Source organism: Musca domestica, unplaced genomic scaffold, assembly GCF_030504385.1.
Source record: "Musca domestica strain aabys unplaced genomic scaffold, Musca_domestica.polishedcontigs.V.1.1 31, whole genome shotgun sequence".
Taxonomy (NCBI): Eukaryota; Metazoa; Arthropoda; class Insecta; order Diptera; family Muscidae; genus Musca; species Musca domestica.
In genome coordinates this window covers 5,531,093-5,601,366 of record NW_026712309.1, presented here as the reverse complement: position 1 = coordinate 5,601,366, position 70,274 = coordinate 5,531,093, and the positions used below count along the sequence as shown (strand labels likewise).

Sequence of the window (70,274 nt, the reverse complement as noted above, 5' to 3'; positions counted from 1 at the left end):
AGCTTGCTCCAAAACATATGTTTACATTGATGAGTACGGGGAGATTTGTTTTGTTTTATAGGCATATGGCGCACAGTGTTTTAAGTATGATGTGGTCATACGAATAAAAATATATTTATAATGGCTGTAAACAGACTCTCATTAAAACATCTTATCGCCAATTTCAAAAATAATTATAATAAAGATTCGCAGCATAATACATACATCAAAAAACATAATACATACATCAAAAAACAAGGCGTAACAACAACTAATAGCTGACAGTTTGTTGTATAACATGAAAAAATTAAGAAGACAAACACCATGGTGCACAATGCTAATTGAAAAAAAGTTTTCGATGAGTTGTAAAAAACTTGTTTTTGAGCAGTGTACAAGTAATGTGTCACATCGAAAGTTCACTTCGTCAAATCGGGCGCCAAATTTACATTTGGGACTCTAGTAAACTGTCATCAAAGAAATTCTTTTCTGTAAAAATTTCATTGGTGGTCGTATCCATTAGAAACTGCAAATACCAAATTCGAAACGATTCCGGTGAAAATTACACAAATAATCAAAATACGGAATACACAACTTGGAACAATATGGACAGTTTTTCACAAGGATGTAAATCACTCAATAACACGTTAAATATGGTGGTATCGTTATATGGGGGCTATATCAAAACGTGTAGCTACAGGGTGAGATGAAAAAACTGCAACCAACTTCAGACTCTTGTCATTTCTAAGCCACTCGTCCGAGAGCTGTTACAATTACTCATTATATTATTTACAAGCGCACAAAAGCATTTTGGTGGGAATTTTTCAGAAAAAAAGTTATTCGTGATGGAATTTAAGCGTGATAGTGTGTTTGTATTTGGCTGGAAAACCACAAGTGGCTATCGTTAGAGCACTTCAGCATTTAAATGTGACGACGTCAAGGAAGTGGATGGAAGAGAACAGCAACATCAATAGAAATGGTTCGAAAAAGTAAAGAAGCGACTTGATCGAAACCCGCGTCGCAGTGACCGAAAAATGGCTCGTGAGCTGAACATATCGCAATATTCCATTCGGCAAATATTGAAAAATGGGCTCGGGGTAAAGTCATTGAAATTCCAAAAAGTGCAAGAACTTACACCGCAACAGAAAGAAAATAGACTCAAAAGTGCTAAAGAGTTGCTGCCGAATTTGGTTTTCTCCGATGAGAAAACATTCGTTGTCCAGCAGTTTGTAAACAAACAAAATAATCGTGTTTACTTGCCAAGAAGTCAGCTGAAAATGTGCACCTTCGGTTGCCCACCAGAGCTCAAGCGCCGGCCATGGTGATGGTATGGGCCGCCATGGGCGACCGTGGCATCGCGAAAATACTCTGGAGGGCGTTTGACTTGTTGCAGTTTTTTATCTCACCCTGTATAGTTTCCTATGTCAAGGACCAATATTTCGAGGTGTTACATAATTTTTGACCCAATCAAACTTATATACAACACATAATACTATGTGTAGGGTATAAAAAGGCCATTTTACACATTGTAAAACATATATTTTAAATGTATCCGATAAATCGGATTTTTTATATGCCGTTATGCCATGGCTAAATCGACATTCTAAGACAAGTGATGTTGTTAAAGTGAATATCATAAATTGCTCAATTATGTATGTCTATTTGACAAGGGTTTTCGAAGATTTTTAATTTTATAAGTGACATCATAATGGCAATTATATTAAAATACCTCTATATTCCATTATCTAATCCAATAAAGGCATTGGAACGATAGCTAATATTAATCTTCCCACACTCTTGTACCTAGTTGGTCCATGATTTGACACCCCGGAAGCCCCAATTTTTTATTTGGAGCTATTTTCTGGTGTCGCATGCCTCAACAAATATTTATTTCATGTCTGTATGTTTCCAATGAGATCCCGACCTGATCTATACTATTGGGCAAAACAATAAAATAAATAAATAAATTATGTCTACTTAGTCTTTAATGCTCTGAACTAAATTTCCCGGCTTCGGGATGTACGCAATTCTGACCTAAGAACAGGTATGAACAGTATCATCGATTCCGAGTTTGGCGAAGAATCCTCTTGATACTATGTTTGCCTCCTTTAAGTTTTCTCTGGCTTCAACCTAATAGTAATTAAAGACCATTCTGTGGTTGAACTTCTTTCCTTTCCAACTCTAACCATTACCAATTCTGAATACCAGATGGTCCTGTATGGAGTCCTCCCTGTTATATAAAGAACTTAATCATTTTATATTCAAGTAAAAACCATACCAAATACTTGAAAAACACACCCTCTTTTTCGGGTTGCTATAACAACATTTCTGAATAAATGTTGATCTCATCCGATAATTTCTGTTCTTGGTCTTGTTAAACTGTGGTATAGGGTATAATGAACGTATGTTATCAGAATCATCATATATACACAATTACTTTTGATAGGAAACATACCACCTATGACTCCCACATTCAAATCAAATATTCCCAACTAAATTTTCTTATCAGAACTAAGTGACCAAATGTCACTGAATGATATGCCAAAATAGAAACGAAACATGGACGCACAACAACATTTTGATTGCTCGGAAACTTTTCGTACGATCGGATGTTCTATGGGCATATATTTTGTTGGATTTTTCTTTAACATAAACACATACTTGTGCACATGAATAGAATTATTTCGTTTAATTATGGTTTTATTAAAGGCAACAGCAACAATATTGCGACGTACAGGCAGACAGACAGCGTGTTGATTATTTACACCTAACAATAGAGGTGGCAGGTAGAGACGAGCGATATTGAAATATTTAGTAGTTCGGCAGCCGGTCGGTAGGGTAGATCGGTACTGTTATCTTCAAACTGAATATCTATTCTGTTTTTAAAATGAAAAGAGAGGAGATGGTCTGTTGCTGATACTCACTCTTTGGTGCTTTGTTTGGGTGCCTCTTCATAACACGTGCTTTTCATGTGTCAGGCTATCGAATGTTTTTTTGTTTTTCTTTTCACTTAATACAGGTGTAATGTTAATACAGTGGCTTACATGCAGGCATTGAAATATACAATATTATCTTTTCATGAAGCGGCATAAATATGCAATTATGGTTTTGTATTTAATGAAAAGTGCAACAATTGGCTAAAATTGCAACAATTGGCCAATGTTAAGCAATTTCAGCCGCTAAGGCCATATGCAATTAATTGGGAAAGTCTGTGGAATATAATTTTGAAACCCAATTTTTATACCCTCCACCTTGGAAAGGAGGGTATATTAACTTTGTCATTCCGTTTGTAACATCCTTAAATATTCGTCGTAGACCCCATAAAGTATATATATTCATAATCAGCATAAAATTCTAAGTCGATTTAACGATGTCCGTCTGTCCGTCTGTCTGTTGAAATCACGATACAGCCCACATTATTTGACGTAGAGCGCCAAAATTTAGCAGAGCAATCGGTATTGTGTCTAGGATGGTTGGTATTGAAAATAAGATATATCGGTCCACGTTCTGGTATAGTCCTCATATAACGGTACCTCCCGATATTCGGTATTTTGATGATTTATGCCACATTATTTAACGGATTTGTCTGAAAATTGGTATTTGTAGGTCAAAACGGGTCCCTGTATGTGTGGCAAAACATAGCATGTATAGGTCCACGTTTTGGTATAGCCTTCATATAATGGTACCTCCCGATATTCGAAAATAATCAAAATATTTTTGCCACAGTTTTTAACGGATTTGTCTAAAATTGGTATTTGTTGGTCATAATGAGTTCCAGCTCCGGTGGCGAAACATTGCATGTATGGGTCCATGATTTGGTATAGCCCCCATATAACGGTACCTCCCGATATTCGGTATTTTGATGGTTTTTGCAACATTTTTCCACTGATTTGTGTAAAAATTGGTATTTGTGAGTCATAATGGGTCCTAGTTCGTGTGGCGAAACATTGTATGTATAGGTCCACGTTTTGGTATAGTCCCCATATAACGGTAGCTCCCAATATTCGGTATTTTGATGATTTTTGACTGATTTTTTCACGAATTTCACTGAAAATTTGGTAGTTGTAGATCATAATGGGTCCCAGTTCGTGTGGCGAGTCATTGTAATTATAGGTCCACGTTTTGGTATAGCCCCCATATAACGGTACCTCCCGATATTCGGTAATTTGATGATTTTTGCCCCTTTTTTTCACGTATTTGTCTGAAAATTGGTATTTGTAGGTCATAATGGGTTCTAGCTCCGTTGGCGGAACCTTGCATGTGTAGGTCCACGATTTGGTAGAGCCCACATATAACGGTACCTCCCGATATTCGGCATTTTAATGGTTTTTGCCACATTTCTTCTAATGTTTCCTTTACCCTAAGGTGGAGGGTATTAAAAGTTTGGCCCGGCCGAACTTAATGTTTTTTTACTTGTTGTATTTTAATTTTTTTTTTTTTTTGGATTTGTCTTTTTTTACTTTAAATGTGTTTTTTTATATTAACATAGTCCAGTCATGAGCTGTTATCTAGGTAGTATGGACACAAACCATTTGCCCAAAATGCATTTTGTCTAGTCTTTACCATTTTAGGTCTTTGAGAGGTATTCTCATAGGGTTGTCATATTTTGACTCTGTATTACCCTATTTTTACACTTCTATGTCTTTGCAATTGGTTTGGCACATGGTAGAAGAATACAGGTAGATTCACTAACCCTTGGGAACATTGATATGTCAGAAATTTTTAAAGGTATTTTCAAATACAAGGATTTTCTTATACGACGTCATTCGGAGGTTATTATAATACGGGGTTTACAACAATTTTTACAAATTTAAATAAATTATCATTCAACATTTTCAATTCCAAATTTTGTTTGACAGTTCATTGTCCCAACATCTATGTCGATGCGTTTACCTATATTCTTCTACCATGGTGTGGCAGCTATGTCAAAACTACTAAACTGAACAAGAATTTAAGGAATTTGATGAACTAAATCAAATAGTTCCATGGTTCCTTTCAGGGAATAATTCTTTCGAGTCTATTCGTTCTGAAGTGTCACATTATATGCAAACGAATATATTAAAAAGGTTTTCTATGAAGTTAATTAAAAGTACTCGTATCTATGGGCCTATCTTGCTGAATTACGAATAAAATTCACAAATCCATTACACACTAGCTTGATTCTTTACAACGACAAATTTTGATTGTATTCCTTATGTTACTCTAGGTCACCAATCGTACCGTTAACGTCCTAATCGGTAGTAATCATGACCCAATTATAAGGTCTTCCTTCAAGCGAATTAATCTAAAAACAGCTGTAATTTTATCAGATGAAATGTCAAAATTAAAGCTTGGGGCGAAAATAAAAATGTTCGCCTTGATAGAAGGATTTTGTGGCGAATTTGTTTGTTGCCAAATTTTTGTCAACTAGATTCGAAAAAGTACAGGGTGAGATAAAAAACTGAAACAAAGTCAAACGCCATAATTTTTGTTTTTTTTTTTTAATTTTATTGAATGAAAAAATGTCGAAAATAGCATCAAATTTTTGACTTGTTCAAATTGGTCACCTTTGGTACGAATTATGGCCTTCAAACGGCCAATGAAACCGTCACACACTGACCAAATGTTGCTCTGCGGTATTTTTGCCCATTCCCGGCGAAGCGCTTGCTTGGTATTTCTTAGTGCCAACCTTGCTTTCCAAAATACTCCAGACACAATAGTCCAACGGATTGGTATCCGGAGATTTTGGTGGCCATTGTACGCTGGAAATGAAGCGAGGAACCTAATTTTGCAACCATTCTTGGGTTGTGCGTGCTGAGTGCGTCAGTGTTGAGTCCTGTGGAATGTCCAAGGCCTACGGCCAAAATGCTTGCGTGCCCAAGGCTTTAAAACACCCTCCAGAATATATTATATTGCTTATGTACGCTTGTAAACAATATAATGAGCTGTCACTGGAATAATTTTAACAGCTGTCTGAAGTTAGTTGCAGTTTTTTCATGTCTTTCTGTATGTACAACAGCGCTGCTGCGAGAATCTATTAAAAAACAAGTCAAAGAATGAAATTTTATTTTTGTCAATTTCAAATTGGATTTTTTATTGATTACAAAGTTTGAGCCCCATCATTATTAAGGGAAGACATTGGTGAACGAAGATATTTTAATGTTGAGCCGTGTTGGTGCTGCACATCAGTGGTCCCCTCATCTCGGGCAGCCGACAAAACAATGCGGTCCTCTTCCGTCGCTAATGTCGTGAGGGTATTTGTGGTTCATGTGCTACGAACATTGCAGGTACACTCTGGATGCATTCCTGTGGTGGCGTATACATATCGAAAGTTGTTTCCATAATTCTAAAAATCTGTACCCTATTTTCACAATATAATTAAAATAACCCAATATTGATTTTAAGAACAGGAATAACATAGTGCCATAATCCCTCATCTCAAATTCGAAGTATTACTTATGTCCTTCAGTGGTGGTCGGTATTGTGGGACAGCGATAGATAATTATCTATATTTGTTTCCGAATTTTTCCACACGCTCCATGTTGAAGTGGTTCGAACACACCTGTTATGTAGATGTAAACTTCACTTGACAAAGTGTACTCCATTTTGCCCTCATATTTTCATATATGGGGACTCTTCTCTGGCACCTTTTTCTTTTAGCCATTCTTGCATATTCTCATTGTATATTCTTTAAAAAAAAAACAAGTTACTCCTTTTTATAATACTTATTGCAATTTTTGTATGTATGTTATTCTTTTTCTTTTTACAACAAATTTAAAATGGTGAAACAAATATTTTCGTATAACAGTAAAAATCATGTTTTGTCGTTTGTGTTGGATGCAGCCAATTCAAATTTAATTGACAGATTGTTTGGCAATCAGCTGAGCTGGAACGGAGACCTTATACTTGGATCATGGTGTTTGTTTTTTTTCATGCTTGTTTTTTTTTGCATTATACATTTTGTCAAATCATAATGTTTTTAAGTTTCTTTAAAATTTTAATTCAATGGCCTCTAAAATTTAAAACTTTGCCACTGGTTGAGATTATTAGTATTATTGTACATATTTTGAGGATTGGCCACTGCGTATTACAATATTTCCATAGAAATTCCCATTAGTCTAGCGTCTAGTCTCGTCTTGTTCTTATCAATGGAGATAAAATGAAATACAAGTGTTATCTAAATGTGCGAAAATTTCCCCACTGTTTACACACATACTTCATACACATGTGTGTAGGTATGTACAATACCTTGACAGTGGGAATTATGAGTGGGAAGTGTGCAAGTTTGACTTATCTTTTGACAAATGATCTGCAATAAAAACGTATAAATGTAGACAGGTCCTAATTATGATCAAAAGTAATAATTTTATCTTTCAGATTAGAAAATAAATACAGTAAATAAAACGCATTTTTTCTCTATATATTTTATTGGCGATCAAAATGTAAGCTTACACAAAAAATCTTTATTTGATTAAAACCCGATGATTAGCCAATCACAATAAAATGAACTACGCGAACATACGCTACATTTATTGTGATTGGTCAATTATCGCAATTAACCCTGGTAAAAATTTAGTGTATAAACGAACTTTAATGGTTCGACTGTTTCGTAAGAAATATGGTACAAGGTGTGTCTGGTTACTCTAAAATTTGTAACAATTGTTACTGGAAGACGTCTGTTAACTCGAAAGTTTTGCAAAAGAGAGCGGTTGGAGAAAGAAATTTTGAGTTCTTTCAGTGAGAGTTTGCAAATTCTTGCTGGACAAATCTCTTGCAATCACTTGCAATTCTTCTTCTTCTCATTCATCGACATTTAATCCGATGTTTTCTATTGTTTGTTTATTTCTTTTTATGCTTTCTATTTACAAAATGTATAAACGTAAATATAAATATGTGATAAGAAAATAAAAGGCTATTTCCAACATTTTAGACATTTAGATTTAGCAATACGTTTAAAGAATTCCGGGGAACATATCAAATCGATCTTTCTTTCGTTGCTCATATTTTTATTTTATTGCTAATTTCCTTTTTATTTATTTCAATTAATTTTTAATTCCTTTAATGTGGTACAAATTGGTTTGTTTTGACAAATCAGCTGATTAGTTGCAAGTTTCTGCAGGGATATCGTCTGTTTACTTTTCGCATTTTCTTTGCAAAGAGAATAAAGTTACCTTACTATCTCAGAAAGATGTTGCTGGATATAAGATAGATAAGTTGTCGAGACACTTATTGTGATTGTAATCGTGGTATGAAAGATAAACCAACAGTAAATAAAACGTAAACAAGTTTTGACAATTTGTCCGATTGGTCTAACACATTATAATTGTACCATGGTAGGAATGTTTAGGAAACTATTAAATGTCGAAGAGGAAACTAATAATAAAAATAGCTATGAACAATAAATATGGAATGACATTCAGTAAAATAAAGCAAAATAGAAACCACAATGGAAGCGGTACATTCCAACTTTTAATAGTGAATAGGTAATTATTTTAGTATAATACAATTTTGAATGCTTCTAGTCTGAAAAATAATTAAAATATTTAAGTTATTGACTAAATTTTCGAAACCTTTTTACATCGAGCACAGAACAGCTGATTTTTAATTAGTTGAGGATACTGGATAAATGTTATTGATTCAATTTTCCCAATAATAATTACAAATTTTCCATAACTTACGGGATTTTAGGGCTTTCGTAAAAATAAGCGCCATCTGGATGTGCGTTTGTACGCCTTAAAGACTGAACCAGATGAAAGCTCAAATCGTGACTGTGCATGAATATACAACACATGGCAGAAAAATTCAAGTAGATGCATCAACGCTTGGGAGCATTGATATGTCAAAAAAATTTTAATGTTTTTTCAAATATAAATAGATTTTTGTATGTTTTCTTATACGACGTCATTCGGAGGTTATTTTAATTCGAGTTTTCAACAATTTTTATAAATTTAAATAATTTTTCATTCAACATTTTCAATTCCAAAATTGGTTTGACAGTTCATTGTCCCAGCAGCTGTGCCGACGCGTCTACCTATATTCTTCCGCCATGATACAACACTTTTGTAATTTTGGTTGTACGAGACGTGAAAATACAACGCTGTTGTCAGCTACATGTGGAATCAATGTTGTATTCAAGGTAGATGTACTAGGTAATCGCATCAGCCCAGCTGACGGCACCATTAAATGTCAAAACAAATTGTTGTAATGAAGAATTCGCCCTAAATGAATGCAATAACAAATTTGTTTATGTTGTTTTCCCTAAAAGTACCTTTTTATAATATTTCAAATAATTTAAGAGCAAGTTTAGAGTGAAACCAGTCATTATAAGTTTCTTGGTTTAAAAAATATCGCAATACTGCAATTAATACTTATTTTACTTTTATTTGTTTTACAATAAAAACTTTCATTGCGACGTTCGTTTACGACGAGAGGCACACATAATAAAATGTAAACAAACACCTCGTTTCTGATTGGTTGAAACAAATTTGCCGCAAACTTTAAATGTCATGTCGACAGTTGAGGGTACCACAAAAGTTGCTTTGTTGTAGCAATTCGCCGATGCGGTTACCTGTTAGATCTACCTTGGTTGTATTTTTACGCCGGATTCACGATTTTGAGCTTTGATCTGGTTTAGTCTTAATGGCTACCGAAAATAAAACGTTATTATTCCGCGTAAAATAGTACCCAATATTTGAAGTGTACTCAGTTCTGTACGATTGTAATCCAGTAGGCCGATTAAAATTTAATTTGATATTTTGAAATATTCATAGGGCGAATCTTCGCAGAAATTGTTCAAAGTAGAAGTACGTTTAGATTTACGAAATCCACATTTCATATGTCAATTCTAGAGGGTAGACGTCAAATAATGTCCACTGGATATAAGAAAACGATTTACGTGACGTATACGCTATGAAAATGCCATTAGATAGAGTGGATTTAGTAGTCTAAACGTGCTCTAGGTCCAGGCTTTGGACATGGTAGAAGAATACAGGTAGTCGCATCGACAAAGCTGCTGGGACAATTAACTGTCAAATCAATATTGCAATTGAAATTTTTAATGAATAATTATTCAAATTTGTAAATCGAATATTATAACAACCTCCGATTGACGTCGTATAAGAAAACATATAAAAATCTACTTATATTTGAAAAAAAAAAAAAAACATTTTAAAATTTTTGACATATCAAGTTCAAAAGCGTTGATGCATCTACCTATTTTCTTCTACCATGGGTTTGGAATAGCTCATATACAACCATAGTAGAAGAATACAGGTAGTCCCATCGACACAGCTGCTGGGACAATGTCAAACCAATCTAATTTCTGTGTATACAATGGATTTATAAAAATAAATGTTGACAATGAGATGTTGTCAAACGAATAATTTTGTCAAAAATGTAAACATATGGTTGCGTGACTTTACCTTCTTAATTCTACCATGAAGTTGAGTAAGTTACAGAAAATGCAGAGATGGATATTCCTATTTGTAATTACTTTTTAAACAATAAAATTTAATTTGATGCGAAAATTATAAATTATTTGGTAACTTTGCATGACTATATACAAATTATACTTTGTTGTAACAAGTAAAGATGAGGGAAAATTCGGCCGGACCGAACATTAAAAAAATCAACCCTTTGACAAGTAACTTATAAAAAATGTAACTAATAAGTACCAGAATATAGAAAAGAACTTACGAAACCAAATTTCATCCGTTAAAAACGATCAAAATCCCGAATATTGGACAGTACTATTACATTGGCATATAGCAAAATGTGCTACAGACATTAGCACATTATTTGGTTCTTAAGATAGATTGATCCTTATAGACATACGGACTAAGAATTGTGAAAATGGTATCAAACAACACCTTACTCCAATGCATTACTTTTTGATAGGAATACTATTTTTTTGTATTGGAAAGTAAATATTTGACTCGATTGTTTCATTTTGGTGTTAGATTAAAAAATATACTTTAAAATAGTGAAAAATGCACAAATAGTAACAAATTTATAAAAATTAATGTGATTTCTGTAATGAATTAAATTGCGGCATTATATTACAATGAATGGTCAAAACATAGATCCCAGTAGCAACGAAACTAATCAGAGTCATGAAATGGATTAAATTAAAGTAAACAATTTGCGTATACTATTCAAATAGTACAGTTGACTTTTTAAAAAGCACAACACTTTACCTTTCACTTATAGGAAGGCTTGGCAAATGTTTTTCGTCCAATCTAAAAGATATCAAAAATCATTTGCGTTATCGTTCGCTGGAAGTGATAACATTTTTTTAATGCACTCATTAAAAAAATTAGAAAAACCTATACTCAACCAACATTTTTTTTATCGGTAATTATACTTAGAACTGCCAAGCAGATATAAGGATTGATTTATTAGAAAGGTGCGGACACTGTACTCGTTCTGAGAACACTTGTTGGAATTTGAAATTTAAAAACAATGGTCAGTTGTTTTATACCCACATTATATATTTGGAATCGGGAAATTCTATTTAGATTTTAATAAGAAATAGGATTGAGATTATGCTTAACAATAAATAGAATGTAAACAAAACACTTGCAAATTCTTAAGGTGATGATACAGAAGCACCTTGGTCGCTCTCCGCGCGTATTAATCGACCGTGGCATCAGAATAAATGCCGAATACCAAAATGTCGATCACCTCAAGCAAGCGCTTCGCCGGGAATGGGCCGCAATACCGCAGAGCAACATTTGAGCAGCGTGTAACGGTTTCATTGGCCGTTTAAAGGCCATAATTCGTGCCAAAGGTGACCAATTTGATCAAATCTAAACTTATTCTAAAATTTGATGCTATTTCCGACAGTTTTTGCTTTAATTTAATAAAAATTGTGGTGTTTGACTTTGTTGCAGTTTTTTTTGTCTCACCGTGTATTATTTTTCGAGAAATGCTATTATTTTCGAGGAAGAGGCCACATTTTATAGTCGTTCAGGGTGCGATCTGTATTAAACACGTTACAACAGATAAATGTTGTTTTAGGAATTATATTGTTATTTTATAATTAAGGGTCATCAACACTTGGAGACATTGATATGTCAATTTTCTTAAAGGTTTCTTCAAAAATAAGTAGACCTGTGTATGTTTTCCTATACGACGCCAATGGAGATGTTATGTTATGCGTTTCTTAACAATTTTAAAAATTTAAATAATATTTCATTTAACATTTTCAATTCTAAAATTGGTTTGGAAGTTCACATAGTATAATTATTACAGGTAGAAGCAAACCCCAGCTGATTTGACTTTATAGTAATATTAGTGTCAAATCCGATATGATGTTTTGTGATTTAATTGCATTTCTTGATCTCTAGGATAATGAAAACACATTTTTTGCATAATAATAGAAACATTCGATGTTATGCTTAATAATGTGAAAGCATTAAAATTAAATATTTTAAGAACTGCATTTTAAAATTAATGAACATTCAAATTCTAAAAATTAACCTGTTTGAAATGAAACTAATTTATTGAAAATTAATTTTTTTGTTTACCTTTTTGGACACATAACTCTGACATTTGTATAACGTACAAAAACAAATTTGTGTGTGGTTGTTGTTACGTTTGTTGTACAACAACACATGCTGTTACATGTATTATTCTACCATGGACAGTTCATTGTCCCAGCAGATGTATCTATGCGATTACCTGTATTCCTCTACCATGTGAATTACGATAGTGCCTTTAACGGAAGTCAACTTTGTTAGTGTAAACATGTTAAATAAATAATGTAGAATTGTCAGTTTGAATGTGTCTGTTAAATTAAATTTTGTACTGGCAATGCCATTACAGAAAGTTTGTTTACTGAAAGCGTTTCGAAAGCTGTTCCATACCATAGGTTATTAATGATTATAAAAATCCATAGATGGCATTTCTAAAGCATTTGTTAAAAAGGTGAATGTGGTCCTGTGGCGCAATGGATAACGCGTCTGACTACGGATCAGAAGATTCCAGGTTCGACTCCTGGCAGGATCGAAGTTTTTTATAAATTATATTTTATTTTTTTCATTGTGTATACTAATAATTTATAAAAATAAATAAAAACGTGGTTGAACTAGGTAAACATGATAAAAATGACAATGAAACATCTACGAAAATCATTTTCGTTACAAGTTTTTTTGTCTAACCAATATCAAATACACTTTTCATTAGGCTGTCGGTCAATGGTCAACGACTTGAAGCCTACTCACATAGTCTGATGGCAGTTTACAACAACGCATTTCGTATATTTGTATAATTGTCAAATGAAAAACTTAACAATTTTGGCACACGAAGAAATCGGTTAGCAGTTTCAAAATTGAGAAAGACACGGTTGATTTTAAAAAATTAAATGTATTGAAGATTCTAGCAATTAGATATAATATTTCGTCTTCACAGAACTCAGTATTCGAAATAATAATATCCCTTCCATTTCATAAAAACTTGTGCTGGATATGGTTTAAGCTTATGTTTTGAACCGACATTCGGGAACTATATCTTAATTTTAATCGATTTCCACTAAATTTTAGAGAGTTATAATTTTTTTCAATATCATTGATAGGCTTAAATATAAAATCGGATGTAGAATATACATGTGGGAGCTATAGTTGAGTCTCAATCGATTTGATCCAAATTTGACAGAATTATTTGCAGTTGAAACATAAACGTATGATCTAGAATTCAACCTTATTGGACAAACGTAGTGTGGTTAATTTACATCAAATTAGAGGAAATAAATGAAAAAACTGCAACCAACTTCAGACTGCTGTCATTTCTAAGCCACTCTTCCAAACCGATGGTAAAAGTATTCCAGTGACAGCCCATTATATTGTTTACAAGCGTACAAAAGCATTTTAGTGAGAATTTTTCAGGAAAAAAGTTTTTCGTGACGGAATTTAGGCGGGATAGTGTGATTTCTTTATATTTGGCTGGAAAACCTCAAGTGGCTATCGTTAGAGCACTCCAGCATTTAAATGTGAATAAATCTTTTGTGCCTCGTACAATCTCTCGTTACCGCGATACTGGTAGTGTAGCCCGACGTCAAGGAAGCGGACGGAAGAAAAAAAGAAACATCAGCAGAAATGGTTTAAAAAGTAATGAAGCGATATGATCGAAACCCGCGTCGCAGTGGTTGAAAAATGGCTCGTGAGCTGAACACATCGCAATATTCCATTTTTATCTCAATCTGTATGTATGTAAGCTGCATCTACCGGGTGAGATAAAAAAATGCAAAAAAGTCAAACGCCATAATTTTTACATTTTATTGAATGAAAGCAAAAAATATCGGAAATAGCATCAAATTTTAGAATTAAGTTAGAATTGGTCGAATTGGCCTTCAAAGGCCAATGAACGGCCACACGCTGCCCGAATGTTGCTCTGCGGTATTTTGGCTCATATCCGGTGAAGCGCTTGCTTGAGGTGATCGACACTTTGGTATTTTATAGTACCAACCTTGCTTTCCAATATACTCCAGACACAATAGTCCAACTGATTGGTATCCGGAGATTTTGGTGGCCATTGTGCGCTGGAAATGAAGCGAGGATCCTCATTTTGTAATCATTCTTAGGTGGCGCGTGCTGAGTACTGTTGGAATGTCTAAGGTCTGCTCCCAAAATGTTTGCGTGTCCAAGACTTTAATACACCCTCCAGAATATTTTCGCGATAATATTCGGCATTTATTCTGATGCTACGGTCGATTAATACGAGGGGAGAGCGACCATCGGCTGTTATGGCGGCCCATACCATCACCATGGCCGGCGCTTGAGTTCTGGTGGCCAACCGAAGGTGCACATTTTCAGCTGACATCTTTGGCAAGCAAACACGATCATTTTGTTTGTTTACAAACTGCTGGACAACGAATATTTGCTCAACGGAGAAAACCAAATTCGGCAGTTCACCACTTTCGGCCAAGCGAAGCAACTCTCTAGCTCTTTTGAGTCTATTTTCTTTTTGTTGCGGTGTAAGTTCTTGCACTTTTTGGAATTTCAATGGCTTTACCCCGAGCTCATATTTCAATGTTTGCCGAATGAAATATTGCGACATGTTCAGATCACAGCCATTTTTCGGTCACTGCGACGCGGGTTTCGATCAAGTCGCTTTTTTACTTTTCGAACTATATCTGCTGATGTTGCTGTTTTCTTCCGTCCACTTTGTTGACGTCGGGCTACGCTACCAGTATCACGGTAACGAGCGATGGTACGAGACACAAAAGATTTATTCACATTTAAATGCTGGAGTGCTCTAACGATAGCCACTTGAGGGTTTCCAGCCAAGTATAAAGAAATCACACTATCACGCCTGATTTCCGTCACGAAAAACTTTTTTTCTTAAAAATTCTCACCAAAATGCTTTTGTACGGTTGTAAACAATATAATAATTTTAACAGCTGTCGGGCGGGTAGCTTAGAAATAACAGCAGTCTGAATTTGGCAGCAGTTTTTTCTTCTCACCCTGTACGTATGTAATGCCAAAATTTTCCATACGTTACACATATCGTGTTGTACATAGGCTCCATTTCAGTTATTCTTCGATCGTAGCGTGCCTTGCTAAATTGATGGAAATTTTATGTAGCTCCACCCTCATATAAAAAGGTACCATGTTAGAATTAAGAAGGAAAAGTCTTGCAATCATATGTTTATTGTTAAAATATATATTTACAAATCCATTGTATACACACACACACACACCAGATATGGGGACCTGTTTTGCTTTCCTGTGAAATTTGACAATGCAGAGATGAATATGCTTATTTGTAATGATATTAATCTTCTTAATTTTACCATTTACCTTCTAATCAAAATCGTCTTTTTCACATTTTTTGTATATTTGCAGAATCAAGTACCCGATAAAAAACACTTTCAGTGTATGTTGCACTGCGTTACATGTACACATACATACATATGCATGTAAATACAATCAACACTGTTTTTATTGCAAATCTCACCCAAATGAATTTTCAATGAAGTCAACAAACGACTTTTGTTTTCACAAAAGGCCAACGAGTGACAAATACTTGTGGCTGGTCAATTAAAAAAAATGGTCGTAGCGCTGCATATTAAATCGGAGACAGTGGAATTACGTACACACACATGTATATAAATGGACATATTTTAAATTTGTTGGAGATTTTTTCTTTCATGGGATCGATAAAAGTCGTCATGTCTGTATGACATCGTCGGTAAGTATGAAAACGTGATTAAATTTGCAGAACAAGCCGCAAACGTGTATAGCACATGACATACATATTGATAGCGATGATCATGATCACCATCCCGTTGTGGCGCTTTGTTATGAGCTTAGCAGCGAATTACACTCATGTTCAAAATAATTTTTACTTTTTTGATAGCATAGCACACAGATAGGGGATGATATGTACCAAGAAAAGTTTTTTCATGTAATTGACTATAGTTGTTGTGTGAATACCAAGATTTCCATTGAATTGCGAATACTTTTAATATTTGAAGTTACTTCACATACAAAGTGAGATGAAAAAACTGCAACCAACATCAGACTGCTGTCATTTCAAAGCCACTCGTCCGACAGCTGTTAAAATTATTCCAGTGACAGCTCATTATATTGTTTACAAGCCTGCAAAAGCATTTTGGTGAGAATTTTCCAGAAAAAAAGTCATTCGCGATGGAATTCAAGCGTGATAGTGTGATTTCTTTATATTTGGCTGGAAAACCACAAGTGGCTATCAGTAGAACACTCCAGCATTTAAATGTGAATAAATTCGAAATATAAAAGAAGTGACTTAATCGACAATCGCGTCGCAGTGGCCGAAAAATGGCTCGTGAATTGAACATATCAATATTCTTTTCGGCAAATATTGGCAAATTAGATCGGGGTAAAGCCATTGAAATTCCAAAAATTGCAAGAACTTGGTTTTCTCCGATGAGAAAACATTCGTGGTCCAGCAGTTTGTATACAAACAAAATGATCGTGTTTATTTGCCAAAGAGAACAGCTGAAAATATGCACCTTCGGTTGGCCACCAGAACTTAAGCACCGAAAATGGTGATGGTGTGGGCCGCCATAACAGCCGATGATCGCTCTCCGCTCGAATTAATCGACCGTGGCATCAGAATAAATGCCAAATTTTATCGCGAAAATATTCTGGAGTGTGCATTAAAGCCTTTGGGCACGCAAACATTTTGGCCGCAGACCTTGGAAATTCCAACAGGACTTAGCACTATCGCACTCAGAACGCGCTACTCAAGTATGGTTACAGAATGAGGTTCCTCGCATTATTTCCAGTGCGCTAAAATTGCAGTTCTGCCCTCTACATTTCTGCTGTTTATCATCGAAAAAATTCGTGAAATATTCACATATTCAAATAGACAATTGTTAAATTTTATTTTCCAAGTCGAATATATCGACTATGGTACAATGAAATAGCATTTCCAGCTCTGCATTTTCTCTAATTTACCTTTTCGAATTTCAATGCATAAAAAATAGTTTCCATTTCTGATTTTCTGGGCATACAATGGATTTATGAATACAGATTTTGACAATGAGATGTTTTCAAAAGTATAAATTTGAAAAAAAAATTGTAAACATATGATTACATTACTTTACCTTCTTAGTTCTAACATGGTATCGACCAAGCAAATCACACACCTTACCGCCACTCGTCGTCTATATATTCATTATTCTATACCTATTCGAACAGAGAGAACTTTGTGTGACTGTTCAACGCTACATCAAGTGTTGTCGCTATCTATTGCATTTTAACTGCATAGGGTTGTGGCTCCACATTATTTTTGGATGTAGAGACACGTGTTAGGTCCAAAGATAAATGTATCTTAAAAAATTTTTCCAGTGCATACGTTTAATATTGACCACCAGTGTACCTGTAGCGACTGCAATTACTTTTGGATGGATGGATGTGTAATAATGTATAAATATGTGCATACATATGTTTGCTTGTAAGTACCCCTAACGGCACGTAAATTATGTTTCTATTGGAATTTTGTGTGTTTAATGGGACATTTTTCATTTACAATTCATAATTTGCTGCTTTAATTTAGTAGACAATGTTCATTGATTCAAATAGGAATTTTACTACTGGAGGTTTAGTTTCAATGAAAATATTACATCAAAACTCGAAGTGATGGGTTACGGTGACTTGAAATGTAATTTACGACAAGGTGATATTTAAGACTCTCAGTTTAAGATGGGCTAGAAACTATAATTTTCACACAGTTTTGGTAAAAAGTTATTTGTATAATTATACCCTCAACCATACGGCTACAGAGGGTATATATCATTTTATACGGCCAAGACGTGCATCATCGAAATAATTGTTTTAGACCCTAGGTCTCTTTGAACCAAATCCGTTTCAGGATACTTCGAGTCGATCCAGGGGTGTTCGTCTGTCTGCCTGGCCGGCTAGTGCTCACGATAACTTTTGAAGGGAGTATCCGATTTGATCCAAGCTTTGTACATCGTAATATTATTAACAAACTTAGATCGAGCTTGGAGATGGATAACATTGGTCCACTACTTCTGGTATCTCCTACACAAAAAGTTAAAATTTTGTAAAGAAAAGAATTTAAATCCAAATATTTTAGTCATTGCTAGGTCAGGTGTGAAAATGGACAATATCGGCTCACTCCATCAAGTATCTCCCCCACAAAGAGTCAACATTAAGGAGGATTAGTTGTAACTCTCATAAAATGCGAAATAAGAGTTCGTTTTGTCTTCAATTTTTACACATACCAAAATTTCTAATAACATAAGATCTGGTGTGAAGGTCCAATATATCGACACACTCCTACTGGCACCTCCTTCAAAACGGGTCAGCATTTTGAATAACCATAAAACACGTAAAACGGTGAGAAGATGATATGTATTGACCTACTCCTTCCGATACTTCTCCCACAAAGTGTCGAAATTTTGAATAACCAAAACAATCATAAAATGCGAATTGAGCATCCAATTCTCTTAAAATTTAACACATCTCAATGTTTCTAGATAAACAAGATCTAGTGGGAAGACGGAATATAAGGGCTAAACCTTCTGACAACTCCACCCAAGGGTCATTTTAAAAAAAATTATAACTCTTATACAATGTGAAATAACCGTTACAGTCAGTGCACTTTGTACCCTGAAAATGGGAATTTCAAAATTTCCACCTCTTCAAATATTTTTGTACTATTTATACGAATTCCGGAAAGCCCCGCCTAACATCACTGTTCTGTACCATGCTTGAGGCTCAATCAATATTTTGATTGTTGATAAAAAACGAGGCAAATTGTTATAATTCTTAAGTATTTTCATAACATTTTGTGTCCTTTGCCACTTTTCTCACTATACAGTGTGAGATTGAAAAACTGAAACAAAGTCAAAAGCCATAACTTTTACATTTTTTTAAAACAAAATTATTGAATGAAAACAAAAAATGTCGGAAGTAGCATTAAATTTTAAAATAAGTTTAGATTTGTTCGAATTCGTCACCTTTGGCACGAATTATGGCCTTCAAACGGCCAAAGAAACAGTCACACGCTGCCCGAATGTTGCTCTGCGGTATTTTGGTCCATTCCGGGTGAAGCGCTTGCTTGAGGTGATCGACAATTTGCTATCTTTTTTTCGGCTAAGCGAAGCAACTCTTAAGCTCTTTTGAGTCTATTTTTTCTGCTGCGGTGTAAATTCTTGCACTTTTTGGAATTTCAACGGCTTTACCCAGAGCTCATTTTTCAATATTTGCCGAATGGAATATTGCGTTATGTTCAGCTCACGAGTCATTTTACGACCACTGCGACGCGCTTCTTTTTTTAGAACCATTTCTGCTGATGTTGCAGTTTCTAAGCTACCAGTCTGACAGTAACGGGCGATGGTACGAGACACAAAAGATTTATTCACATTTAAATGCTGGAGTGTATAACGATAGCCACTTGTTGTTTTCCAGCCAAATATATAGAAATCACACTATCCATCACGAATAACTTTTTTTCTGGAAAATTCTAACCAAAATGCTTTTGTACGCTTGTAAACAATATAATGAGCTGTCACTGGAATAATTTTAACAGCTGCAGTCTGATGTTGGTTGCAGTTTTTTCTCTCACCCTGTAGATTTTTTCAATTTGACTTTCTTTTTTGAATTGTAAATTTTGTAATATTTTATGTTTTGTTTGTTTGGCATTAAAAAAGCGAAGAAAATCAATAAGATTGTAGTTGTGACTTCGACCCTTAATTGACCACACAGCTGTATGGAGCTTATATCAATATGAGGTCTTTCATTTTCATGTGGCGAATTTCCTTCTGACAAAAAGCCAAATTTCTGAATTACGTTCCACTTAGTCGGATATTGGGATAAGGGTAAGTGAAGTGTCGAATATTAAGACGTTCTGCTATTTGGGCCATATCAAATAGTGAATTTATATCACTAGAGATCGTGAAGCGCTTGCATACTGATTCGATTTGAAATTTCCTTTCAAACTTTCAAAATACTTTAAGCTGCCAGCGCTGTCATATGGGTGGGGGTGTGTTGGCTGTGCCAAATATGACATAATAAAAGTAGAGCTGGCAGACAGAAGAATATAGTTAAATCAATGTCGAATATACCCTTTGGGTCTCAAATGGCGGTCATACAAAAGTGGGCATACTCCTTATACCACCAATCATAAGGTGGACAATACAAGTTACCTCGCAACATGATCTTCTAAATGCTAACTCTTCAAAGTTATTAGGTTCTTTATACGAATAGTTATTTAAATTTTGGCTGTGGGTGTTTACAACAAATTTTCATTCATTTATCATCCATAGTGAGTCCCTCAGAAAAATGCTTCAAAAGACTACAGGAAAGCCTAAAAATGAATTGAAAACCAAAAAGTAATGCATTTCAAAGAGAAAAGTTAAAAGATTACAACTTATATGAGGAAAATTTGTAGTTTATAAAAAAATATCTATTAAACACTAAAAATATGGGACAGCCACGTTTATATGGGTCAGCTAGTTTATACAAAATTTAAATTTTGCACTTGTTTCGCCCAATTGTACAGGGTTGCCCATATTCGACGGACCCATCTGGCAACGCCATAACTTTTGACAGAGATGTCACATCGCTTAATGACATACCGCGTTTGAAGCGTCAGTCCAAGCAGATTTTTACCGTGAACCAATATACGCCACGCGAGCGCTCTGAAATAGTTGAAATTTACATTCAACAGAAGAAGTCAATTGTGAAAAAACAAGTTAAAAAGCAGTAAGTTCGGCCGGGCCGAACTTTTAATACCCTCCACCATTTACAACGAATTTGGAAATTTTCAAAAAATAAAATCCTTAACAAATTCTGTTAAAATTTTAAAAATACCGAATATAGCCGTTATATTGGGGTCTATATGACGTGGACATACATATGCATTGTTTGTCATAAGCCATTACCATATTCAAATTCGAAACTGGACCCGCACCGACAATTTTCTGTCACAGACTGTAGTTCCCATAACGAACTTCAAATACCAAATTTTAAACAATTCCGGTTAATAATGTCGCTAAAATCATCAAAATACCGAATATAGGGAGGTACCGTTATATTGGGGCTATACGAAGACGTGGACCTGCAAAGACAATTTTCTGTCTTAGGGTGTAGTATCCATTTGGAACTTCAAATACCAGATTTGAAACAATTCCCGTGAAAAATGTCGCTAAAATCATCAAAATACCGATTATCGGGAGGTACCGTTATATGGGGGCTATACGAAGACATAGACTTGCACAGACAATTTTCTATCTTAGGGTGTAGTATCCATTTGGAACTTCAAATACCAATTTTGAAACAATTCCGGTGAATAACGTCGTTAAAATCATCAAAATACCGAATATCCGGAGGTACCGTTATATGGGAGCTATATGAAAACGTGGACCTACATGGCCCATTTACGAACTTAACCTGCCTACTGGAAAAATAAACATGTGTGCAAAATTTTAGTCATCTATCTCAATTTATTCGAAAGATTGCGTGATTACAACAGACAGACAGACGGACAGACAGACAGACAGACGGACAGACAGACAGACAGACAGACGGATATCGCTAAATCGACTTAGAATTTTACGCTGATCAAGAATATATACACATTGTTGGGTCTGACATGAGTATTTCGAGGAGTTACAAACGGAATGACAAAGTTAATATACCCTCCATAGTATGGTGGAGGGTATAAAAATGTGAGAAGTGCGCCTTCTAAGAACACCATAAAGCGTTTATACGAAAAATTTTCGACTGGTAAGGCTCTTTCTAATCCGAAGAGGCCATATACAAGTCGACCAAGGCGATCGGCCGAGAATATCGCTGCCGTACGAGCCAGTGTTGAGAGGTCCCCAAGAACATCCCAAAAACGCCGTTCTCAGCAGTTGGGCATGGCTCGGTCCACTTTACAACGGATTATTCGCATTGATTTGCAATTGTTCCCGTACAAAATTCAATTGACGAAAAGAATGTTGCCTGCGGACAAGCCTCGTCGATTGGAATGGGCCCAAAGGTCCGTCGAATATGGGCAACCCTGTATTAGAACCAAATCAGTGGGTGGACAAACCACCCGTGATACACGATGTGTAGTTTGTAGGGTGCATTGTCACCGCTTTTGTTCGATCGTAACTTCTTCTTAAACTGTTGTTTTGTTGTCGTCAGACGTGTGTCGGTGCTAAAGAGCTCTTCAAACAAACAAACCGACGAAGCAAATGCCCAGTCTTGGGGGGGTTTAGACTCTTCGATTTTTCTTTATGCGCGCGTAAACGAACGATCGGCTCTAAGTAAATGCTGGCCATTCATTCATCGTCCGTCAGTCGCATTGTTGAAGTTATTGAATGTGGATGGACGTTAGCGTTGGTTTTGTTGTTGTTTTGCATTGTGTTGTGTACGGGTCGAAAATTACAAAAATTCCAAACGGGGAAAATGTGCTGAATAAACGAAATTAAATTCCAACGGCAATCATTTAATTTTAGCAATCACAATCAGATCCGACGGCTAAAAATAAGAAATAAGAAAAGGAACATCTTCGGATTTCCGCCCAACACTAATTAAACTTTTATCGGAAGTGTTGTCAAAAAGAGAAGAAAAAAACACTTTTCAGAAGTCAAACAATGAATCGTGGATTACTGCGGCAAGGTTTAATTGTTTTGGCGTCACAGTGAGAGGAGGCATTACGTTTTATGCTACTACTCCGACTGGGCGTTTGTTTTGCGAAACGATTCGCATTCGAATTTTATTGCATGTATCGGCTGCACGTTCTTTGCCTTGCTATTATTGTTGTTGCGAATTGCATCGCATAAATTTGGAAGCTAACCTGCCTGCACCCCAGCGCATTGACGAGTGTGGGATTGGTGTGCCTTGTTGTTATTGTTGCAGTTGCTATTGCTTTTGGGGAAATAAACAATTGAACATTGTTTTGTTTGGCTTTGTGTCTGTCGAACTGTTTATTGTTCGCAAATTTTTAATTATTTGCGATTTGTATGTTTTAGCTTTCGAAACAAAAGAAATGCGGCTGTTCAATAATCTTAAGTGCGGCATTCCATTCATAATTCTCACGGTGTGCGGTGTTTATTCCGATATTGAGTTACGCGATAAATGCGATAAAAATGTTCCGAATTTGTTTTGTGAAGGTGCGATAAAGTCCAATGGAGAGGTAACCGCACAAAAACCACCGCATATCATTTTCATTTTGGCTGACGATTTGGTAAGTGGAAGAACAAAGAGCTTGACAATAACACTTGTTTTTGGGGTAAAAACAGAAAAATTCTGATGTATGGAAATATTCCTTGGGACTTGATATTGAAAGTTGCGAATACATATTGGGTATATATGTATTTTTAAACTTAACAACTTGAAATAACATTTGTTTTCGTTACCATTCATATGCTCGGGGCCCGACGCCCCATTGAGATTTGAGGGTCACTTTAGTATTATTATTTATATAAGAACCTGGGTCGCTACCTGTTATTGAAGTCAGGGTCAATAACTTTCCCTTTATATTTCTGTTGACTGATAGCTTATAGAATTACCATTAAAAACATATCGCTCATTTATTGAAAGGGTAGCATAACTCAAAAAGCTAACAATTTCTATTTGTTCCACAATGTTTTATTTTTCTTTTGCATTATCGTTTTCACTGGGAGTTTGACATAAATCAACAAAACAGTATATTGAGTTAATGGAACAACATTAAATAAAGGGTTGATTTTTTAAAAGCCATAGGAAAGTTTCAAATGACAAAAAAAAACATGCAATTCAGAAAAATGGTCCATATAATTAACCTCGACTTAGTCCAATTTTGGCATAGTCTTTCCTCTCTATAAATCCACAATTACGCGTGCGGTATGGTATGTGGAACCGTCTTGTTGAAACCACAACTCAAGTTCTTATTTTTTTCGATCGATCCCAACGCCGCACTCGCCCGCCCCTGCCAACTAAGTAGTAAGCGCATACACCTATAGCACGAACTATGGAGAGTTAGTAGGCTAGGAGAAACCAGCTATTGTTAGACATCATCACAAATGAAGACAACACACATGAAATAAAACAACATATAAGGAGAGATAAAGTAGGATATCTGGCAACTGCTTGCTTTATTACTAAATATGTAAAATAGTGTTACATCCATCCTAATGCTGTGATATTGGGAATAAAAGAAACTGGGTTTATACGGATTCCAATTTAGTAGAAAATGTTTTTTAACAAACAAAAAAGCTGTACGTTCGGCCGGGCCGAACTTTGCGTACCCTTCACCATTTGGAAGTAATTTGGCAATTTTTAAAAACTATAAAATCCGTTAAAAATTATGTTAAACAATACCGAATGTAGCTGTCATATTAGAGTTTATACGACGATATGGACCTGCATAGGTAACATTTGTCATAAGTCATTACAATATTCAAATGCGAAACTTAAAAAAATCGGTTATAATGTAGCTAAAATCATCAAAATACCAAATATCGGGAGCTACCTTTATATGGGTCTATACGAAAACGTGGACCTGCACCGACAATTTTCTGTCTTAGGCTGTAGTATCCACTACGAACTGCAAATACCAAGTTTGAAACAATTCCAGTGAATAATGTCGCTAAAATCATCAAAATGCCGGATATCGGGTGGCACCGTTATATGGGGGCTATACGAAGACGTGGACCTACATGGCCCATTTTCTGTTTTATACTCTAGTATCTATTACGAATGCTGATCAAGAATATTTATACTTTGTGGGGTTTAAAATGTGTATTTCGAGGTGTTACAAACGGAATGACAAACTTAATATACCCTCTATACTATGGTGGAGGGTATAAAAAGGAATCCACAATACACAACCGTATTCTAGAGTGGTCCGAACCAGGCTAATAAATATGTAAACGCTTAGTCACATAAGAATCGTCAAATTCTTTAGACCATCGTATTATAAAACCCAGTAATGACTTATGTAAATTAAAAGCCAAATTGTCTAAAAAACGATCAACGAATCTGCATTGTCCAAGTTGTAAGAGACAATGAGGTAATCACTATTGAAAGGTTGTGTTAAAAAACAAAGACAGTTTTTTTTTCATTTCTTGAGAGCTTTATGCCATCATGTTGCAAGTTAAGGGACATAAAGAGAGTCCATATTGCAACAAAGATTGACATCGTCAGCAAACATTATGGCTTTAGAGTAGGGTATAACCGTTGAAAGGTCATTTAGATCAGTACAAAAAGTAGTTGACCTCAATGACTAAATGAGGGACACTTTACATTTGGTGTTCCTAGTAAATCTGTTCTCTCTCCGCAAAAAATATTCGAATTGATATATTTAAATACATATATATAAAAGAGGAAAATGTACGCATGATTGCTTGTATTTGCCGAATTATATTGAAATCGGTTCAGATGTGGATATAGCTACAATAAATATTTTCGACCAATTTGGTTTATTTTATACACCAAATACGATATGTATGTCTGATTCCAATGAAATTTGGAATAAGTGACGAAATTAGGTACAACAAGTAAAAAAACATTAAGTTCGGCCGGGCCAAACTTTTAATACCCTCCACCTTAGGGTAAAGGAAACATTAGAAGAAATGTGGCGAAAACCATCAAAATACCGAATATCGGGAGGTACCGTTATATGGTGGCTATACCAAATCATGGACCCATACATGCAATGTTTCGCCATCGGAGCTGGAACCCATTATGACCAACAAATACCAATTTTTAGACAAATCCGTGAAAAAATGTGACAAAACAAGTAAAAAAGCAGTAAGTTCGGCCGGGACGAACTTTGAATACTCTCCACCATTTGGAACGAATTAGAAAATTTTCAAAAAAAAATAAAATCCATTAAAAATTCTTTTAAAATCTTTAAAATATCTAATATAGGAAGGTGCCGATATGGGGGGATATACGATATTGTGGACCTATAAAGGCAAATCTATGTCTGCGTGTAAAGTACTCACAAGGAACTCCTTGTGTGGATTTTCAGATAATTCCATTGGAAAAGTGGCTAAAATCATCAAAATACGGGAGTATAGGGGAGTACCGTTATATGGGGGATATACGATATTGTGGACCTATATAGACAATTCCGTTTCAGGGGTAAAGTGCTCACAAAGAACTCCGTGTGTGGGTTTTCAGACAATACGATTGGTTAATGTGGCTAAAATCATCAAAATACTGAATATCGGGGGGTACCGTTATATGGGCGCTATACGATATGGTGGACCTATATAGATAATTCTCTGCCGAGGTATAAAGTACCCACAAGGAACTCCTTGTGTGGATTTTCAGACAATTCCGATGAAAAATGTGGGTAAAATCATCAAAATACCGAATATCGGGGGATACCGTTATATGGGGGGTATACGAAATCGTGGACCTGTATAGACAATTCTCTCTCAGGGGGTAAAGTACTCACAAGGAACTACTTGTGTGGATTTTAAGACAATTCCATTGAAAAATGTGGCTAACATCATCAAAATACCGAATATCGGGGGGTACAGTTATATGGGGGATATACGATATCGTGGACCTATATAGACAATTCTTTTTGAGGGAGTAAAATGTCCACAAGGTACTCCTTTTGTGGAATTGAAACATGTGGGTAAAATCATCAAAATACCGAATATCGCGGGGTATCGTTATATGGGAGCTATACGATATCGTGGACCTATATAGATCATTCTCTGCCGAGGTATAAAGTACCCACAAGGAACTACTTGTGTGGATTTTCAGACAATTCCATTGAAAAATGTGGCTAAAATCATCAAAATACCGAATATCGGGGGTACCGTTATATGGGGGCTATATGATATCGTGGACCGATATAGCCCATCTTCGAACTTGACCTGCCTGCAGACAAAAGATAAATCTGTGCAAAATTTTAGCTATCTTAATTCGTTTAGACTGTAGCGTAATTACAACAGACGGACAGTCGGACGGACAGGGCTAAGTCGTCTTAGAATTTTACGCTGATCAAGAATATATATACTTTGTTGGGTCTAAAATGATTATTAATATATATTAATATACCCTCCATACTTTTTTGGTGGAGGGTATAAAAATTTAAATACCGAATATCGGGAGGTACCTTTATATGGGGACTATACCAAAACGTGGACCCATACATGCAATGTTTTGCTACACGCACAGGGACCCATTATGATCTACAAGTACCAATTTTCAGACAAATCCGTGAAAAAATGTGGCATAAATAATCAAAATACCGAATATCGGGAGGTACCGTTACATGGGGACTATACCAGAACGTGGACGTGGATATATCTCATTTTCAATACCAACCATCCTAGACACAATACAAATAGCTCTGCTAAATTTTGGCGCTCTACGTCAAATAATGTGGGCTGTATCGTGATTTCAACAGACAGACAGACATACGGACATCGTTAAATCGACTTATAATTTTATGCTGATTATGAATATATATACTTTATGGGGTCTACGACGAATATTTAAGGATGTTACAAACGGAATGACGAAGTTAATATACCCTCCTTTCCAAGGTGGAGGGTATAAAAATAAAGTCGCCATACATGATATATATGCTCAATTCCAATAAAATTTCTAATGAGTAACGGGATTTGATCAGAAAATATATTTGCCAAATGATATTAAAATCGGTTCATATTTGGATAGAGTTCCAATATATACAGGTGCGATGAAAAAACTGCAACCAACTTCGCACTGCTGTCATTTTTAAGCCACTTGTCCGACAGTTGTTAAAATTATTCCAATGACAGCTCATTACATTGTTTACAAGCGTACAAAAGCATTTCGTTGAGAATATTCCAGGAAAAAAATTATTCGTAATGGAATTAAAGCGTGATAATGTGCTTTCTTAATATTTGGCTGGAAAACAACAAGTGGCTGTCGTTAGAGCCCTCCAGCATTTAAATGTGATCATTTAATTGTGTCTCGTATCATCGAACCTTACCGTGATACTGGTATCTTAACCCGACGTCAAGGAAGTGGACGGTTAAAAACAGCAACATCAGCAGAATTGGTTCTAAAAGTAAAGAAGCGATTGATCTCCAGATTTTCGGTAGTAAATATATTTAATAAATATATTTAATATTTCGGGATCTGTGTGGATAAATATTCAGTTTAAATATATTTTTTAAAATGTTTCGTTGCAACCATGGTACAATGAAGAGAAGGTTGGCCAACTTTGAAAAAATTGCAAGTATAGAGGTCTACCTGTTTGGCTTGTAATGTCAGAATTAGTATCAAAACAATAAAAAATCAAACAACTTGTTGCATTTATTTTGAATAAATAATTGAAAATCGCGATAACTGAATGAAAGGTCAACACTTCTTTTCAAAATCATGTACTATATATCTCTAAAGGATTATTTCGCTACAAAAACTCTAGATTTTGTCGATGCATACGTTGAAATAAACATTTTGAAAACACCCGAATTTGAATGTTTTCTGAACAATTTTTTTGTTATTGAAAAGAAAACACCTACATAAACAAAAAAGATGACATATTAAGCCAAGAAAATAAAAAAATTAAAATCGTATGGTATCATTGCCCTACCTTGATATCATTGTACCATGGTTGCAACAATAGTTAGAAATGTCAAAAAAAAGTTTAATTCAGTTCTTTGGTTCATCTTCTATTGAACCTACGATCCTTTTACTGGGGAGAATTTCCCCAGACAAAAACCAAGGGAACTGATGAGGTTTGGTGGCTCTTTCCTAAACCATGGTATTGACTGTCTTACCTCCTGGTAAACAATATCATATTTCTCCACTAAAATAATTACGGTATCCCGAACAAAAACGCCAACACAATTCTTCAAAAAATTTCACAATTTTTAAAACTGAATTTAATTGCAATTTATTGCAATTTTGTCGATTTAAACATACTGACAAAAATGTCTCTACTTTTTTTTTTTCAAAATTCAAACAATGAACATAATAATTTTCTTTTAGGGTTTTAATGATGTTGGCTTCAGAGGTTCTTCCGAAATACCAACCCCAAACATAGATGCCTTGGCGTTTTCGGGTGTCATTTTAAATCGATATTATGTCAATCCAATTTGTACACCATCTCGGTCGGCGTTGATGACGGGGAAATATCCCATTCACACAGGTATGTAAATATGTATTCCAATTTTAATATTCTCACAAAATTATTGTTTAAATTCAATTATTTTCAGGGATGCAACATACGGTTCTTTATGGAGCGGAGCCCCGTGGTCTACCACTGACAGAGAAACTCATGCCACAATACTTTAATGAATTGGGGTACTAGTTTTACATACACCAATGAAAATATGCATATTTGTATTTTGAATCTCCTTTACATTTTCGAATCATTTTCATACTTTCCTTGGTATCAAGACTCTTCAAAAATATTCATTGATATCTGAATGTTAAACATCATTGCAGATATTCATCACACATTGCCGGCAAATGGCATCTCGGCCATTACAAACACGAATATACTCCACTTTATAGGGGGTTTTCATCCCATGTTGGATTTTGGACGGGACACCATGATTATTTCGATCACACAGCCGTCGAATCGGGACAATGGGGTTTGGATGTAAGAGATGGTTAGTTCGCATTATGTGGCTAATTTGGTATATATTGACTTTTAATTTGTTTTTTTTTTCTTTCTTTAATGCCAGGTATGAATGTTGGCTACAATTTGCATGGGAAATACACAACCGATTTAGTCACTGAGGAATCTTTAAGAGTTATCTCCACCCACAACTCCACGAAACCACTATTTTTATATGTTGCTCATGCCGCAGTACATTCAGGCAATCCGTACGATCCATTGCGTGCTCCAGATGCAGATGTCTCCAAAATGCAACATATTCAACATTTTGGACGAAGGAAATATGCTGGTGAGTTGGACAAATTTTCATCGAACGAAGTAAAAATGGGTAAAAAGTGCATAGTAATAGTAGTAAGTTACGCACATCACTGTAATAGTAGGTTGCCCAAGTTTATATTAGTTTGCATAATTTATGAGACAAGTTCATATTTGTCTCATAAATTATGCAAAGCTTGATTATGAAATGGTTGAATTTTGTTTTAAAGTAGCATTTTACGGCAGCTAGGAAATTAAGATCGGCAATATCACGGCTTGTTTTGCTGTAATACTGGTAGAAGACTGTCGTCCCGAATTTTCAGTCGAATTTGCCTTAATTTCATTGCAGGAAAATATTAGGGTAAGATGTCCTTTTATACATAATCCATATAGCAGATATTGTTAAGATTTTGTATTATTTTTGTAAAATATGCCACCCGTCATACGTAAAAATGACAGGGTCGAGTACTTCGGAAAAGGGTTGCCATATTCGGTTTACCAAATGAGTTTATTTTTATTGTTTTACCATGACATTTTTAAATCATGAGCGTTATTTCCAAATGTGGTCAAAACTTTGAACAAACCTGAAATTGCGAGATGTGTCTCATTTCTTAGAAGGTTGTTTTGAAGAGTTGCAAATCTCATCAGTTCCCTTGTTTTCTGTCTAATAAACAAACGTCGTTTTTATAAAAACAACAATAATTTGATTAAGCCTGACCATTTTGCAACAACAAAATGGGGGAGGCTGAAAAAAATTGAATAATTTTCGGAAAAATTGATTGCAGCTTCTTCTAATTTGTCTCCCCATAGTCTCTCTACAGGGTATATTGTGTATAGGTATACCTACACTAAACTATGGCCAGGGTATTATGCCTTTGTGCATTTGTTTGTAACATGTAGTCCCATAGTTCCTTTTGAGGATCTGCATAGAATCACATTCTGAATCGATTTATACATGTCCGTCCATCTGTTTGTTTGTTCATGTATTTTTGTGAACAAAATGCAGTTCACATTTATAATCCGATTTAGAGAAGGATAAGGAACAAACCCTATTGAAATTGGAGATAATCGGATTAGAGTTGGATATAGCTCCCATATATATCTTTATCCGATTTCATGATTGTGCACCAAATGGTTATTATAAGCCCAATTGGAGTGTGATTTGGCACATACTAAATTCATCCTAGAAGCAAATACTTCAAATTTGGTGAAAATCGGTTAAGATATGGCTATAGCTCTCATATAAATGTTTTGTTCGAAATGTTTGTCCTTCATATTCGTAATATGCACTCTACATGAGTGATTTATTTGGAACCAGATACCAGCTTAGAAATACCTCTGCCAAATTTTATCGAGATCGGTTTAGATTTGGACATAGCTTCCATCCGATATCTCCACCCGTTTTAAAACATTTAATATCAGGTCAAACAGGATGGACTTTTGCACATGCACGTTTCCCATATGTATATATTTTTATAACCTCCGCCACCCAATACCTCTGATTGGTATTGAAAATGGGCTACAGTGGTCCACGTTTAGTTATGGTACCTCCTGATTTTCGGTATTTTGAAGTTTTCTGCCACAGTTTCCAATAAAATCAGCTGAAAGTTTTAAGGTTCTTGGCATAGTAAAATAAGGAGGTAGAACAGCTTCGTAAAACTACAGAAATACAGCCCTGAGGCTATGTCCGCTTCCTGTCAGAATTATTCAAAATTATAGGCAAACAGTTGTTTTCATTTATTTGGTATTTTTGTTCATTTCTAAAATGAGTCAAATAGTGCGAAAGATTAATGAAATGCCTGGACGTCTCTCAAAAATATGATCCTAAGTGTTCAATCTTTCAATTCCATGGCAAATCTGGTTAAGTTTCTTCCAATCATTGATTTTGAAAAAATTTTGTTTTTATTTTTCAAAACAACAAATACATACACAAAATTGGTAGAAGTCGGGCAGACTTAGAAAAAAATTGTAATCAGCTGGGAGCTCTACCTTACCTTATTATTGTACCGTGGTAGTTTTGTTCTCTCCCTGGGAAATAAAACATAATTGGTTCCGTATAAGGGTTCCTATCTACTTTCCTTATTTTGAAGTTTTCTTCCACAATTTCCAACCAAATTAGCTTGTCAATTTGGGGTACTAGGTAGGCCTGTTCTGTCCTTGCGAAAAATTGTTCGATTAACTTCCACTAATTAGCTCCCATATAAAGGTACCTCTTGATTTTTAAGGGTTCTGTCACAGCAGTCTATGGAAATCACTCTAGCTTCCGAACGAAATGAAGTAGGTTGATAAAATTTTACTCAAATGTGTATTATGTCTGCAGGACTTTTGATATTGAAAATGGGTGATTTAGGTCCACGTTTCGGTATAGCCACCACTTAATGGTACCTCCCGATATTCTTTATTGTGATTATTTTAACGACATTATATACCGCAATTGTTTCACATTTCGCATTTAAAGTTCTGGACGAATGCTACAGCCTATGACAGAAAATTGTCTGTGCAAGTCCACATCTTCGTGTAGTCCCCATATAACCCCCGTATATCTTTTTTCCGTCTTTGTTCCGATGGTAGAATCAAATTGCTTAAAAATGTAAAATGTAAAAGTTACGATATATCGGATGACTACAAAAATAAATGGGTACAATTGTGTTAAATCGACTCAGAGTCCAGAAAGAAGTCGATCGGTATAATAATACTTTTGTCTGGAGTCATAATGTTACAAACCTCCCCCTGCCGTTGTGTAGGGTATAAAATGAGGTACTTTCCCAAACAATGATCTTCAGCTAATCAACTGTCACATTGTACACATTTTGTGTTTTTTTTTCATTTTGATATTTTCTGCAAATTTACAATAGCCTGAAGGGTAATATTCATGACCTGAAAAATATTTTTCTGATGCTAAGATAAAATGTGTGACAGACATTCCTTTCATCTTCCAAAATATATTTTCATACGTGTGTGTGTGTTTTTTTTTTTTTTTCAAACAATATTTGCTGAATTACTTATCACCATCAGCCTGGGAGTTTTGTTTACTTACCCAATGATATTGTTTGACAATATCATTACCCTTTATGTGTGGCCCCATTGTAGGTTGAGGGTATGCAACCAGAAAACATGTCGCAGCCACATACTGACAGGCATACATACATATGTACATAATAAACAATTATAAATTGCACTTTTTAAGAGCATCCCCAAAAAAATGTTGCATCCGAGAGGCATGCAATTACCTGATATATTGTCGTTGTAGGTTTTTAAGTCAGACTAATTAATGTAACGTCATAGATCTACCTCTGTGGTAACCACGACGACGATGATGATGAGATTGGTGTTCCCACATCATCACTCGCCACCACCATCACCACCATCGTCATCATCATCATCATTATGGAGGGAAATATGAAATAATTAGCAATTTAATAACGAAAAACAGCACAAATGTCACGCGCATAACGGCATTTTGACAGAAATTAATTAAACATTCCTTTTTTTCCATTGCGACTCTTGCAGCTATGGTTAGTAAACTTGATGAGTCGGTTGGACGAATTGTGCAGCAGTTACAAAAGCAAAATATGTTAAACGATTCCATAATTGTGTTCAGCACCGATAATGGCGGACCAGCTGAGGGCTTTAATTTGAATCACGCTTCAAATTGGCCACTGAGAGGTGTTAAGAACACCCTGTGGGAGGGAGGTGTCAGGGGTGCCGGACTATTGTGGTCACCACGTCTAAAGAAGAAACGACGTTTGGCCGAACAAACAATGCACATCGTGGATTGGTTACCCACACTGTTGTCGGCCATCAAGGGGGATGAAGCTCTCTTGTGAGTAAATTCACATACCAACAATTTCATATTAAGATTTATTGATATTTTATTTTCATTCTAGAAACATATCGTCATTACCCTTGGACGGCATAAGTATCTGGGTTGCCTTGTCCAATGATGATGTTTCACCGCGCAAAGCCATTCTCCACAATATCGATGACATATGGGGCAGTTCTGCCCTAACACGTAGTGATTGGAAGGTTATCGCTGGTACCCATTATAATGGAGCCTGGGATGGATGGTATGGACCGGCTGGTGATCGTAATGCTCGTTCATACAATTATAAAGCTGTGCGCTCGAGCTTGGCTGGACGTTCTCTGGCCACCATTGATATGCTACCCACAATAGCAGATATTTCACGCATGCGGATAGAAGCGAATATTGATTGCTCGGCACGCATGCCCTATTTGAAGGAGGGCACGGTGTGCAAACCTCTGGAGAAACCTTGCCTTTTTAATGTCAAAGACGATCCTTGCGAAAAGTACAATTTAGCTCATAAGTGAGTAGATCTAATAACTAGACAAGAGACAGATTTAATTTATTGTTTCTATTTTTCACTTACAGGTATCCCAGTATATTGAAGGCATTGTTAGAGGAATTGCATGTCATTAATGCCACTGCAGTACCTCCATCTAATAAGCCCTTAGACCCGAATGGATTTCCAAGTAAATGGCAATATACATGGACGAATTTTGGAGATTTTGAAGAAGGAAACGAAGTAGTTGGCTGTATATGATAGAATATATATTTAAAATGTAGACTAAGGTATTTAATAAACCACAGGAGATTATTACATCGCATGTTTTCCGTTTTTGCGCAGCACTCCATCAGTATCTATATATACAGGGTGAGATAAAAACTGCAACAAAGTCAAACGCCATAATTTTTACATTTTTGTTTTAAATTTTATTAAATGAATTATGGCTTTCAAACGGCCAATGAAACCGTCACACGCCGCCCAATTGTTCTGCGGTATTTTGGCCCATTCCCGGCGAAGTGCTTGCTTGAGGTGATTGACACTTTGGTATTATTTAGTGCCAACCTTGCTTTCCAAAATACTCCAGACAAAATAGTCCAACGGATTGGTATCCCGAGGTTTTGGTGGCCATTGTGCGCTGGAAATGAAGCGAGGAACCTCATTTTGTAACCATTCTTGGGTGGCGCGTGCTAAGTCCTGTTGGAATGTCCAAGGTCTGCGGCCAAAATGTAAGCGTGCCCAAGGCTTTAATACACCCTCCAGAATATTTTCGCGATAAAATTCGGCATTTATTCTGATGCCACGGTCGATTAATACGAGCGGAGAACGACCATTGGCTGTCACCATGACCGGCGCTTGAGTTCTGATGGCCAACCGAAGGTGCACATTTTCAGCTGACCTCTTTGGCAAGTAAACACGATCATTTTGTTTGTTTACAAACTGCTGGACAACGAACATTTTCTCATCGGAGAAAACCAAATTCGACAGTTCACCACTTTCGGCCAAGCGAAACAACTCTTTAACTCTTTTGAGTCTATTTTCTTTCCGTTGCGTTGTAAGTTCTTGCACTTTCATTTTTCAATATTTGCCGAATGGAATATTACGATATGTTCAGCTAACGAGCCATTTTTCGGCCATTGCGACGTGGATTTCGATCAAGTCGCTTCTTTACTTTTCGAACCATTTCTGCTGATGTTGCTGTTTTCTTCCGTCCACTTCCTTGACGTCGGGCTACGCTACCAGTATCACGGTTAAAGATTTATTCAGATTTAAATGCTAGAGTGCTCTAACGATAGCCACGTTTTAATTCACGTTTGAATTACATCACGAATTACTTTGTTTCTGTATTATTCCAAGAAGTGGCCCTGCATTAAATATGTTTGCAAAAAAATGCGTAAAAAACGACAGACAGATCGAATCGACGAAGAATCTCGCTTATCACGAAGATAATTGTTCTCCGGGTGTTCTCTGGGTTCTCCGAAGAACATTTCGAGGTGTTGCTAACGAAATGGAAGGTCAACAAGTAAAATGGTATCGGTCGGGTTTTCCGACAGATTTATACCCCAGCCTTGAGTTATGATTGTTCAAACTGTTGACCCTTTATGGGGGAGGTTCCGAAGCAGTTAGCCAATATTGACTCATATAAATATTATAACGTGTTAGATTTGGACTATATCCAATACTTCCTATACTTTATATGAGATATGTGAAATTTTTGGAAAACGTGGAAATATACGTGAGCTACCAGATATAGTCGACCGAAGTATTCCATTTTCATACTGCATCTAATACAGATACAAATATTGGTATGGGCAAAATTATAAGAAAATCGAACATTTATATCCAATTTTATGCGAAATCATAAATTTAATATTCATCTTGGGTTTCTGGTTCAGAGAAATATTTAGATATAGCAAGTTGTATATAATCGCTTACTTGCTTCGTAAGTTATGACAGATAAAAGTATTAAAAATGTTGACCTTTTGAGGGCGAGGTACCAGAAGAGGTTCGCAGATATTTCTTCATAACAGATCTTGTGTTAGCAAAAATGTTTGTATGAGGGAAATTTGAAGGGAGTTGGATGCTTATCTCGCTTTCCTTGAGCGTTTTGTTTTTCAAAATCTTAAACCCTATGTGGAGGAGGTACCAAAAGAAATGGCCCAATCTCTAATATCTTTATAACAGATATTATGTTGATGGAAATACTGAGATGTACCAAGTCTGAATGGAATCGGATGTTAATTCTGCGTTTTATGAGCTTCAAGGATATTCAAAATGTTGACCCTTTATGGGGACCGATATATCCCATTTTCACAGCAGATCTTGTGTTTGTAGAAATAATGAGATGTATGAAATATGAAGAGAACCGGATGCTTATTTCGAATTTTATGGTCGTTTTGGTTTTTAAAGCTTTGACCCTTGTTGGGGGAGTTGCCAGAAGGAATGGACCGATCTCTACCATCTTTATAACAGACCTTGTGTTGATGGAAATATTGAAATGTACCAAGTCTGTATGGAATCGGATGTGAATTTCGCGTTTTATGAGCTTCATGGATATTTAATATTTTGACCCTTTGTGGGAGGGGGGTACCAGAACAAGTGGACCGATATATTTTTTTTTATCTTCAAACCTGACCTGGGTTCTAAAATCGTTATTTCGATGAGGCACGTTTTAGACGTATCAAATGATATATACTCTCTGTAGCCATATGACTGTGGGTCTACTTAGCAGCAATATTTGAGGGCCACCTGACTATTGACATATATAGTCAAGGGCCCTGTTATGCTATTACAAGGCATATTGGCTGCCTTCTTGATTGCACTAAACTCCGTCTGATGGTTCACCAACAGCCCATGCGTCTCTTTCCGGTATCATTACGTCAACGAAATTTAAGTCCAAAAATGTGGACTATGGCCAACTTAGTTACAAAGTACAAATCTCGAAAAAATGTAAAACTTTAATTATCTGATTGTCAGGATCAGCTTTTAAACTTATCAATTTCAGTAAATCTACTTTTCGAACTTTGAATTTTATCCAATCAGCTAAAAATCGAATTGAAGTTTCGACTAAAGTCGCTTTCGATTCATTCGTATAATAATTAAAATTCGACAAAATATTAATGATCATAAAAGCTTTTCGACAATTTAAAGTATGAACCGGTGAGGAAAGGATAAAATTTGGATAGGGCCGACTATGGTACCTTACAACACTACGGATGTGAACCAATCCTACCCGCAACATACAGGATGTGATTAAAAAACTGCAACCAACTTCAGACTGCTGTCATTTCGAAGCCACACGTCCGAAAGCTGTAAAATTATTCCAGTGACAGCTTATTATATTGTTTACAAGCGTACAAAAGCATTTTGGTGAGAGTTTTCCAGCAAAAAAGTTATTCGCGATGGAATTCAAGCGTGATAATGTGATTTCTTTCTATTTGGCTGGAAAACCACACGTGGCTATTTAAATGTGAATAAATCTTTTGTGTCTCGTACCATCGCTCGTTACCGTGATACTGGTAGCGTAGCCCGACATCAAGGAAGTGGATGGAAGAAAACAGCAACATCAGCAGAAATGGTTCGAAAAGTAAAAAAAGTATCGAAATGGACTCGTAAGCTGAACATATCGCAATATTCCATTCGGCAAATATTGAAAAATGAGCTCGGGGTAAAGCCATTGAAATTCCAAAAAGTGCAAGAACTTACAATGCTACAGAAAGAAAATAGACTCAAATGAGCTAAAAAGTTGCTTCGTTTGGCCGAAAGTGTTGAACTGGCGAATTTGGTTTTCTCCGATGGGAAAATATTCGTTGTCCAGCAGCTTGTAAACAATCAAAATGATCGTGTTTACTTGCCAAAGAGGTCAGCTGAAAATGCACACCTTCAGTTGTCCACCAGATCTCAAGCGCCGGCCATGGTGATGGTGTGGGCCGCCATAACAGCCGATGGTCGCTCTACGCTCGTATTAAATAACCGTGGCATCAGAATAAATGCCGAATATTATCGCGAAAATATTCTGGAGGGTTTATTAAAATCTTGGGCAGGCAAACATTTTAGGCGCAGATCATGGACATTGCACCTCGCACTCAGTACGCGACACCCAAGAATGGTTAGAAAATGAGGTTCCTCGCCTCAATTCCAGCGCACAATGGCCACCAAAATCTCCGAATACCAATCCGCTGTACTATTTTGTCTGAAGTACTTTGGAATGCAAAATCGGTCAAAATTTATATATTTCTTCCACATATATCTTCTTCCGATTTGCCTTTTATTGTGCACCAAATGATGATGTAATACAAGCCCAAAATGAGATAGAATTTGGCATATACGACCAAATTGAAACTAGAAACAAGTATGTCAAATTTGGTGATCGGTTCAGATATAGATATAGCTCCCCTATATATTGTTCATCCGATTTGTTATATTTGTTCTCCACAGCCGTAATATGCACTCTTTAACAACGATATTCGGGGAAATATACATCAGAAATACCTTTGATACATTTTATAGAGATCGGTTCAGATTTGCATATAGCTCCTAAATAAATCTTAATCCGATTTCAAGTTAATTTGACACCAAATTGTACACCAAATGCCTCGGCAAATTTAGTAGAAATCGATTCAGAGAAGAATATTCCTGTCATATATTAGTACCTTTGGGCTTTTAATTATAACTATAATTATAGTTGGTATTAATTAATTCTCACAAAATTACAAAAAAAAAAAAAAAAAAAAAATTATGTGAAGCTCGGCGCCGCCCGACTTTAAGACTTTCTTTACTGGTTTTCATTCCATAAACGTTTACAATTTTTCCGAAGATATTTTTAGTGTCATATGGTACTCTGACCTTCACATTTCCATGCTTTGATTTCATATTAAAGCCCCAATCTTAAATTTTAATATCTATCTATAAAAATCTAAATGAAAGCTGTGTATTTTTATATAAAAAACATTTTATTAACATATTTCGTATTATTATAAAATATATTGCATATAATTCATTTTGAAACAATATGCCCTCGACTTAATTCATTGTAAAAATGCATTTTGTTGTACATTCTATTATGAAGAGCGCTTTAGTTTTTCTGATTTTTTTTGAGTCCTTTGGACAAGGACATTTTCTATAACAAAAAAATATGAAGCATGACAGTTATAGATTAGTGGAAAAATGAAAATCGATGAGCGATGAAAACGTATGTATGTAGAAAACCTTTAACACAGACTTGATAGCTTAAAAGTAGAACGTTGTAAATATTCTGCGTAAAAATTAAATTATTACAAAACTTAAAATAATCGATTCTTATCTCGGAGTAGAACTAGTGAAAATAGCCTTGATTGAAAGTCGTTTCAACTAAATTATTCAAATTATTCGTTTCTGTCTAAATCGTTATCCAAACATTGCCGAAAACGTCATCGTGTCGAGAGTTGGATGTCGGTGGTATTAGTAGCGATAACCACTGCCGTCGTTCTCGCCATTACGTCCACCAGCCCCAAAACCATTTGAGCCTTGCTGCTCATAATTGTAGCCACCATTAGAGCCGCCTCCATTGCGGCCACCATTACCATTGCGATAGCCACCAGAACCACCATTGCGACCACCTCCTCCATTACCATTGGGGCGACCACTGCTATAGCCTTGGCCATTGTTAAATTGGCCACCACCGCTACCGTTACCGCCTCCATTGCGGCCACCTCCATTGCCATTTGGTCGGCCACTTGAATAACCATTTGCACCTAGATCTTGACCTCCAGGCCTGCCATTGCTATAGCCATTACCACCCAAATTTTGTCCATTTGGTCTGCCACTGCTATAACCATTGGCACCCAAATTCTGGCCTCCATTACCACCTGATCGGCCACCGCCTCCATTGCCATTGGAATATCCTCCATTACCGTTGCCATTGCTCCCAGGACGACCACTGGAATAGCCTTTAGCTCCCAAATTTTGACCGTTACTGTAACCTCCACCATTACCGCCACCACCACCGCCATTACGTCTGCCTTGACCATTTGGTGCACCACTCGAATATCCATTAGAACCCAAGTCCTGGCCATTAGAATAACCACCATTACCACCGGGGCGACCGCTGGAGTAACCATTTGCTCCCAAATCTTGTCCTCCGCTGTAACCACCAGAACCAGAACCGCCACCAGCGCCATTTTGCTCGTATGCATAGCCACCATCAGCGCCGCCAGCACCACCACCAAAACCACCAGATCCTTGACCAGCTTCGCCTTCATAACGAATTTGTGGACGATAACCGCCTTGGTCGGCTTCGTATTCAACAATCTGTTGGGAAAGAAAATATTTACATTAATTCCTAGATCAGAAGAAAATAACAACAATTAAATATAATTTAACTTTTGGTCTGTTTCAGAACTGCAAGAACGAAAAAGTTTTTGCTACGATAATCGATTTCTCTTTATGATTTCGGAGAAAATTATTAAACTAGTAGATTCTTGCAGATTCTGGAATTATTTAAAGAAAATTCATTGGAGTCCTGAAGACATTAGGTGTTTAAGATAGCTCTCACAGTTAAAAAATACTCAGTAACTTTTATTGTGAGAATTTCACCCTCTCTCTCTCTCTCTCTCTCTCTCTCTCTCTCTCTCTCTCTTAAATATTGCAACACTCAGTTGCAGTTGTTCGTACGTTTAAAATTTCTAGAAAATTAAATCAGTTTTGCAATTTCTATAATGAACAAGTTAAAAAGCAGTAAGCTATATAGGGATCTATACGACGTGGACCTACATAAGCATTGTTTTCATAAGCCATAACCATATTTAAATTCGAAAGTTGAAATAAACGGTGAATAATGTAGCTAAAATCATCAAAATACCGTATATAGGGAGATACCGTTATATCGGAGCTATACGAAGACCTTGACCAGTATAGGCAATTATCTGTCACAGGCTGTAGCATCCATTACGAACTTCAAGCACGACATCTCAAACAATTTCTGTGACTATTGTACCTAAAATCGTCAAAATACCGAATATAGGAAGGTAATGGGTATACTATGTTGTTCCCATTACAAACTTCAAATACCAAATTTTAAACAATTCCGGTGAATAATGTCGCTAAAATCAATAAAAGGTGCCGTTATATGGGGGCTATACGAAGACGTAGACTTGTATAGACACTTGTCTGTTTTCTGGACCTATATGACCCATTAACGAACTTAACCTGCCTACTGGCAAAATAAACATGTGTGCAAAATTTTACTTTTCTATCTCAATTCGTTCGGAAGATAGTAGACAGACGGACACCGCTAATACGACTTAGAATTTTACGCTGATCAAGAATATATATACTTTGTTGGGTCTGACATGAGTATTTCGAGGAATTACAAACGAAATGACAAAGTTAATATATCCTCTATAGTATGTATGGTGGAGGGTATAAAAGTTGTTATATAATGGTATAATACAGTGTTGAATGTTTACTATCTGAAAAATAATTAAAATAATTGCCTGAAATTGTTAAACATTTTCACATGATACAGGATAATTATTGCAGAGAAAATGTTCTCAGTAAGAGTTTATAAACTCGAACTAACTCGACTCTCAAAATTGCTCTCTTAACTGTTAAGGGACTCTCAGTTACGGGATTTTTGACTTATCGAACACTGCTTTGTAACATTTTTTTTTTTACAAAATATTGGGTAATCGACCAAAAATATATTCAAGAATTGTTGACAGGTGGACACATAAGGATGTCTGTTGAAAAAAGGAGAACTGAAACCGAGTTTGGCCTTAATCTGAAGTTTTTAAAGGGCAATTGAAACACGTAAAAAAGCTGTAAGTTCGCCCGGGCCGAACTTTGGATTCCCTCCACCATTTGGAACGAATTTGGCATAAGCCATCTCAATATTCAAATGCGAAACTAGAAAAATAATTTATGTGTTTGTTTTTTCTCTTTCGAGACGAGCTTAATGATCTGAAATAATTGTCGGTGAATAATGTAGCTAAAACCATCAAAATACCGAATATAATGAGGTACTAATGGGCTATACCAAAACGTGGACCTGTACGGACAATTTTCTGTCATAGGTTGTAGTATCCATTACTATATATAAAGTCAATAAAATCATTAAAATAGCGATTTTAGCGTTATATAGGGGCTATACGAAAACTTGAACTTGCATACAAAAATGTTTTTCGTAGGCTAAAGTACCCATTACAAACTTCAAATATGAAATTTGAAATAATTCCGGTAGATACTGTCGCTAAAATCATGAAAATATCGAATATCAGGAGGTACCGTTATATGGGGAATATACAAAAACGTGAACCTTTGTGGGATATATTATAATTATTTCGAGGAGTTACAAACGGAATGAAAAAGTTAATATCCCTCCATAGAATGGTGGAGGGTATAAACATATATATTTGTTCATATATAATATTCCTTTATGACAACTTCTCCGACAGAAAAATACTCAGTACCTTAAGCTCAGAGTATTCAAATTACATTGCCAACATTGTTCTTTTAACTCACTCTGGGTTTAAAAGCCAGCACCTATTGAAATTAGCCTTAGCCGTAGGGCGCAAGTACATAAGAAGCTTGAAGTCATGGCTGGGCATATTTTGTGACATTTCATAAAGGAATTACAGAGCCGCACTAAAATCCTGCCGTCGTTTTCCTTTATAATTTGACATTAATATGCCTAGCCATGACTTCAAGCTTTTTATGTACTTGCTCCTTTAGAGTGCAATTGACTTCCTTAGCTTCCTTAGCTCAGATAATAGCTATTTAGCTCGTTTTCGATGAATCGATAAATTCTGCTTACAAAAATATATCTCGGATTTACACTATTTTAAGTTTCATTTTTTTAAGGAACCAAACCTAAGAGAGACCGATATAGAAATATCGGAATCTTCAAACATCCAACCCATATTATCCCATTTTAAATATTTTATATTTCTTACTTGTTTTCTTCCGTCAGGCAATAGGACATTATATTGGCCTGTAGCCAAATCACCATCGCGCATTTCCGAATGACCAAACGATAAGCCACTTGGAGCATCTTCAACTTGATAGCTAAACTCATACTTAGCTGGTTCCTATAAAATGGATCAAACGAAAGACATTGACGAGATTGGAAAGCAAATTAAAAGGATTTAGTTGCGGAGATATACCCTTACTCTTGATTTATTTTCGTATTATCAATTCTTAAAGGAGGGTCACATAAAAAAACTGCTGTATGGCTTATTTCATTGGCTGATTTTGAAATTTCAAATTGAAATCGGTCACCATTGGAATTTATGTGTGGTTCTGACACTCCTCATCATTTTCGTCTTTTATAGCAGCTTAAGGGCTACAATTTTAATATATCCTTTTCTAGCTAATACTTTTATTAAACCCAAAGAATAATTTAAGTTTAATGCATGTTGTGATTCACAACTTAGGCCTTTGAATTGTCCCATAACGTCTAGCATCCATTAAAATAATATTACTTATTTTAGCTTTATGGCGCCCAAGCAAAAAACGGCTGACATAACTATATAACTATATATGATACAAGCCTGATATAATTGTTTTCTTCGATTGAGGAAAACCACAAAACATGAATGGAATATTGGATACAAAATTAGATTTTATATGGAAGGAAATATTGTTTTATCTAAAAATTGATAAAAAAAATATGAATTTATGTTAAACTGAATTTCAAATCGTCTTTTGTATTATTTAAAACAATACACATATATACGAACAGTCTCAAAGGACTTTTAGACTTAGGAAACACTCTGTCACTTGGAAAAATTCTAACTGGGGATACGAAGTCAAAAACAAAAGCCGAATTTTAGTATTTTGGACTTCTTTGACTTTTTAAGCCAACTTGGGCTAAAATCGATTTGCATTATTGGTCTTTGAGTTATAGGATTGCCAAACAGACGATAAGATCGAATTTGAAACTTATTGGCGGATTTTGTTACAAGAATATAAAATTAAAACAAAAAACACGTGAATCGTTGTATACTCTTTGTCGACGACCAACAATCTATGACCTCAAAATCGAATATCGATTACAAAAATTTTACTCTCACCACAGGCAAAAGTCGACTTCGACTTTTCAATAACAAAAAACGATTAATTGATCAATCGAAAGTCGATTTAAATATACCTATTACCAATTACACAATATTTTTTGATATTTTCAGGCCATATGATAAATATTCCAAGTCTTTTCAGCTGATAATTTGACAAAAAATCTACAAACTATTGTGAAGTTAGTTTCGCGAATAACAAAAAAGAAAATCTATTTTATAATCTATTTTATATGTAAGAATTTGAACGTATCTCTCTTCTCTAATATTCGTTTCCAATTTAGAACTGTCACTTGAAAATTCCTAATAACATGTTTACCCACTCAAGGTGAGGGTATATCAAGAATATGAATATATTTTGGCAGTTATTATTTTTTTGAAAGCATTTAGTAGAAGCGTGTTGTTTTTTTTAAGTTCAGCAAAATAAGAGCTCCAGTGACTGTTGTGATATTTACGAATGGTATTCATTTGGGGAAGGGTGCGATTTATGGTGCTTTGTATTTTACAGCAGAATAACAAAATAATGTTTTTAGACACTATACCCAATTATTCTGCTGGCGAGCCTTGTTGGGAAGCAAGAAATTTGGTTAGTACTTGATTACGGTTACTTACATTGTTTCCATCATCGTTGTATCCACCGGAGCCTCCTTGACCACCACCAGCACCGCCTTGCGAATAATCATAACCATCATTACCGCCTCCGCGACCACCACCACCAGCACCGTTACTACCACTTCCGAAACCTGGGGCACCATAAGTAGATGATGGACTAGAACCGCCTGAGCCTGGAGCGCCATAACTGGATGAAGGAGAACCGAAACCATTGCCACCGGCACCAGGAGCTCCATAGGTTGATGAAGGTCTGCCTGAACCACCATTTCCACCGGCACCAGGAGCACCGTAAGAAGATGAAGGTCTACCAGCACCGCCGCCATTACCATTAGAACCACTTCCAAAACCAGGAGCACCATACGAAGATGAAGGTCTTCCAGCACCACCACCATTGCCATTAGAACCACTTCCAAAGCCAGGAGCACCATACGAAGATGAAGGTCTACCAGCACCCCCACCATTGCCATTAGAACCACTTCCAAAACCAGGAGCACCATACGAGGAGGAAGGTCTTCCACTGCCACCTCCATTGCCATTGGAACCACCACCAAATCCAGGAGCACCATACGAGGATGAAGGTCTACCCGCACCTCCACCACCACCGTTGCCGCCGCCATTACCACCCGAACCAGGTGCCCCATATGAAGAAGAAGGTCCTTGGCCAGAACCCGATGAGCCACCTAGACCAGGTGCCCCATAACTACTCGATGGTGGCAGATATGAGTTAACTGGTGGTTCTGGCCTCGCCAGAACTGCTGTTATCACAAACGCCGCACACAGTAATTTCAACATTGTCTTATCTATTTCAGATTCAACTCAAACCTAACTAGCTTCAATTCGATTATTTCAAAAAAAATCTCACAGGATTATAAATAATCCTGATTGCAACAACTGATTTGGCTCAAGCTTTTCTATTCTTATGCCAACTGGAGTTCGTCTGCGATGACACTATGATTTCCTTTCCAGATTAACAACTCTTATCTCTGCTCTAGACCGACGATGTAATGGAAATCTAAACCGTTACTGATGGTCTCATCTCAAAATGCAGCAACTTTTATAGGAAAACATCTTTAGTCTGCCTTCGAAGGTAATCCGAAGTGGCTCACAGTGAAGTGCTACACATTGGAAAATCACTGACTCCGACCCGACTCCGAAGCCACCGTTACCACTGCCACTGCAATGTGGGCTATCATGCAACACTTACCAACTGGGTTGTCTGTCCTAAGCACCGAACAAACATGCTCATCATAGTTGCGACGACCTTACTACCCGTCTTAATAGTCTTTTGTCAAAAGCGAGAGGATGGCTGGCTGGCAGGCTGGCTGCCTGCCTTGTTGTCGAATCATGCATTTGTTAGCGTTGTTATTCGGCAATTTTGGTGTTGGCAGATTTTTGGTTGCCACAGTCATGTATTTGACAATTCTTTCACCTTAGATTCGTTTAGAGCGACAGCAGTCAGGCAGACGGACAGACAGAAGAACCATCACCATTCGTGTATCATGTTAGCCTCCATACGTCCCACATGCAACAACGACGGCAACGATTAACTATTTCTTCCTTTGGCATGAAATTAGTTGAAGGGATCTCTCCGCCAATAATGAGCATTCTTGGCGGAAATTGGAAAAAATTTGGCTTGTAAAATTTTGAGTAGAAAAAAAAAACTCCATGCATACATATGCACAGTAGATATCGTTGTAACCCGCAATTCGTTATTTGTCTTGTCCCTTAAAGTGTGCACATCTTTTGTTGAAATTGCATAAAATTTGGAATATATTTGGTTAGGGAAAAGTAGTTGCTAATGAATGACTATTTGCTTATTTGTAATGGACAAGGGTCGAAAGGAATGTTTAACATAAGTGGGGAAAATTAACAACGACATAAGCTAATAGCGGAATTAAACTTCAATTTATTATGGTAAAAAAAAAAAACAAAGAATAAAATGCATTTTATGGTTTCTCTTTGCTCCTGAATTTGCGCTAGATTTACTTCTTTTGTAATCCAATTTTTTTATTTTTTTTTATATTTTTACTGGATAAACTTAAACAGATTAGCTGAAAATTTCGTTTGAAGTTAGCCATGAAAACATATTCTGGCAACGTACAGAAGTTACACCTCGAAAAGTAAGTCAGACCGAATTCTTAATAAAAATAGCTTCTTGTTCCGCTAATGTGTTCACGAGTTTTACATTCCTTACACACCTCCGCAAAAGTACTCCTAATGTATGGCCTGTTCCAGAACTGCAAGAATATTAAAGATTTAAGATAACCGATTTTCCCAGTAAGGAAGGGTCAAAAGTCTATGCGTATTTAGTAGAACCGTAACAAAAAAGTTTATATTGGGAATTTATGTAAGTAGATCATACCAACTATGAACCAAATAATATAACGGTATAGTGCATGATATGACTTCGATAAGAATTATATTAAAAGACTATTTATTGGAGCAATAGATACTGGCCGACTTTCACCAAATGGTAAAATTTGGTTGAATATGAAAAAATCTATTCAAATTGGACTGATATTACATATATGGTGAGCAATAACCGGATGAAGATGTATATTGAAGCCATATAAAAATCTGAAACGATCTCGATAAAATTTGGCAGAGGTATTTTAGAGCAGTATCTGATGCCCGGTATCAATTATCGTTGTTGTGGATTGCATATTACGCATGTGAGGGAGCTATAGCTATATCTGAACAGATTTTCACTACAATTTGGAGCACTTGCTTTTAGGCTGAATTTCGTCGGAAGTGTCAAAATCCAGTTCATTTGAGCTGATATTAGTCATTTGGTGCACAATGAACCAGATATCGGATAAAGATATATATGGGAGCTATATACTAATCTGATCCGATCGCGATAAAATTTGATTGATGTATTTTTGAGCTCCATACGCTATCTAGAACAAAATATTATTCTTGTGGGTTGCATATTATGCACGTGAGGGACTTAAAACACCAAATCGGATGAAAAATATACATGGGAGCAATAGCTAAATCTGAACCGATTTTTTGCAAATTTGATGTACTTGCTTCAATACTGAATTCGGACGGATTTAGGTCATTGGGACTGATATTGGTCATTTGGTGCACAATTAACCCGATATCGGTTGAAGATGCATGTGGGAGCTATATTTAAAGTTGAATCGATTCCCGCAAATTTTATTAGGATTCGTCCTTGGGCCAAACAAATATTGTTTGGAAATTTTCATCTCAATCGTATAAAAAATGCGAACTGCATTTTGCTCAAAAAAAAAAAAAAAAATACATGGGTAGACGGAATGACATGCAAAAATCAACTCAGAAAGTGATTCTATGAAGATCCTCAAAAGGATCTATGGATCTATCTCGCTTCCTTTTTCAAGTTACAAACAAATGCATAAAGACATAATACCCTTATCACTGTGTGGGGTAGGGTAAAAAATTAACAAACTCTACGCATTTTTATTTAAGTACAGCAATTACTTCAAAAGCTACTTTTCGTATACCGGAAGCCAGATAGAACTCATCAGTCGATTTTGAAAACAAGAGCATATCTTCAAGCTAGCCGACTCAGGCCGCTGGTCCATATTTAAAGTGTTAAAAATTTTGGCTTGCACCTGCAGCCAATCTAACAAGTTGCTGGTTTTTATGGTTTAAGATCATTGACATTGACCTTGATTTCTGATTTTTTTTTTCAAATTATTTCATTAAAGAACACAGTATTTATGACGATTGAATGAAAATTGCTAGGCATTTGTATCACTTCTTCGTTTCCATTCTATCTACCCTCTATCTCATTTATTGTGCAGAAGCCATTGGGATAATTTCAACAATAGTTTATTTAATCTTAACACGATTTAATGAATTCAAAACACGACCCTGCCTAGTTATTCCTTAATCCACTCACTTCATTTAGCTCAAAAGTTTAACACCTGATTTTGATAATTCACGCGGTTTCGGAATGGACTTTTGGTAGAAAATGACAACATCCAAAAAAGACAAGTAAAGATACGCCAGTAAAAATGTGAATAAAAGATTTTTTGGGATATATATTTTTTTAATTTTTCGTAGTTTTTTTTCAATTTGTCATGAAGCTTACATTCGTTATTGTTTTGAATTCCGAATGAAAGATGAAGAAAGTTAAATTAGTGTGAATACGATGTTAAATGCTGATTTTTCTGACCAGAATTGCCGTCTAGCTTTCCATCTCCAGGACCTACAAGGCGGTTCAGCTAAAAGTTGCGAACAAATTCAAACAAACATGGGATTCATATCAAAACTTGAATCTACTCCTTTCATTTGCAAAATGATGACTCAAAATGCAAAATTCATTGGGACTGCAATCAATGAAATACTAAATATGAAGAGTCGCTTCAATATGCGGACTATACGAAATAGAAGAGCGAATTGAAAATTTAGTAAGAAATGAATCCTTCTTCCTGACCCATAAAGATACCTTAAATCTGGAGATTATGCGCCATGGTGAGTAATTATTATATTACTGTGCAACAGCCAATACTGGTGTTGGAAATTTCTGATTGGATAGTATTCGGTCAGCAGAAAAAAATCCAAAAGGATTTTGGGTTCTTAGGCCACACTTTTAGGGCCCATTTTATATATCTTAACTATCAAATACTTCACAATGCTTCGCAAAATTTACGATAGAGTTTTATATTTGATACAGTACTAAGGGTCACATGTATAATCATTTGTAGAAAAAAAGGGTCATGTCGCTCTATGTTTTGGTACAGTCCCCATATAAGGTTATATTTCGATTTAAAGTATTTTTTATATATTTTAGTCGTATATTTGAAACTAATTTGGGCAAATTTTGGTAATTTGAGTTTTTTAAAAATTATACGATTTGATATAACCCTCATATGAAGGTATCCCCTGATTTCTGCTATTTTTGTGGTATTGGCCACATTTTTCAATTTATTTGGCCCTTATTTGGCATTTTGGTTTCTCACGAGGTAGAAAATTGAAAATCATCGTAGAAAATTTTCAAGATTAATGGTTAATGTTTTGGAGTAGCATCCATATAGAGTCACCTCCTGATATTACTTATTTCGAGAGTCTTGACATACATTTTCCAATTGATTTGGTTAGAAATGTGTTTTTAGGCTACCTTGGGGTTAGAGAAAATGTAAAAACATAATCCATATATTTTTACTTTTATTCTACTCATTGGTAGCTAAAAAAAAACTAAATTAGAACGGATTCGGTTAAGAAATTTATCTAGGATCTTCAACATAACTAAAATCGACCGGTATCAATTTATAGCACCTATGTAAATTTGAATACCAGTCGTCTTAAGGGTATGTCAAATGCCAATTTTAATAATATGGAGGGTATATTCATATTCATACTATGGAGGGTATATTCATTTTATCGATTTAGCCATGTCCGTCTGTCTGTCTGTTGTAATCACGGATATCTTTCGAACGATTTTTTTTTTGCATACATGTTTATTTTGCCAGTAGGCAGATTAAGTTCGTAAATGGTCCATGTAGGTCCACGTTTTCATATAGCCCCCATATAACGGTTCCTCCCAATATCCGGTATTTTTATGATTTTAGCGACATTATTCACCGAAATTGTTTCAAATTTGGCATTTGAAGTTCGAAATGAATACTACAGCCTGAGACAAAAAATTATCTGTGCAAGTCCACGTCTTCGTATAGCCCCCATATAACGGTACCTCCCAATATTCGGGATTTTGATTATTTTAGCGACATTATTCACCGTAGTAATTTCAAATTAGGTATTTAGAGTTCGTAATGGGAACTACGAACTCTACGTATTTAGAGTTCGTAATGACTGAAAATTGACTATGCAGGTCCAGGTCTTCGTATAGGCCCCATATATCAGTACCTCCTTATATTCGGTATTTTGACGATTTTAGGTACAATACTCACCGAAATTGTTTGATTTGAAATGTTAACAGAATTTTTTGGCGAATGTTATCTTTTTTGAAAATTTTCAAATTCGTTCTAAATGGTGGAGGGTATTCAAAGTTCGGCCCGGCCGAACTTACTGCTTTTTTACTTTGACTGAAATCTTTAACGAATTGTTAGATTGACTTCAGTTGCAAACTATAATTACACCCTACACTAAACTGTGGTGCAGGATATCATGTCTTTGTGCATTTGTTTGTAACATAGACAAGGAAGCGATGTTCCTTTTGATGATCTACATAGAAATACATTCTGAGGCGATGTATTCATCTCCGGCCTTTGTCTACATATTTTTGTAAACAAAGTACAGGTCGCATTTATTGCCCAAACGAAATGAAGTTATTCAAAAATATTTACAAAAACAAAACTTTGCTGTGAAAAAGATCTGCCAATAGAACTTGAGTCGAACCTGGAGAGTTTCTAGTGTATAATTCGCATATGCTAATTTGCAATAAGTTCGAAATATATACTACTTTCCAGAGAACGGCCCTTGTAAGCCATCATCCACACCAAATATGCCTGATGAGCCGCTTAACCAACGGCGAAACGCGTCGCATAGTGGTGAGTGTGTGATAGTGTCTATCTGGCTTTCCTTTTCACTGCAAATTTCAGATCAATAAGCTCGTCTCGAAAGAGAAAACAAACATATAAATATTTTGTTTAGCCTAAGAATGAACCCTATTGAAATTGGAGATAATCGATCTAAATTTAGATATAGCTCCCAAATATATCTTGTCCAATTTTCGATCCATTGTACACCATCCGTCCGAATGGGATGGAATTTGGCACAAACGAACAACTTGAGCCTAGAAACAAGTAGGTCAATAGAAATCGTTGCAGATAGAACTATAGCTCCTAAATATATTGTTCTTCCCATTTATTATTTTTGTCCTCCACAGCCGTAACATGCACTCCGTAACAATGATATTTGGAAAAATATATCAAGTATAGCTCAGAAATATTATTTTTTTGCCGAGATTCAGATTTGTATTGTAGAGATCTTCAAGTTGATCATTGCCTTTTTAAAGAAACTAAGGCTGAAATCGATAAGTTAAAAAAAGTTTTAATTTAACCTTTAAAAATTTTGAAAAAATTGAAAAATTGGTTAACAGGTTTGAATTATCTGATGGTTCTCCAAAGAGGAAAAAAAGCTTCAAGTGTTGTTAATAATATCGAAACAAACAATTTAAGTCTCGATAATTTAATTACCTTAATTTAAGTACTTTTAAATTAAATTAATTTAATTACTTTACGATTTCGCCAAATCCTCCTCCTAATAGTAATAAATTAGTTTCTCATGATAATCGTAAAGACTCGGATGTTACTTCCAACGCTTCAACCTCAATCTCGAATTGTACGACTTCCAAAAGAGCATTTTCTAACCCACCTGCAATTGTGGTGCAAGCTCCTCCAAACCCTTCGGCTGCTGTAAATGTTGATGATCCATCAACTTCTAATCAGCTTGTTGTTATCGCACGTCGCAAAACAGTTTTTATATCCAGACTTCATCCTGAAACTTCTATCGTTAATATCCGTAATTATATGAAATCTAAGTTACGTGACGTAAGCGACAATGATTTAAACATCTTTAAATTTAACTCGTCTCAGGAGCGCGACATTTCGTCGTTTAAAATAACAGTTCCTAATAGACTTTTTAATACTGTTGTTAGTAGTTCGTTTTAGCCCGATGATATATTGGTAAAAGAATTTGTTTTTAGAGAACGCTCCAATGTAGATAAGTCTGTAAACATCGTAACTGCGCCAAAAAACTAAATGACGTCTGTCCGATTCTTTATCAAAATGTAAGAGGATTAAACACTAAGCTTAGAGATGTTTTCCATAAAAGTTTCTTTTCTGAATATAAAATAATTGCTTTCACTGAAACGTGGTTAAAACCTGATGTCCTGGACACTGAGTTATTCTCTGATAATTATTAAGTCTACAGAAAAGATAGATTATCGAAAAAAGGTGGTGGAGTTCTAAAAGCAGTTCATAACTCGATTCCTTCAGAAATGATTGATGTCTCAGCGGATCCTAATATCGAATTTATTTGCGCAAAATTAAATATCATTGGTAATACTATTTTCTTAACTTGTTCATATATTTCAACTAATTCTGAACTTGAAATTTATCTTAACCATGCAGATTTATTTGCAAAGGTGTCTTAATAATAATAATTCTGCATTAATTTGTTTAGGGGATTTTAACCTTCCTTGGGTATCTTGGACCTCAGGTGACAATATTCTAGATTACATACCTCTGACTTAGCCAACAGGTTTTGATAACTTTTGGGATAAGATATTTGAGCTTTGTCTGTACCAATTAAACCATGTATTAAATGTTAAAGACAGGTTGTCAGATTTAATTTTTTCGTCTTCAGTGAATATTTCGATTTCTAGATGCTCTCCCTATGTACTCCCTGAAGACAGTTATCACCCTACACTTTCGATAAACCTCGAATCAAGAAACGCTTCCCTGAATTATAATTCTGTTAATGCTTCTATTGATAGGCGTAACTTTGGGAAAACAAACCTTATTAAACTGCGCTCTATTTTATCTAACACTATATGGCATCTAAGTGATGACATTGACTTATGTGTCTCAAAATTTTATGAGCAATTTAATTTTGCATTATCTAGTTCTGTACCTATAGCAAAACAAAATTTAGATCAGGGTCTGCTTGATTTACCCCTTCACTGAGAGGTTTACGTAATTTGAAAGGCAGATTATTCAAAAAATTTAAAATGCCGAATACTGCACTGAACTATTCAAAGTATTATTCCGCAAGGAGTAGATACAACTCTGAAAACTGCAAATGTTATTCCCAATATTTAATAAAAATGAAACAAAACCTGCTACATAAACCCAAAAACTTTTTTAAATTTGTAAATTCCAAAAGGAAGACACATAAATTTCCCAGTAGTATGAAACTTGGCAGTAGTGAATCTTCTGACAACTTAGTGATTGCTAATTTATTTGCTGAGTTTTTTCAATCTTCTTATACCCAGAATACTTTTAATGGTTCTTACAGCTACAATATTGAGAAATTAAATCATTTTCCCCGTATTATCCTGACAGATGACGAAGTTTTCTATGGGTCAAGAACACTACGCTCCTCATTCTCTCCAGGCCCTGACGGCGTTCCAACGTACATTTTAAAATCTTGCGCTAGTGAAATTTCTGTACCTCTCACTAAAGTTTTTAATTTCTCCCTATCTAAAGGATATTTCCCATGCTTTTGGCAATCGAGCTTTGTTATTTCCCTGCATAAATCAGGAAATAGGAGTGTCATCAATAATTATAGGTGTATAGCTAAATTAAGCGCCATTCCTAAACTCTTCGAACTTTTGGTATCACGAAGAATATTACACTACATAAAAAGCATAGTTTCACCTTGTCAACACGGTTTCATGAAAGGTTGATCTACAATTACTAATCTATTAGAATTTGTTTGTCATGTTCAAAAAGGTTTTGTGAATAAGCAACAGACTGGTGTTATTTACACTGATTTTAGCAAAGCTTTCGATACGGTAGTTCATAAGCTCTTGCTTCATAAACTAGACTTAATGGGTTTCCCAACATCACTTTTAAACTGGACATCCTCCTACTTATATAATCGTACACAAAGAGTTATTTTTAATAATGTCTCTTTGAAGAATATCATTGTTTCATCAGGTGTACCCCAGGGAAGTCACCTGGGCCCATTACTGTTTGTTCTTTACCTAAATGACCTTCCAAACGTAGTTCGTTTTTCCAAAATTTTAATGTACGCTGATGATGTGAAGCTTTTTCTTCACACAAATTCACTTAGCGATCAAATCTCTTTACAATATGATTTATACTCACTCGTAAACTGGTGTAGTGCAAATGGTATGACCCTTAATCTAAAAAAATGCAAAAAGTTGTCTTTCTTTCGATCCCAACCTTTATTATCTAATTATTTTATTGGCTCCCACAAATTGGATAATGTTGATTCTTTCGTTGATTTGGGCGTAATATTAGATCCTAAGCTTCGGTTTCATTTGCATATTGGTTCTTGCGTTAATAAAGCGAAATCTTTAAAAGGATTCATCAAGCGCTGGTCTAAAGAATTTGATGATCCTTACGTAACTAAAAGATTATTTGTTAGCTTGGTGCGTCCAGTATTAGAATATGGCTGTATATTGTGGAGTCCATTTTATAAATTTTACTCTGATAAAATTGAATCAGTACAAATTCAGTTTTTAATTTTCGCTTTACGTGGTTTAAACTGGAACGTTTCCGAACCTCTTCCTCCTTATGAGAGTAGGTTATTGTTAATTGACCTTCCATCACTTGAAAGAAGACGTTTTATGTTAAGAACACTATTTATCATTAAACTAGTACGTGGTCTCATTGATTTTCCATTTCTTATAGGTGAAATATACCATAATGTTCCTTCTAGCAGAACTCGTAATTTCGAACCCTTAAAATTATCGTTTGCGAGAACTAACTATGAGCTTAACAACCCTATGAGGTCACTTTGTGTTATTTATAACAGTTTGTTTAACACTATTTGCTTAAGTAATCCATTAAATACAATAAAGAACTATATTGTACATATGTAATTTTATGTTTGTTTAATGAGTATTCATTAATTGTTTCATGTTTTTGTTCTTAACTCTCCAAACTCATTTTACGGCATCTTATCTATCGGCAGGGGCGGGTGTGAGAGGCGTGGGAACGAACGAAAAAAAGTCATAACATGCACTCCATAGTAACGATATTTAGTTCGAAATAACATAACTTTACCTCAGTCAAATTGAGTAAATTCGATTAAATTATAGCTTTTATAGGGTCGTTTTAACTTATTTCAAATTTAAACCGCTCTAAAGCCTTAATACGCAATTAATACCTAAATTGCCAATATGAATGTTCATTTGCTGCACGTAACTCTACTTAATAGTCATAGTGGTGTAGGTTATTATAAATTTATTCGGTTTTTTTTAATTTTTCTTGTTTATTATTTAACCTTTATTGCAGCCTCTTACTTTAACTTTCTAGGGGATTCCAGGCAACGTCGTTTTTAAAACCTCTACACTTAAAAATGATCCTCCGATGTTTTCGTATCCAGCGGTTTTCCATAGCACTCTATCCAATTCCTGCAGTAATACAACTTAAAGACGGAAACTAAATGATATCAATGAGGATCTTGGATGTGACACCGTTTCGACGGTTTGTTACACCAATTGAAATCACAAGAAGCGTTGTCAATATAGGTATTTGCGCTGAAGGGACACAATTACCAAACTCTGCAGAGGAACAACTCAATCACGTACCGCTTACTACAATCAATTAAAGGAACTTATTTTAACCAATGTGTGGACCACAAAGTGGCTTTCCTTCGTAAAATGTAAGATATGTTTACGACATCATTCCATAACGGAAATTTGAAGATGTGAACACTTCGTCAGCGCCATTCATTGGAAACATGAAACACAATCATCTTAGCAATTTTGAAGATCAATCAAATTTAAATTTGTACAACTAAAAACATTAAGTTCGTTCAGACCGAACTGCAATCGAACCTCCACTACCAGCTAAAGAAAACATCTATATATATTAAAGAGGAAAATGTTTGTATGTAATTTATGGACGCGAAAACCGCTACACAGATTTTCCTGAAAATTTCTAATTATCTATATATATAAAAATCAATTGTTGTTCGTTGGTAACGGAATCAGTTGAGAACGGGTGAACCGATTTGAATAATTTTTTGTACAAACATTTGTCATACCCCGAGTTAGGTTTTTAAAGAAAAAAATATTGACCACGCCTACTTTTACGCCCACTATTTTGATTTATCTAAAATCCTTATATTTGCCAAATTAATGAAGATATCGGTTTGAGAATTATTACACGGGATACTGCTGGCTTTCTATCCAACCGCGTAAAAATGTGAAATTTTGAACATTTTGACTTTTAAAATGTACAATAGTAATGTTTTATTTTGCATGATTTTTTTCCATTTTGACTTACTATTTTCGAATGTACATTTGTAGTGTTTTTTTTTTGGAATTCTAATATGATGTGCAGTTTTTTTGGGTAGTATAAAGCGACAACGGATAAAACTGTTATTTATAGTTTTTATGTATTTATTGGGTAATACGAATAATATCATTTCAGAAGAGAATAAGATATGAAAATTCTAAAATCGGGAAAAATCGAAAACTTTTCAATGAAATCGAATTTCAAAATAATTCAATCCTTTCTTTTCTCTATATTGAAGTATACATTTCTTATTGTTTTCAATTCTGGATGAATAATATTAAATATGAAATGAGTGTGTAATACGATGTCAAATGGCGATCTTTCATGTATAAAATTGGCATCTAGCTTTTAACTCCAGGACCTTCAGCTGGAAGATGCAAACACATTTATACAAACAAAAATGACCGAAAAAGCGTTATGGGGTTCACTTCAAAAAGTGGACCTGTTTCTTTCATATGACAATAATTCGTCCAATGAGAACTCAAAATGCAAAATACATTGGGACTGCAATCCGTGAAATACCGACTATAAAGGACGCAAAATAGTAGAGCGAATTCTTTCCAGAAATTTTTTCCAAACATTCAAGATACCTTTAATCGCTTTGGCAGGTCATGATATGGATCATAACCCCCGATAACGGAACAATCCGATATACTTGAAATATTCTACATTTTAACCATATTTTTCGAACTAATTTTGCCTTATGTTGATAATTTAAAAAAAAAACATCCTTGCAAGAAATTATCACGTTTTAGTATCACCATCATATGATTTAAGGTATTTTCGGGGTCTTGGCCACTTTTTCCATTTTTTGGCCCTTATTTGACATCTTTGTTTCTAAGGGGGAAGAAAACCTCTTCTCATAAAATTTTTATTTTTCGGAAAAGGGACCATCATAGTCTTGAGGCTACATTGGGTAAAAAAACCTGAGGTAGAAAATCATCTTACAGATAATTATCCACATATGCATTTATTTAAGTATAGTCCTCTCGTTAGTATACCCCGAAGTCCACTTTCCCAACCAATGTGTGGTCACAAAAGAAAATTTGGTATTCTATTGAATTTGTAACCCCAAGAGAATATTGGTTGGGAACGTAGATTTGGGATGTACGTCTATATGAAATAAACCCCGAAATGTCAATCTGCGACTTATTCAGTCGGAAATTGTGGCAGAAACATGAAAAAATACGAAATTAGAAAGTAACACGAGACCGAACATTTCTTTAATCGTCATTGAATTACACTACTATGAAAAATGTGGACTTTATTGGATCTCCATCGCACAATTTAAATGACAAAAAAATTATGCCCAAAAGAGTATTTTTTTTTTTTTTCTTTTGACTATTCTGACAACATTCTGTAAAAAATTAATTTCTATTTAGTCATGGAGTCATTATTTATAATGAAAATTGTGCCGCTTACATAAGTCAGATCTGTGATTTATTATCCTTTAAAAAATACGCATTAAAGACTAAAAGTACGGGCCGGCAGCGCGGACCGGGCCAGCTAGTACTATATAATATCGCCTGAAAGTAACAAAGGCTATATACATTTTTGAAATTTCACTTGGAACTGGAGATATATACGGATACAGTCTCCAAATTTGGAATGTGTAACGGAATTTGGAACAGAAATAAAATTGTCAAATTATATTGAAATCGATTCAGATTTGGATATAGTTCTCATGTATACTTTCGGTCGATTTAATATATTTGGTGCATTAAACACGCTGGGAAACATTTCAATGAAATTTGGAATGTGTGTAAAAAATCTGTTAGCCAAATTAAATTGAAATCGGTGCAGATTTGAATATAGGTCCCATATAAATGAAATATGGAAGGTGTGACGGAATTTGGTGTAAAAGTAAATTTTATCAAACTACATTGAAATCGGTTCAGATTGGGATGTGATTTTATTAAGAAGCATTGACCCTTAACGCCTTTGCAATGGTATTAGGCTAACAGCAAAAAACTACACAACACTTTAATTGAGGATACGATTATTACGGGGAAGAATGTTGCTACCTCAAATGCAATAATTGCACTCAAATTTAAAAGATTACAGTTTCCTACACGCTTGGCATTTGCTATGAAATGAATAAATCCGAAGGACAAACCCTTCGTGTATGCGGGTGTATATATACCTACATACACTATGTTCTGAATATCGGGAGGTACCGGTATATGGGGGCTCTACGAAAATGTGGACCGATATATATCATTATCAATACCAACCATCCTATACATAATACCCACACTTGTGCCAAATTTCAAGCTCTACATCATACAAAGTGGGTTGTATCCTGATTTCAGCAGAATAATCTCACTTTGAGTAGAATATTGCAATTTTCATATCCTATGAAGGGTATACTAAATTTGTTAACACTTTGAAATATATATTTAGACCCCATTATGTCGATTTAGCGATATCCGTTCGACTGTCTGTCTATGGAAACCATCCTACCTTCCGAAGAAAATAAAGTATGTTAATGAAATTATACTTAAGGTGGGAGTACATAAAAGGCTTTTATGACTGCCTGGTTTCTTCGTATAGAAACAAAGGAGTTTTAGGTAAACTAAGTTCGAGTATATGCCGCTTTGTTCTTTTCCGAAGAAGCCAGCCAATGACTTAAGCCAGTCAAATAATCATTTTAGGTATTCTCACCTTTAGATGTGACCTGCAGGAAGTTTGGTAATTAAAATAGGCTTTATGGGTTCTGGTATGGGCCCCATGCAACTATACAGAGATATAAGGTTTTCTTTGGGAGTTTTATATATATATATATTCAGATAAGATGTTCCCAGTATGTAGGAAACAACCTTGCAGTGAACTGTATATAAATGATACAGATATCTGGTATTTTGATGATTTGTGCCACAGATTTCATCGGAATTGTTCAAATTCGGAGTTTGTAATAGCTTCTAGCTACCTTCTGTGAGAGAAAATTTACTATATAAGTCCACCTCTCCCTATATTTAGACAATTTTAGCTACACTTTTCACCAGAATTATTTCGTATTTGGAATTAAGAGTTCGCAGTGGGCACTACTAAAAATTGGACACAAATTCACGTAATCGTTAGCTTCCATATAACGGCACTTCGCAATAATCGGTATTTTGATGATTTTAGCACCATTTTTCAACAGAATTATTTTAAACTTGGTATTTGGAGTTCGTAAACGGTACCAACTTCTCTGGCAGATAATTGACTGCAAAAGTCCACGTTTTCGTATAACCCCATGAAACTGTCACACCTGATATTCTCTTTTGAAAGAAAGTTGATACAACTTCTGTCGTAATAAGGACAACCTCTCAATGAGATTCATTCTCTCCAATGAAAAAGTGTTTTTTGAACTTCCATGTGTGTTTGATGGCTCCATGTGATGTTACATTATGTGATTTAAGATAGTGTTCAGTTATATATCTGTGACTCCAAAAAATTTTCATGAATAACAATAACAAAATCATTTTGTTATATATCTGTGACTCCAAAAAATTTTTAAAAATTTTCATAAATAACAATAACAAAATCATTTTGTGCATGAGATTTTTTTATTGAATCACCTAAAGTTTAAGATTGTATCTAGTTTTTACACTATGTTACAGGGATATGAGGTTGCATAAATGCCATAACCCTAATGGATATGAGACCATTATGTGTGTGCGTATAGGTTTTAAGATACTCTTGCTGTTTTTATTCCCAAAAGCGTCCAAGTATTGCAAATCTATTTATGTACGGCAGTGCATGAAATTAGTTTTTAAATGGAGATGTGTCATATTGGACAAGTTCTGAGTAGAAGTGAAAATACTTTTAACTTACTTTAATATATATTTTTATTGTCATTTTGTTCGTATCTTTTACGACGTATTCATTCATTCCTCTAAAAAAACACTTATAACACATGTCATAGACTTACAGCAATAATATTTGTGAATGGATGGATGTGCATTTAAATCTATGATGATATTTGCATGAGTGGATGAAATTTTTATCATTTCTTTTTTTGGAGTTCCTTAGGAAAATGGGACATTTACGAAGCAGAAGTGTAATGAAAATTTCCTATAAAAAGGTTAGAGGAAATAGATAAATGGTTATGGGAATATACAATTTGTGGTTGTTTAAGGTAGATGAGTTCTCTTTTCGATATTATGCCACATTCGTTACTTTTAAATATTTGTAAACTTATCGTATAAATAGTTTATATTAAAAAAAAAAAAACATTATACTAGATTATCATCATAATAGTCATAATAGTCTAGTGGAATAGCCTTATTTGACAAATAATTATCCTAATCTGTTCAAATATTCCGTTTGATTGAAAATCATAGTCCATAAACATTGCGTTGTGACGTTATCGATCCGGGCTAAATTTTGTAGTTTAGTAACGATAACCACTGCCGTCATTGTCGCCATTTTGACCACCGGCACCAAAGCCGTTTGAACCTTGTTGTTCGTAGTTATAGCCATTATTGCCGTTGGAACCACCGTTTCCACCACCATTACCATTGCGATAGCCACCACCTCCATTGCCGCCATTACGTCCTCCACCATTTCCGTTGGGACGGCCGCTGCTGTAACCTTGGCCGTTATTATTTTGTCCATTACCGCCATTACGTCCACCATTACCATTGGGAGCACCGCTTGAATAACCATTAGATCCTAATTCTTGGCCACCTCCTTGACCACCGCCGTTGGAATAGCCATTACCATTGCCGTTGCCTCCGGGACGACCGCTAGAATAACCATCAGCACCCAAGTCTTGACCGCCGCCATTACCACTTCCAGCACCACCACCGCCGCTACCACTACCATTCTGTTCATAATCATAGCCATCAGCCCCGCCAGCACCACCCTGACCATCTTGATTGGCCTCACCCTCATAACGAATCTGGGGACGATAACCTTCTTGATCTGCTTCATACTCAACGATCTGGATGGAGAAAAATTAGGAAAAATGTTAATTACGAACAATTTGTTGTTATTAATTTCAAATACATTGTATGAAATATTCAGAATTGAAGTGAAGGAAAAATATTTATACATTTTGATTTAAAAACGATTATAATCTTTAAAACATATGGGAATTTTTCAAATTCCAAATTTAAATTGGATTTGAATTCCAAAAAATGTAAAGAAAAAATGTATATTTATATCGGAAAGTTTCGAAAACGCACGCAGTAAACTTGCACGATTTGTCCCTATATTCCGCTAAAGACTTGATCTGTTCCAGAACTGTAGGGATGTTAAAATATTTATGTATTATGTATATATGATAACCGATTTACCTTTACGATACATACTGTGAATTATATTTTCATATGGAATGTACCAAGAATATAACAAATGACTCGAAAAATATTATATATTTCTCATGGGATGTAAGCACCACTGCGTAAACTGCACCATTGCAAATAGTGGATCCCCACCTTTCTTCGATTGCTAATTTTCGACTTATATCAACAATGTCTACGATATAAATTTCTGTAAAAATCTGATCTTAACGACTTGAGACTGCAGCCAAAATATCCATGTGCAACACTTAGGTATATGTTGACAATTTTCCAATACAAAAATGTTCTATCTTTAAAAACACAGGAAATTAATTTGAATACTTGAATGGACATCAAACCTAGGAAGCATGAATGTAGACTGGGAAACCCAGGAGACAGTATACTACCTCGTAACTTCTTCTCACCACGGAAACAGCTTCTAAAACATTCAGGGCATGTGTTATTATATATAACTATTATATACAGGGAAAGATGAAAAAACTGCAACCAACTTCAGACTGCTGTCATTTCTAAGCCACTCGTCCGACAGCTGTTAAAATTATTCCAGTGACAGCTCATTATACTGTTTATAAGTGTACAAAAGTATTTTGATGAGAATTTTCCAGAAAAAAAAGTTATTCCTGATGGATTTCAAAGGTGATAGTGTGATTTCTTTATATTTGGCTGGAAAACCACAAGTGGCTATCGTTAGAGCACTCCAGCATTTAAATGTGAATAAATCTTTTGTGTCTCGTACCATCGCTCGTTACCGTGATACTGGTAGCGTAGTCCGACGTCAAGGAAGTGGATGGAAGAAAACAGCAACATCATCAGAAATGGTTCGAAAAGTAAAGAAGCGACTTGATCGAAACCCGAGTCGCAGTGGTCGAAAAATGGCTCATGAGCTGAATATATCGCAATATTCCATTCGGTAAATATTGAAAAATGAGCTCGGGGTAAAGCAATTGAAATTCCAACAAGTGCAAGTACTTACACCGCAACAGAAAGAAAATACACTCAAAAGTGCTAAAGAGTTGCTTCGCTTGGCCGAAAGTGGTGAACTGCCGAATTTGGATTTCTCCGATGAGAAAACATTCGCTGTCCAGCAGTTTGTAAACATACAAAATGTTCGTATTTACTTGCCAAAGATGGTGGAGATGGTGTGGGCCGCCATAACAGCCGATGCTCGCTCTCCGCTCGTATTAATAGACCGTGGCATCAGAATAAATGCCGAACATTATAGCGAAATTATTCTGGAGGTTGAGCATGCAAACATTTTGGCCGCAGACCTTGGACATTTCAACAGGACTCAGCACGAGCCAAATATGGTTACAAAATGAGGATCCTCGCTTCATTTCCAGCGCACAACCCGTTGAACTATTGTGTCTGGATTATTTTGGAAAGCAAGGTTGGCACTTCAAAAATACCAAAGTGTCGATCACATTTCGTATATCTCCATTATAACTGTACGTCCCTTTATATTGTATTTGGACAATTCAGGTTCTACTTTTCACCAGAATTATTTCGTATTTGGAATTTAGAGTTCGCATTGGCTAAAAAATGCATACACAAATTCACGACCTCGTTAGCTCCCATATGACGGTACCTCCCAATATTCACTATTTTGATGATTTTAGCTTCATTTTTTCAAAAGAATTATCCTTAACTGGGCGTTTGGAGTTCGTAATCGGCACCACCTTCTCTTGCAAATAATTGACTGAAAAGGTTCACGTTTTCGTGTAGACCCATATAACTGTAGCATTTGATATTCGTATTTTTATACCCTCCATCTTAGTATGGAAGGTATAATAAGTTTTCCATTCCATTTTTGTTATAATACCTAGAAATATACATTTTAGACCGCACAATGTATATATATCTTGATCAGCATAAAATTCTATGTCGATTTAGCAATGTCCGTCCGTCTGCCCTTCTATCCGTCTGTGGAAATCCCTTTAGCTTCCGAACGAAATAAAGTAGGTTGATAAAATTTTACTTAAATGTATACTATGTCTGCAGGGCTTTTGGTATTTAAAATAGGCTTATACGTTCGCAATGGATGGTACAGCCTATGACAGAAAATTGTCTGTATAGGTCCACGTCTTCGTATAACCCTCATATAACGGTACCTCTCAATATTCGGTATTTCGATGATTTTAGTGACATTATTCACCGGAATTGTTTCAAATTTGGTATCTATAGTTCGTAATGGATATTACAGTCTATGACAGAAAATTGTCTGTACAGGTCCACGTTTTGGAATAGCCCCATATAATAGTACCTCCCTATATTCGGTATTTTGATGATTTTAGCTAAATTATTCACTGATTTTTTCAAGTTTCGCATTTGAATATTGTCCAGGTCCACGTCGTCGTATAACGGCTACATTCGGTATTTTTAAGATTTTAATAGAATTGTTAACGGATTTTATTTTTTGAAAATTGTCAAATTCGTTTCAAATGGTGGAGGGTATTCAATGAACTTACAGCCTTTTTACTTGTTTTAGATTCCAAATGGTAGATGGATTAGGGCCAGCCGAACTTAGCTGCGTCTTTACAAGCTTATACGGTTTTTTTGTGTTTTTTGAAAATTAAAAGAATTTACTTTATTTGAAACTAATAGTTTCAGGGTATGAAGAATTTTTAAGATAGTCTGTGGAAAATACTGTATTTAGTTCCAAGGAAATGATGTGGATCTGTTAAATTTGAAACCTTTTTGGTGGACAATTGGGGAAGAGAAATATGTATTACGAAAGTTAACAAAGTATATATCTATCGCATATTCAAGCAATTTTAAAACACTATCAGATGACAATAGAATCTAAATTTTGTTGAATTGATTGTGCCTTTTTAAAAAGGGAAACATTTGATTATTCCATCAATGGGGTGTTTTTGATCGCAAAACTATGTGGTCACATCAGCCAATGAGAAGCTGGCAATAATGTTATGTTTTTACTCGACCAAGCGCTTCATATATGCTTTTTCCCCCTTGCGTCTTTGCTTGGAAATGACGGTCTTTGCTATATAACTTTAAATTTTTAGATGTTTTTTTTTTTTGAGAACTGAAATAAATATTTCAAGGTGTTACCATATGCAAACTACTTGAGACTATTTTCTACCATAGAAATTGCAATTTTAACTATTTCGAATTTTTTGGTTTTCATCTTCTTACTTGTTTTCTTCCATCGGGCAATAGGACATTATATTGACCAGTTGTGAAATCGCCATCACGCATTTCCGAATGGCCAAACGATAAACCACTTGGAGCATCTTCGACTTGATAGCTAAATTCGTATTTAGCCGGTTCCTATAAAATGGATCAAATCAAAGCATAACGGATGAAGGCAGAGTTTGAAAAGGAGTAGAAAAAGCAGAGCAATAAGCACATGTGGAAGCTAAATTGTTTGTCTGTAGGTGACTGATGGCGTTTCTGTTCCGGTAGCCCAAGTGGTTGTTTGTGAATTAAGATTGTGTTTGTTAGCAGGAGGAGGAGAGACAGAGAGATACAGAAAACAAGTTGTACATTTTTGTGATGTAAGTTATGTCCTGTGCAACGTGTGTTGTCTTTCATGTTTTGTTTTGTTTTCATGTGGGAGTATAATTTTTGAAATCGGAATCAAAGAATTCAATATCCTCAAGTTTGGTGTTGAACCTTGTTGTTTTGTACCTTTGACCATAAGCTTGTTTCGTTTGTTTTGTTAATTGTTTACTTACATTGCTTCCATCGTCACCGCCGCCGCCGCCGCCGCTGCCACTTCCTCCGCCATTCTGAGAGTAATCGTAGCCATTATCACCGCCACCATTGCTACCGCCACCATTACCTCCATTGCGACCTCCACCTTGATTGGGTGGCAAATATTCCTGATTAGGTTGACCTCCACGACCAGCACCGCCACCATTGCGACCTCCATTACCCGAAGCAGGAGGGCCGTAACTATCTGATGGTCTGCCACCGCCGTTGCCATTGCCATTAGATCCACCAGCACCAGGAGCTCCATAGGTGGATGAAGGTCTGCCACCACCGTTGCCATTGCCATTAGAACCACCAGCACCAGGAGCGCCATAGGTGGATGAGGGTCTGCCACCACCGTTTCCATTGCCATTAGAACCACCAGCACCAGGAGCTCCATAGGTAGATGAAGGTCTGCCACCACCGTTGCCATTGCCATTTCCATTAGAACCACCAGCACCAGGAGCGCCATAGGTGGATGAAGGTCTGCCACCACCGTTACCATTGCCATTGGAACCACCAGCTCCAGGAGCTCCATATGAAGTGGAGGGACGACCACCACCATTACCGCCGCCTGGTGCTCCATAACTGGAAGAGGGAGTTCCAAATCCATTGCCATTAGAACCGCCACCAGCACCGGGAGCACCATAACTTGAAGAAGGTCTACCACCACCGTTGCCGTTGCCATTGGAACCTCCACCTGCACCGGGGGCACCATAACTTGATGAGGGTCTACTACCAGAACCGCCACCACCATTGCCATTTGATCCACCGCCTAAGCCAGGAGCACCATATGAGGAGGAAGGTGCCCCACCATTGCCACCACCCAAACCTGGAGCACCATAGGAAGATGAAGGAGCTTGACCGGATCCTCCGGCACCACCACCTAAACCTGGTGCCCCATAAGAATCCGAAGGTGCCAAGGGAGAACCACTGGAACCACCAGCACCGGGTGCTCCATAACTACTCGAAGGTGGTAAATAAGAGTTCACGGGTGGCTCTGGCCTCGCCAAAACCGTTGTTATCGCCAATGTCACACACACCAACTTCCACATTGCACTTTCTTGTTTCTCGTTCTTATTGCTCGACCTAATTAACGGACTATGTGAACTCCTCGGTTCAGGATTACAAAAATAATCCTGTTCTCAAAAAAATACGAGAACTTTTGTTTTTTGGATCGCCTGCGGTTCGAACCTCTTGTTCTTTTCTCTCTACAAAACCGTTGGTATGGAAATCCAAACAATAACTGATGTTTTCCTCTCGAAGTGCTGAAATATTTATATGAAAATAAATTTCGTCTTCCAACAGTGTGCTGCCGCCACAGAATGTTACACATTGAACATCGCATCGATGCCGAGCGACAATGCCGTCAATGATCGTCGTGGCGGAGGCAAGGCGGACACAAGGCAAGCGATCTAACATACGATCGGCTTGTATGTCTGTCAGTCAGTTTGTCCCAGCTATTGTGAACGTCTCCACCCGATCATTAGTCCAACAGTTTGCTCGTTTCTATGTCGGTCGGTCCGTCCGTCTGTCTGTCGGTCTGCCCGATCCTCACGCTATGCAGCGAGCTGTCAGAAGCGAGAGGATCTTTGAATTATGAATTTTTGAGTTGATTTTTTTTTGTTTTTGCACGGTGCCTCCGATCTAAAATAAAACGAACGTCTCTTGTGACAATCATGTTGTTGCTTTTGTTGCTGTGAAAAACTAAAGTCATGTCTTTGACAACTACGTCACCTTAGATTAGTTCAGCCGACACAATACAATAAACTAAACTACAATCACCACTCGTGCCACATGCTAAACTCCGCAGACACTCCGTCTTAAGAAATCTGCCGAATGCAATATTGAATGTATGTACGTGTATGTGTGTATGAACGAACGTGTGTATGTACCGCTGAGTGTCTGAGATAGTGGAGTTAGTCAACAAGTTCGAGCAGAAGATCAGCAACCTTAGATGGTAAATATTTATGTATGGATGTATCTCTGTTGATAGTACACGATCGTATGTTTTTTTTTTTTTTTTGGTTGCAAGAAAAATCCCAGCATCTTCATTGTCCCTACACAGTGGTGCAAGAGAACTTCAATGGATTGTCAAAGGTTGATAATACTTTTCAGAAAGTGGCAAAAGTACCTTTCGATAGATTTCATACTGGCAATCCTAGACTAGTTATCATTGTGGGATTAGTTTTTTCATTCGTTTCATTCGCAAGTTGTACCATATTTCACATATCCCTATGAAGTAGTACTATTTAGTTCCTTTTACTTTAATGATTTTCCTTTATGGTGTGATATGTTCATTGATATAATTTCCGATGAACTATAAGAACGATTAAATTAAAGAGTGAGCCAAGAATTTCATTCACGAATTACTTCAGTCAAATGAATGATGGTGAAGATTCATAGAAGGTTTTTGTTTAAGTCGTCGGCTGTCTTCTTCAACAAACAACTTTACCTTAAAATCTAAAATCACAGAACAATAAAAATAATGAAAATATTTTTGTTACATTTTTGGATATATATTACTAGCTGGCCCGGTCCGCGTTGCCGGCCCGTAGTTTTTGTCTATTATGCATATATTCTCAAGCATAATTATTCACAGATATGACTGATATAAGTGTTCACGTACAGGTCGATTTAAAGTGTTTTAAAATACCTGTACCCATTTTTAACCAGTGGGCTTCAATATTTAAACCGTGAGCTTCAACTGTGTGGATGTGCTATACAAATCTATTAAAAAGTATATATCAATCTTAGCGCCATATAAGGGATCAAATTAATTTTTAATATGGTAAAAATCGTAGCAAAATCTTCCAGTCAAATGAGCATTAATTTGGAATTTGCTGTATTTTGTATACTACATAATTGAGGGCTGAATGATTTAAGAATAGCCAAAGTTAATTACTTTTTTAAACCCATTAGCAACTTAGATTGTGCATTAGAGTCCTCATAAGTCCCCCTAACCATGTCAGTCTGTTTGTCCGCCAAAAGGTGGACTTGAGAGGGTATTATAACATGGATAAAAATTCTAAAATTTGTAGATATGTTGAAATTTTAGTGTAAGATTTTCACCCCCCTAATACGCATTATTAGCCAAATTCTTTGAAATGTGGTTAAATTAGGAGGCACCTTCTTTATATGGGCACTACTCCGAAACATCGACCTACATTGAAAACTTTCTTCTACCCCTTATAATCCAAGATGACAAATAGAGGCCAAATCAAAAATATAGCAGAACAATATAGCATGTCATAGCATTTCGCGTGATTTAAATAAGTAAAAATAGTTTTATCCACCTCATAATTGAGGGCAGAATGATAAGATGGGAATTAATTTTATTTGCCATTTAAATTGTAAGTTGGAGACCTCTTAAAGTCCATATTTTCATCATAGGATAATTCAATGATGATTAAACAAATATTCGGTCCCGTGCTACTTTCTGATATTTGTAATTTATTCATGTTTCCACAATTTATTTCATATGGATGCACATCCCAAATCTACGTTCCCAACCAATATTCTCTTGGGGGTTAAAAATTCAATAGAATACAAAATTTTCTTTTCTGACCACACATTAGATGTGAAAGTGGACTTGGGGATACTCCAATGTGGGGACTTTACTTAAATAAATTCCTATGTGGCAATTATCTGTATGATGGTTCCCTACCCCAGGGTGGCATAAATAAAATTTTTTAGCCAAATCAATTGATGAATGTGGTCAATTCCAATATGGGCCCTACTCTGAAAATTTCAAATTTTATGCGAAGAGGTTATCTACCCCCTTAGAAACAAAAATGTCAAATAAGGGCCAAAAAATGAAAAAAGTGGCCGGCCAAGACCCCAAAAATAACTTAAATCATAGATGGTTATATAAATATGAAATCGGGTTGTTCCCTTATCCATGAGTTATGATCGATATAAAGACCTGCAAAAGTGATTTTAGGTATTTTGAATGTTTGGGAAGAATTTCTGGAAGGATATAAAACCTTTTCTTACTAAAAGTCCCATTCGCTCTACTATTTTGCACCTTTTATTTCAATATTGGTATATTACTTATTATTCTCCCAAAGAATTTTGCATTTTGAGCTC

General features: G+C 35.8%; 2 protein-coding genes and 1 non-coding gene across 3 annotated transcripts; 2 read left to right on the top strand and 1 right to left on the bottom strand.

The window, feature by feature from the left end:
• The first annotated feature begins 12,890 nt into the window (after positions 1-12,890).
• On the top strand, positions 12,891-12,963 carry TRNAR-ACG (transfer RNA arginine (anticodon ACG)). The gene has a single exon. It is a non-coding gene; the product is annotated as a tRNA-Arg (tRNA).
• A 9,768-nt stretch (positions 12,964-22,731) lies between these two features.
• On the top strand, positions 22,732-34,899 carry LOC101889355 (arylsulfatase B). Its single transcript, XM_011293134.3, has 8 exons — positions 22,732-23,643; positions 29,385-29,544; positions 29,612-29,699; positions 29,844-30,010; positions 30,086-30,307; positions 33,784-34,096; positions 34,161-34,598; positions 34,664-34,899. The coding sequence occupies exons 1-8, from the start codon at positions 23,446-23,448 to the stop codon at positions 34,833-34,835; spliced, it is 1,758 nt and encodes a 585-aa protein (XP_011291436.1). The 5' UTR covers positions 22,732-23,445; the 3' UTR covers positions 34,836-34,899.
• Positions 34,900-39,870: 4,971 nt separating this feature from the next.
• LOC101889176 (pro-resilin) lies at positions 39,871-67,404 on the bottom strand. Its single transcript, XM_059125063.1, has 5 exons — positions 66,170-67,404; positions 61,573-62,116; positions 45,182-46,053; positions 43,508-43,642; positions 39,871-40,865 (listed from the first exon to the last, which is right to left on the bottom strand). Exons 1-5 carry the CDS (start codon positions 67,238-67,240, stop codon positions 40,017-40,019), a joined length of 3,471 nt encoding a protein of 1,156 aa, XP_058981046.1. The 5' UTR covers positions 67,241-67,404; the 3' UTR covers positions 39,871-40,016.
• Between the last annotated feature and the right edge of the window lie 2,870 nt (positions 67,405-70,274).

What these genes read in the sequence shown, in the direction of transcription:
- LOC101889355 (XM_011293134.3), top strand. Translation starts at nt 23,446, where the DNA reads ATGCGGCTGTTCAATAATCTTAAGTGCGGCATTCCATTCATAATTCTC. An exon ending in GAAATATCCCATTCACACAG is followed by an intron (nt 29,545 to 29,611) that starts GTATGTAAATAT and finishes AATTATTTTCAG; the next exon opens with GGATGCAACATACGGTTCTT. An exon ending in TGGACGAAGGAAATATGCTG is followed by an intron (nt 30,308 to 33,783) that starts GTGAGTTGGACA and finishes CGACTCTTGCAG; the next exon opens with CTATGGTTAGTAAACTTGAT.
- LOC101889176 (XM_059125063.1), bottom strand. Translation starts at nt 67,240, where the DNA reads ATGTGGAAGTTGGTGTGTGTGACATTGGCGATAACAACGGTTTTGGCG. An exon ending in GCGGTGACGATGGAAGCAAT is followed by an intron (nt 62,117 to 66,169) that starts GTAAGTAAACAA and finishes TTCTCCATCCAG; the next exon opens with ATCGTTGAGTATGAAGCAGA. An exon ending in TGCCTGACGGAAGAAAACAA is followed by an intron (nt 40,866 to 43,507) that starts GTAAGAAATATA and finishes CTTTCCCAACAG; the next exon opens with ATTGTTGAATACGAAGCCGA.